General features: G+C 40.0%; 2 protein-coding genes and 1 long non-coding RNA gene across 9 annotated transcripts; 1 reads left to right on the top strand and 2 right to left on the bottom strand.

Moving 5' to 3' along the window:
* Positions 1 to 14,513: 14,513 nt before the first annotated feature.
* Positions 14,514 to 16,818, bottom strand: LOC118918341 (sperm acrosome-associated protein 5-like). Its single transcript, XM_036897068.2, has 4 exons — positions 16,674 to 16,818; positions 16,083 to 16,241; positions 14,776 to 14,854; positions 14,514 to 14,668 (listed from the first exon to the last, which is right to left on the bottom strand). The coding sequence occupies exons 1-4, from the start codon at positions 16,816 to 16,818 to the stop codon at positions 14,569 to 14,571; spliced, it is 483 nt and encodes a 160-aa protein (XP_036752963.1). The 3' UTR covers positions 14,514 to 14,568.
* Positions 16,819 to 21,341: 4,523 nt separating this feature from the next.
* LOC118918340 (zinc finger protein 182) lies at positions 21,342 to 63,075 on the top strand. Of its 7 annotated transcripts, none has more exons than XM_057495275.1 (6): positions 21,342 to 21,696; positions 21,898 to 22,079; positions 22,960 to 23,018; positions 41,260 to 41,386; positions 41,689 to 41,784; positions 60,341 to 63,075. In XM_057495275.1, the coding sequence occupies exons 3-6, from the start codon at positions 23,004 to 23,006 to the stop codon at positions 61,972 to 61,974; spliced, it is 1,872 nt and encodes a 623-aa protein (XP_057351258.1). In that variant the 5' UTR covers positions 21,342 to 21,696; positions 21,898 to 22,079; positions 22,960 to 23,003; the 3' UTR covers positions 61,975 to 63,075. The 7 variants fall into 7 exon arrangements, with proteins under 7 accessions (XP_057351258.1, XP_057351260.1, XP_057351259.1 ...); XM_057495277.1 differs by having other exon boundaries at positions 21,342 to 21,709; XM_057495276.1 differs by having other exon boundaries at positions 21,342 to 21,810.
* LOC130681752 (uncharacterized) lies at positions 44,378 to 51,227 on the bottom strand. Its single transcript, XR_008995012.1, has 2 exons — positions 50,079 to 51,227; positions 44,378 to 45,570 (listed from the first exon to the last, which is right to left on the bottom strand). It is a non-coding gene; the product is annotated as an uncharacterized LOC130681752 (long non-coding RNA).
* Positions 63,076 to 72,089: the final 9,014 nt, after the last annotated feature.

The raw sequence follows: 72,089 nt of genomic DNA, 5'->3' as shown, positions 1-72,089 counted from the left end.
GGAACAGATGGACCTAATAGACATCTATAGAACTCTACAACAAAAAGCAGCAGGATACACATTCTTCTCAAGTGCACATGGAACATTCCCCAGAATAGACCACATACTAGGCCACAAAAAGAGCCTCAGTAAATTCCAAAAGATTGAAATTCTACCAACCAACTTCTCAGACCACAAAGGTATAAAACTAGAAATAAATCATACAAAGAAGGAAAAAGGCTCACAAACACACGGAGGCTTAACCACATTCTCCGAAATAATCGATGGATCAACGACCAAATTAAAATAGAAATCAAGCAATATATGGAAACAAATGACAACAACAACACAAAACCCCAATTTCTGTGGGACGCAGCAAAAGCAGTGTTAAGAGGAAAGTATATAGCATTCCAGGCATATTTGAAGAAGGAAGAACAATCCCAAATGAATAGTCTAAAGTCACAATTATCAAAATTGGAAAAAGAAGAACAAATGAGGCCTAAAGTCAGCAGAAGGAGGGACAATAAGCCTCTAGCCAGACTTATTAAGAGAAAAAGAGAATCAATACACATCAACAGAATCATCAGAAATGAGAAAGGAAAAATCACTATGGACACCACAGAAATACAAAGAATTATTAGAGACTACTATGAAAACCTATATGCTAACAAGCTGGGAAACCTAGGAGAAATGGACAACTTCCTAGAAAAATACAACCTTCCAAGACTGACCCAGAAAGAAACAGAAAATCTAAACAGACCAATTACCAGCAATGAAATTGAAGCGGTAATCAAAAACTACCAAAGAACAAAACCCCCGGGCCAGATGGATTCACCTCAGAATTTTATCAGACATACAGAGGAGACATATACCCATTCTCCTTAAAGTTTTCCAAAAAATACAAGAGGAGGGAATACTCCCAAACTCATTCTATGAAGCCAACATCACCCTAATACCAAAACCAGGTGAAGACCCCACCAAAAAAGAAAACTACAGACCAATATCCCTGATGAATGTAGATGCGAAAATACTCAACAAAATATTAGCAAACCGAATTCAAAAATACATCAAAAGGATCATACACCATGACCAAGTGGGATTCATCCCAGGGATGCAAGGATGGTACAACATTCAAAAATCCATCAACATCATCCACCACATCAACAAAAAGAAAGACAAAAACCACATGATCATCTCCATAGATGCTGAAAAAGCATTTGATAAAATCCAACATCCATTCATGATAAAAACTCTCAATAAAATGGGTATAGAGGGCAAGTACCTCAGCATAATAAAGGCCATATATGATAAACCCACAGCCAACATCATACTGAACAGCGAGAAGCTGAAAGCTTTTCCTCTGCGATCAGGAAAAAGACAGGGATGCCCACTCTCCCCACTGTTATTCAACATAGCACTGGAGGTCCTAGCCACGGCTATCAGACAAAACAAAGAAATACAAGGAATCCAGATTGGTAAAGAAGAAGTCAAACTGTCACTATTTGCAGATGACATGATATTGTACATAAAAAACCCTAAAGACAGATATCTAAGCTGGCATGTGCATACAGTAAAACAACAAATTTGACTGGATCTATACTGTTGGAACTCAAACAATAATTAGGAGAAGTTCAAGTTGCAGCAATCCAAAATCTTGCGACTATAGACTATCTACTGTTAAAAGAACATATGGGATGTGAACAGTTCCCAGGAATGTGTTGTTTTAATTTGTCTGATTTTTCTCAAAATATTCAAATTCAGTTAGACAATACCCATCATATCATTGATAAGTCTTCACAAATGCCTAGGGTACCTAACTGGTTTTCTTGGTTTCACTGGAGATGGCTGGTAATTGTAGGTCTGCTTTGGTTATGTAGCTGTATTCCTATTATATTAATGTGTGCACGCAATTTAATTAGTAATTTAAAACCTATACATGCTTATGTTACACTACAAGAAGATATGTCAAAGAAATAATCAATCTTCCCATGCTTTCTTCCATCTGCTACTTCTATAGCTTCTCTTCTTCCTTCATAATTACAACCCCTAAGTAGAATTCGTGCCTCATATAGAAATTACTGAGTATCATAATTCTTCCACGTGGTAAAGATACCCCAAGACAAATGCTGGGCATAGAAGCCACAGCGCATAAATCTGCAAAAAAGTAAAAAGCTAACCTTTTCAAACAATATTGCTTCTCTCTCACTTACCAATTTTACATTTCCCTGTATGGTCCGGGAAGATGACTGGTTAGCCAGAGACGGGTAAGATTCCTCAAGGGAGGAACAAACTAGGACAGGCACAGTCGCAGGGGGGCCATCAGGTGAGAAATCGGGGATCAACAGAGGTGAGGCTTAGAACCTCACCCCCCCTGTTTTGAGAGAAATCTTCTGCATCCGTGGATGTTTTGTTGCCCTTATCTAGCTTGGATTAATACTTAGTGTATAGGCACACACCTGATAATCTACATTTGCCCTCTTACAGCACTAAACTATGTTTTTTACCTTTATCTTGTATCTACCTACCACTTCAGCATTTTATTTAAAATAGTAATAGTAATAATAAGGGAGAAATGTGGGATTCACATATAAATCAAGTATAAAAATCAAACGAATAATCATAATTGACCTGATTATTTATAGTTCATGATGCGTGATCAAAACCAAAAGTTTCTGTGATGACTGCCCTTGCACTGTTCACCATGTAAGAACTTATTCACTATGTAAGAACTTGTTCACCATGTAAAAAGTTGTTCATAATGCTTCAGAAGACTGGAGACTGTTGAGAATTAGGCTTGGGGTTGATTAATGATTGTGCATTGAGTCCCCTATAAAGAATTTTATTGTTGTTAACAACCATTTTATCAATAAATTTGAGAGATGCCCTCAAAAAAAAAACTATTAAGGTCATGAAAAATAAGGAAACACTGAGAAACTATGATAACGTAGACATGAAGATTAAATGTAATGTGCTATCTTGGAAGGGATATTAGTAGAAAAATCAGTGAAATCCAAATAAAGTTCATAGTTTATTTAATAGAAATGTACCAACATTAGTTTGTCACAAAGGTATCGCTGTAACATAAGATGCTAACAGGAGAAACCGGTTAGGGGTATACCTGAACTCTGGACTTTTTTTGGAGCTTCTCTGCAAATTAAAAAAAAAAAAGAAACCCTAAAGACTCCACTCTGAAACTACTAGAGCTAATATCGGAATTCAGCAAAGTTGCACAATACAAAATTAACACACAGAAATCTGTGGCTTTCTTATACACTAACAATAAACTAATAGAAAAAGAAATCAGGAAGACAATTCCATTCACAATAGCATCAAAAAGAATAAAATACCTAGGAATAAACCTAACCAAGGAAGTGAAAGACCTATACCCTGAAAACTATAAGACACTCTTTTTTTTTTTGTAGATAATTATTTTTTATTGAAGGGTAGTTGACACACAGTATTACATTACATTAGCTTCAGGTGTACAACACAGTGATTCAACATTTATATACATGATAATTCTAGGTACCAGCTATCACCATACCAAGTTGTTACAATATTTTGACTATATTCCTTATGCTATACATTACATCCCGGTTACTTATTTATTTTACAATTGGAAGTGTGTACTTTTTTTTTTGTTGTTGTTGTTGTGAGGGCATCTCTCATATTTATTGATCAAACGGTTGTTAACAACAATAAAATTCTGTATAGGGGAGTCAATGCTCAATGCAAAATCATTAATCCACCCCAAGCCTAATTTTCGTCAGTCTCCAATATTCTGTAGCATAACGAACAAGTTCTTACGTGGAGAACAAATTCTTACATAGTGAATAAGTTACATGGTGAACAGTACAAGGGCAGTCAACACAGAAACTTTCAGTTTTGCTCATGCATTATGAACTATAAACAGTCAGTTCAAATATGAATACTCATTTGATTTTTATACTTGATTTATATGTGGATATCACATTTCTCTCTTTATTATTATTATTTTTTAAAAAATGCTGAAGTGGTAGGTAGATACAAGATAAAGGTAGGAAACATAGTTTAGTGTTGTAAGAGAGCAAAGGTAGATGATCAGGTGTGTGCCAGTAGACTATGTGTTAATCCAAGCTAGACAAGGGCAATAAAACATCCACGGATGCAGATTTCTCTCAGAACAGGGGGGGTGAGGTTCTAAGCCTCACCTCTGTTGATCCCCGATTTCTCACCTGATGGCCCCCCTGCGACTGTGCCTGTCTTAGGTTGTTCCTCCCTTGAGGAATCTTACCCGTCTCTGGCTAACCAGTCATCTTCTGGGGCCATACAGGGAAATGTAAAGTTGGTAAGTGAGAGAGAAACCTTATTGTTTGAAAAGGTTAGCTTTTTACTTCTTTGCATATTTATGCCCTGTGGCTTCTATGCCCAGCATTTGTCTTGAGGTATCTTTACCACTTGGAAGGATTATGATACACGGTAAATTTGATATGAGGCACGAATTCTATTTAAGGGCTGTAATTAGGAAGGAAGAAGAAAAGCTATAGAAGTAGCAGGCGGAAGAAAACATGGGAAGATTGATTATTTCTTTGACGTATCTTCTTGTAGAGTAACTTCAGCATGTATAGGTTTTAAACTACTAATTAAATTGTGCGCACACATTTACATAATAGGAGTATAGTTACATAACCAAAGCATACCTGTAATTACCAGCCATCTCCAGTGAAACCAAGAAAACCAGTTAGGCACCTTAGGCATTTGTGAAAACTTATCTATGATATGGTGGATATTGTCCAACTGAACTTGAACAGTCTGAGAGAAATCAGACAAATTAAAGCAACAGATTCCTGGGGACTGTTCACATCCCATATGTTCTTTTAACAGTAAATAGTCTGTAGTTGTAAGATTTTGGAGCACTACAATTTGCACTTTTCCTAATTCTTGTTTGAGTTCCAACAGTATAGATCCAGTCAAATTTGTTGTTTTACTGTATGCACAGACCAACTTAGATATCTCCTTCTTCATTCCCATGGCAAGTCCAGGAACTGGTGGGATGAGTACATCTCCAGCTGTAGCAGTGCGTGGATCTTTGTTGGGGTTTTTTGATGATCATCTTCTGGCATGGGTCTTCCAGAGAGTGCTGATGTTGGAAGTTCTTTTTCATATCGTATCTTAGTTCATTTTCGGGGTAGCCCAATTTGGCTTTGATCCTCTGTATAAACACAAACAGACCCTTTGCCTACACTTTTATATGCCCTTTATACCCTTGTGTAGGACTCATTGGAGGTCTCCACACAGGAACTGCTTTTTCTTTCTTTTTTTTTTTTGGTATCATTAATGCACACCTACATGATGAATATTATGTTTACTAGGCTCTCCCCTATGCCAGGTCCCCCCTATAAACCCCTTTACAGTCACTGTCCATCAGCATAGCAAATGTTGTAGAATCACTACTTGCCTTCTCTGTGTTGTACAGCCCTCCCTTTTCTCCTACCCCCCCATGCATGCTAATCTTAACACCCCCCTTCTTCTCCCCCCTGCTTATCCCTCCCTACCCACCCATCTTCCCCAGTTCCTTTCCCTTTGGTACCTGTTAGTCCATTCTTGAGTTCTGTGATTCTGCTGCTGTTTTGTTCCTTCAGTTTTTCCTTTGTTCTTATATTCCACAGATGAGTGAAATCATTTGGTATTTCTCTTTCTCCGCTTGGCTTGTTTCACTGAGCATAATACCTTCCAGCTTCATCCATGTTGCTGCAAATGGTAGGATTTGCCCTTTTCTTATGGCTGAGTAGTATTCCATTGTGTATATGTACCACCTCTTCTTTATCCATTCATATATCGATGGACATTTAGGTTGCTTCCAATTCTTGGCTATTGTAAATAGTGCTTTGATAAACATAGGGGTGCATTGGTCTTTCTCATACTTGATTGCTGCATTCTTAGGGTAAATTCCTAGGAGTGCAATTCCTGGGTCAAATGGTAAGTCTGTTTTGAGCATTTTGATGTACCTCCATACTGCTTACCACAATGTTTGAACTAATTTACATTCCCACCAGCAGTGTAGGAGGGTTCCCCTTTCTCCACAGCCTCGCCAACATTTGTTGTTGTTTGTCTTTTGGATGGCAGCCATCCTTACTGGTGTGAGGTGATACCTCATTGTAGTTTTAATTTACATTTCTCTGATAATTAGCCATGTGGAGCATCTTTTCATGTGTCTGTTGGCCATCTGTATTTCTGTTTTGGAGCACTGTTCAGTTCCTCTGCCCATTTTTTAATTGGGTTATTTGTTTTTTGTTCGTTGAGGCGTGTGAGCTCTTTATATATTCTGGACGTCAAGCCTTTATCGGATCTGTCATTTTCAAACATATTTTCCCATACTGTAGGGTTCCTTTTTGTTCTATTGATGGTGTCTTTTGCTGTACAGAAGCTTTTCAGCTTGATATAGTCCCATTTGTTCATTTTTGCGTTTGTTTCCCTTGCCCGGGGAGATATGTTCAAGAAGAGGTCACTCATGTTTTTGTCTAAGAGGTTTTTGCCTATGTTTTCTTCCAAGAGTTTAATGGTTTCATGACTTACATTCAGGTCTTTGATCCATTTTGAGTTTACTTTTGTATATGGGGTTAGACAATGGTCCAGTTTCATTCTCCTACATGTAGCTGTCCAGTTTTGCCAGCACCATCTGTTGAAGAGACTGTCATTTTGCCATTGTAAGTCCATGGCTCCTTTATCAAATATTAATTGATTATATATGTCTGGGTTAATGTCTGGATTCTCTAGTCTGTTCCATTGGTCTGTGGCTCTGCTCTTGTGCCAGTACCAAATTGTCTTGATTAATATGGCTTTATAGTAGAGCTTGAAGTTGGGGGTGAGATCCCCCCTACTTTATTCTTCTTTCTCAGGATTGCTTTGTCTATTCGGGGTCTTTGGTGTTTCCATATGAATTTTTGAATTATTTGTTCCAGATCATTGAAGAATGTTGCTGGTAGTTTCATAGGGATTGCATCAAATCTGTATATTGCTTTGGGCAGGATGGCCATTTTGACGATATTAATTCTTCCTAGCCACAAGCATGGGATGAGTTTCCATCTGTTAGTGTCCCCTTTAATTTCTCTTAAGAGTGATTTGTAGTTTTCAGAGTATAAGTCTTTCACTTCTTTGGTTAGGTTTATTCCTAGGTATTTTATTTTTTTTGATGCAATTGTGAAAGGAGTTGTTTTCCTGATTTCTCTTTCTGTTGGTTCACTGTTAGTGTATAGGAAAGCCACAGATTTCTGTGTGTTGATTTTGTATCCTGCAACTTTGCTGTATTCCGATATCAGTTCTAGTAGTTTTGGGGTGGAGTCTTTAAGGTTTTTTATGTACAGTATCATGTCATCTGCAAATAGTGACAGTTTAACTTCTTCTTTACCAATCTGGCTTCCTTGTATGTTTTTGTTTTGTCTGATTGCCGTGGCTAGGACCTCCAGTACTATGTTAAATAACAGTGGGGAGAGTGGGTATCCCTGTCTAGTTCCGGATCTCAGAGGAAATGCTGTCAGCTTCTCACTGTTCAATATAATCTTGGCTGTGGGTTTTTCATAGATGGCCTTTATTATGTTGAGGTACTTGCCCTCTATTCCCATTTTGCTGAGAGTTTTTATCATGAATGGATATTGAATTTTGTCAAATGCTTTTTCAGCATCTATGGAGATGATCATGTGGTTTTTGTCTTTCTTTTTGTTGATGTGGTGGATGATGTTGATGGACTTTCGAATGTTGTAACATCCTTGCATCCCTGGGATGAATCCCACTTGGTCATGGTGTACGATCCTTTTGATGTATTTTTGAATTCCGTTTGCTAATATTTTGTTGAGCATTTTTGCATCTACATTCATTAGGGATATTGGTCTGTAGTTTTCTTTTTTAGTGGGGTCTTTGCCTGGTTTTGGTATTAGGGTGATGTTAGCTTCATAGAATGAGTTTGGGAGTTTCCCCTCCTCCTCTATTTTTTGGAAAACTTTAAGGAGAATGGGTATTATGTCTTCCCTGTATGTCTGATAAAATTCCGAGGTAAATCCATCTAGCCCAGTGGTTTTGTTCTTTGGTAGTTTTTTGATTACTGCTTCAATTTCGTTGCTGGTAATTGGTCTGTTTAGATTTTCTGTTTCTTTCTGGGTCAGTCTTGGAAGGTTGTATTTTTCTAGGAAGTTGTCCATTTCTCCTAGGTTTCCCAGCTTGTTAGCATATCGGTTTTCATAGTATTCCCTGATATTTCTTTGTATTTCTGTGGGGTCCGTCGTGATTTTTCCTTCCTCGTTTCTGATACTGTTGATTTGTGTTGACTCTCTTTTCTTCTTAATAAGTCTGGCTAGAGGCTTATCTATTTTGTTTATTTTCTCGAAGAACCAGCTCTTGGTTTCATTGATTTTTGCTATTGTTTTATTCTTCTCAATTTTACTTATTTCGTCTCTGATCTTTATTATGTCCCTCCTTCTGGTGACCTTAGGCCTCATTTGTTCTTCTTTTTCCAATTTCGATAATTGTGGCATTAGACCATTCATTTGGGATTGTTCTTCCTTTATAAAATATGCTTGGATTGCTATATACTTTCCTCTTAAGACTGCTTTTGCTGTGTCCCAGAGAAGTTGTGGCTTAGCGTTGTTCTTGTCATTTGTTTCCATATAATGCTGGATCTCCATTTTGATTTGGTCATTGATCCCTTGATTATTTAGGAGCGTGTTGTTAAGCCTCCATGTGTTTGTGCACCTTTTTGCTTTCTTTGTACAATTTATTTCTAGTTTTATGCCTTTGTGGTCTGAAAAGTTGGTTGGTAGGATTTCAATCTTTTTGAATTTACTGAGGCTCTTTTTGTGGCCTAGTATGTGGTCTATTCTGGAGAATGTTCCAAGTGCACTTGAGAAGAATGAATATTCTGTTGCTTTTGGATGTAGAGTTGTATAGATGTGTATTAGGTCCATCTGCTCTACTGTGTTGTTCAGTGCTTCTGTGTCTTTACTTATTTTCTGCCCGGTGGATCTATCCTTGGGATGAGTGGTGTGTTGAAGTCTCCTAGAATGAATGCATTGCAGTCTATTTCCCCCTTTAGTTCTGTTAGTATTTGTTTCACATATGCTGGTGCTCCTGTGTTGGGTGCATATATATTTAGAATGGTTATATCCTCTTGTTGGATTGAGCCCTTTATCATTATGTACTGTCCTTCTTTATCTCTTGTTACTTTCTTTGTTTTGAAGTCTATTTTGTCTGATATTAGTACTGCAACCCCTGCTTTCTTCTCGCTATTGTTTGCCTGAAATATGTTTTTCCACCCCTTGACTTTTAGTCTGTACATGTCTTTAGGTTTGAGGTGAGTTTCTTTTAAGCAGCATATAGATGGGTCTTGCTTTTTTATCCATTCTATTACTCTGTGTCTTTTGATTGGTGCATTCAGTCCATTAATATTTAGGGTGACTTTTGAAAGATATGTACTTTTTGCCATTGCAGGCTTTAAACTCGTGGTTACCAGAGGTTCAAGGTTAGCCTCTTTAGTATCTTACTGCCTAACTTAGCTCGCTTATTGAGCTGTTATATACACTGTCTGGAGATTCTTTTCTTCTCTCCCTTCTTATTCCTCCTCCTTGATTCTTCATATGTTGGGTGTTTTTTGCTGTTCTCTTTCTAGGAGTGCTCCCATCTAGAGCAGTCCCTGTAAGATGTCCTGTAGAGGTAGTTTGTGGGAAGCAAATTCCCTCAGCTTTTGTTTGTCTGGGATTTGTTTAATCCCACCATCATATTTGAATGATAGTCGTGCTCGATACAGTATCCTTGGTTCAAGGCCCTTCTGTTTCATTGCATTTAATATATAATGCCATTCTCTTCTGGCCTGTAGGGTTTCTGTCAAGAAGTCTGATGTTAGCCTGATGGGTTTTCCTTTATAGGTGACCTTTTCCTCTCTAGCTGCCTTTAAAACTCTTTCCTTGTCCTTGATCTTTGCCATTTTAATTATTATGTGCCTTGGTGTTGTCCTCCTTGAATCCTTTCTGTTGGGAGTTCTGTGTATTTCCGTGGTCTGTTCGATTATTTCCTTCCCCAGATTGGGGAAGTTTCAGCAATTATTTCTTCCAAGATACTTTCCATCCCTTTTCCTCTCTCTTCTTCTTCTGGTACCCCTATAATACAGATATTGTTCCTTTTGGATTGGTCACACAGTTAACATTGTTTCATTCCTGTAGATCCTTTTATCTCTCTCTATGTTAGCTTCTATGCATTCCTGTTCTCTGGTTTCAATTCCATCAATGGCCTCTTGCATCCTATCCATTCTGCTTATAAACCCTTCCAGAGTTTGTTTCATTTCTGTAATCTCCTTTCTGGCATCTGTGATCTCCCTCCGGACTTCATCCCATCTCTGTTGCGTATTTCTCTACATCTCTGTCAGCATGTTTATGATTCTTATTTTGAAATCTTTGTCAGGAAGACTGGTTAGGTCTGTCTCCTTCTCTGGTGTTGTCTCTGTGATCTTTGTCTGCCTGTAGTTTTGCCTTTTCATGGTGATAGGAATAGTTTGCAGAGCTGGGATGAATGACGGCTGGAAGAACTTCCCTTCTTGTTGGTTCGTGGCCCTCCTCTCCTGGGAGAACAGCGACCTCTAGTGGCTTGTGCTGTGTAGCTGAGTGCAGACAGGGCTTTTGCTTCCTGACCGGCTGCTATGGAGTTTATCTCCGCTGTTGCTGTGGGCGTGGCCTGGCTGGGGCCGCTGCTCCAAAATGGTGGAGTCGCGTTGGAGGGGGAGCGGCCTGGAGGCTATTTATCTCCGTAAGGGGCCTCCGAGCTCCCTGCAGCCCAGGGGATTAGAGTGCCCAGAGATCCCCGGATTCTCTACCTCTGGATTAAGTGTCCCACCCTGCCCCTTTAAGACTTCCAAAAAGCACCCGCCAAAACAAAATGACGACCACATAAAAAAATATATATTTTTTAAATTAAAAAGATAAAAATAAAAATAAAAAATGACTGCTCGTTTTTCTTTATTCTCCGACCCCAGCCTCAGGCATCTGCTCACCGGTCTTGCTGCCCTGTTTCCCTAGTATTGTTGTCCCTATCCCTTTAATACTTCCAAAAAGCGATCGCCAAAACAAAACAGAAAAAAAAATGGCTGCTCTCTTTTCTTATGTCCTCTGGTGCCAGGCCTCCAGTACCCGCTCACTGTTCTTGCTGCCCTGTTTCCCTAGTATCCAGGGCCTCCAGCACACACACTGTGTCTGCGCTCTGGCCCGGATGGCTGGGGCTGGGTGTTCAGCAGTTCTAGGCTCCTTCTCCCTCCCGCTCTGCTTACTCTTCTCCCTCCAGGAGCTGGGGGGAGGGGCGCTCGGGTCCCGCGGGGCTGGAGCCTGTATCTTACCCCCTTTATGAGGCACTGGGTTCTCGCAGGTGTGGATGTGGTCTGTATGTTGTCCTGTGTCCTCTGGTCTTTATTCTAGGAAGAGTTGTCTTTGTTATATTTTCATAGATATATGTGGTTTTGGGAGGAGATTTCCGCTGCTCTACTCATGCCGCCATCTTGGTTCCAATTCTATAAGACACTCTTAAGAGAAATTAAAGAGGTCACTAACAAATGGAAACTCATCCCATGCTCCTGGCTAGGAAGAATTAATATCGTCAAAATGGCCATCTTGCCCAAAGCAATATACAGATTCGATGCATTCCCTGTCAAATTACCAACAGCATTCTTCAATGAACTGGAACAAATAGTTCAGAAATTCATATGTAAACACCAAAGACCCCGAATAGCTAAAGCAATCCTGAGAAGGAAGAATAAAGAGGGGATCTCACTCCCCAACTTCAAGCTCTACTACAAAGCCACAGTAATCAAGACAATTTGGAACTGGCACAAGAACAGAGCCACAGAGCAGTGGAACAGAATAGAGACTCCAAACATTATCCCAAACACATATGGTCAACTAGTATTTGATAAAGGTGCCATGGACATACAATGGGGAAATGACAGTCTCTTCAACAGATGGTGCTGGCAAAACTGGACAGCTACATGTAAGAGAATGTAACTGGATCACTGTCTAACCCCATACACAAAGGTAAATTCGAAATGGATCAAAGACTTGAATGTAAGTCATGAAACCATAAAACTCTTAGAAAAAAACAGGCAAAAATCTCTTAGACACAAATATGAGTAACCTCTTCTTGAACATATCTCCCCAGGCAAGGGAAACAAAAGCAAAAATGAGCAAGTGGGATTATATCAAGCTGAAAAGCTTCTGTACAGCAAAGGACACCATCAATAGAACAAAAAGAATCCTACAGTATGGGAGAATATATTCATAAATGACAGATCCGATAAAGGGTTAACATCCAAAATATATAGAGAGCTCATGTACCTCAACAAACAAAAAGCAAATAATCCAATTAAAAAATGGGCAGAGAAGCTGAATAGACAGTTCTCTAAAGAAGAAATTCAGATGACCAACAGACACATGAAAAGATGCTCCACATCGCTTGTCATCAGAGAAATGCAAATTAAAACCACAATGAGATATCACCTCACACCAGTAAGGATGGCTACCATCCAAAAGACAAACAACAACAAATATTGGTGAGGTTGTGGAGAAAGGGGAACCCTCCTACAGTGCTGGTGGGAATGTAAACTAGTTCAACCATTGTGGAAAGCAGTATGGAGGTTCCTCAAAATGCTCAAAATAGAAATACCATTTGTCCCAGTAATTCAACTTCAAGGAATTTACCCTAAGAATACAGCAGCCCAGTTTGAAAAAGACAGATGCACCCCTATGTTTATCGCAGCACTATTTACAATAGCCAAGAAATGGAAGCAACCTATGTGTCCATCAGTAGATGAATGGATAAAGAAGAGGTGGTACATATACACAATGGAATATTATTCAGCCATAAAAAGAAAATAAATCCTACCATTTGCACCAACATGGATGGAGCTAGAGGGTATTATGCTCAGTGAAATAAGCCAGGCAGAGAAAGACAAGTACCAAATGATTTCACTCATATGTGGAGTATAAGAACAAGGAGAAAACCGAAGGAACAAAACAGCAGCAGAATCACAGAACCCAAGAAAGGACTAACAGTTACCAAAGGGAAATGGACTGGGGTGGATGGGTGGGAAGGGAGGGATAAGGGGTGGGGAAAGTAAGGGGACATTACGATTAGCATGTATAATGTGGGGGAAGGCATGGGGAGGGCTGTGCAACACAGAGAAGACAAGTAGTGTTTCTACAGCATCTTACTACACTGATGGACAGTGACTGTAATGTGGGTTGTGGGGGAAACTTGGTGAAGGAGGTAATGTAGTGAACATAATGTTCCACATGTAATTGTAGATGAATGATGCCAAAAAATAAAAAAACAAACAAAGAAAAAACCTTCTGGGGTAGACATTTTCTTGGAGTATAGTTTAGAGAGAAAAGTTTTCAAGGTGTACAGTTTCTTGAATTTCTGCAAATTGGAAACACCTGTGTAAGTAGTACCTGAGTTAAGATATAGGAAATAGCAAGCCATCCAGAAGCCTCCTTTATGCCACTTCCCATAATTATCCCCTAACTCATGGGTAACCACTTTCTAATTTCTATCATCATAGATTATATTTGCCTGTTCTTGAATGTCATATAAATGGAATCATACATTATTTTTCTTTTCAGCCTGGCTTCTTTCACTCACGTTTTTGAGATTCATCATTGTTATTTGATGTATCAGTAGTTTGTTCTCTTTCCATTACTATGTGTTACTCCACTGTATATGTGTATGTATATATGTATATATCTCACAATTGTTTATCCATTCTACTGTTGATGGATATTTCCATTTGGGCTATTACAAATAACATTTCTATGAATGTTACTGTATATGTCTTGGTGAATATATGTGTGCATTTCCACTGGATATATACCTAGGAGTGGGGTTTCTGGGTCCTAGGTTAGATTCAGCTAAAATGTTTTCCAAAGTGGCCATACCATTTTACTGTCACCAGCAATATATGAGAGTTCCAGTTACTCCACATCCTTGCTACCATTTGGGTTTTGACCTTAATTTTAGCCATTCTGGTCCTTACATGAACCTAAACTACTTGATGATGTACCTGGCCTACTGTTGGGTTACTGCTTCCATACCCATAGTCAATAAGCTATTATTGACTGAGTCACTATATAGAGAGCTCTGCCCAGTGCTCTGGGGGGAGGCAGAGACGAAAGAGGATTACAGACCTGCAGACTGTTGGATACAGATGTAATTCTAGTGCTCAACTTAACCACTGTGAGAACAAAGCTGGGTAATAAACTCTTTTACCCCAAGAATATTCCATTGTCATTCCTCAGTTTCATTGAATCCATAGTGAACTTGCCTTGGGCTGTAACTCATTGGCAAGACAACCTAGGAGAACTTATGCTCTTAGTCACTACACTATCCTCCACCCTCTCGACCCCAAGTGATCTGGTGTCCCTTGATTACAGCTTTGAATATATGAAGCAAATGAATGAATATGGTTACGTAAAGGCATTGGAAAAATGCAGAGAGTCAGGCTTCAGAGGTCTCTTGCATTGCTAATAGATACCATCCTTTATTAAAACTATGAAAGAAGGAAAAGAAAATCTCTGGGAATCTGAGTCATGAATTAATTTTCTTTGGGTTAGTTTTTGCATGCATATTACATCCCTTGATCCATTCAGATAAATCATGGTCATAGCAGTGTCGGCTCCAAGAATTCCTGGGGAATGAAGGGAGGGAGGGAGAGAGGATGAAGTGGACAGGCTGATAGGATGGCAGTGCCACTATCCTGCCCACCCAGGGTCCAAGCCAGCCCCATGAACTTACCAGGCTTTCATACCATTCTGTGTGGATAGCACCTGCTTGGCACACATGATGTAATCCAGAATATGGCCATTGAGCAGGTCTGGGGGAAAGAAAGGGACATGGTGATTTTGTGCATTAGGGACAGGGTGACAGTGTATGGAAGGCCCAGGGTTTCTGGGTTCCTTGGTGCCTGAGTAACCTTAACCACTACATTGGCTGATTCTAGATGACCTTGATTCATTTGTCAGCTGGTTATGAACTACCTCAACTGCCATGTTGGCTGGTTCTGTATAACCTTAACTCATGTTGACTAATCCTGGATGACCTTGACTATCATGTTGGCTGGTAATGAATAACCTCAACCACCATATTGGCTGGTCTTAGACAACCTCAGAATCCATGTTGGCCAGGTCTGGATAACTTCAACTGTCGTTTTGTGTGGTCATGAATGATCTCAACTGTAATGGCAGCTGGTCCAATGTCACCTCAACTACTACGTTGGCTGGTTGGGAAGCTACTCAACTGCAAGGTTGATTAATCCTGGTGACTTCAAACACTATGTTATCAGGTCCTGGCTAACTTCAACTTCCATTTTGAGTGGTTACAAATGACCTCAGTCTCCATGTTGGCTAGTCTTCCATGTTGGTTTAACCTTAACCTTCATTTTAGCTAGTCTTGAAAAACTTGAATATTCATGTTACCTTGTCCCAGACATCAACCGTTTTGGAGGCCAGTTGTGGACCTCCAAAAGACTGGCCAATCAGGGTGACCTCTTTTGTCATGGCAGGACTTGAACAACCTCAACCTCCATTTGGGCTGGCCCCAAATAACCTCAGTCTCCATTTTGGCCTGTCTTGGACAACCTCAAACACCATTTTGACCAACCCTGAACAACTTCTATTGTTCAATTTCGTCCTCAACAAAACCATAATCTTGTTTGGAAAGTTCTCTCCTTTCTGCACGGAGGCACCGTGTCTCTGTTCCTACAGCCAGATATCTGCTTCTTTCAGGACCTGAACAACCTCAACCCCAAATCAGGAAAACCTTCCCCTCCATTTTATATGGGGCTAAGTTTCCTGAGTCCCAGAAAACTGTAGCCTCCATTCTGGGTGAGGTTTGGAGGCTCTGAGTCCTCCTGAAGTAGAGAGCATCTCAGTGCAGTCTAGATAGAATATAGGATGGTGTCTTTAACCACCCAGGCAACTCTTCTTTTGTTCCCTTATCATTTTTCTGCTTGTTACAAGAGATTATGGCTTAGACAACCTTGCCCTCTGTGTGCAGAGCAAGGGGCCAGGCAGGACTTCAGGGTGTCCCCAGTGCTGCCTTACCATGACAGTCAATGTGACAGAGGTTCTGGGTGGGTGTAACACCATTGTCACACCACCAGGCAGAGTTCAGCTGGAAAATGCCATATTCACTATTGCCATCAGGATTGTGGTCCACGAAGGAGGTGTCAAAGCCACTCTCATAGTGTGCTGTGCACAGCCCTGGGACAAAGAGGGAGCAGGTAGCAGTAAGCGTGTGTCCTGGGAATGGGGGGAGGGTAGGATGAAGGGGGTGGGGACAGGGATAGTTGTCATCTCACTTGTGGGGGTGATGATCTTAGTTTGGTGGTGGTATTGATGTTGGTGATTCTGGTGAGGTATCAAGGATAGCAGTGGTGATGGTATTTATGGATATAGTGGCAGTGATGACATTGGTAGTAGTGATGGTGTTGATGGTAGAGATGAAGGTAATGGTTGTGAAGGAAATGATGGTGATGGCATTAGAGTTAGTTAAATCACTTATCACAGTCTTAGGGGGTGACTTAGAGGATCATGCCCTGGCCTAGGGAGGTGATAAATGACAAGGGAGTCCTGGGCCTGAATATGTTGGGCAGCTTGAGGTGTGGGTGTGACTTGAGATAGCTAGGGTCTCACAGTCTCCAACGCCATAGCCCATGAAGCCATTGAGGCTTGCCTCCTCCATTTTCACTGCCAGTTCACAGCATTCATAGAGCTTGGCATCCACCGTGGCAGCCATCAGCATGGTCAGAGTCACCAGTACAGCACTGAGGGTCTGCATTCTGACATTCAAAAGCCCTCCTAGTTGACTCCTTGCTCCAGACTCACCTTGCAGTGTTCAGAACTAGGGGTATTATGGAACTCTGGGCTCTATGAGCAAATATCTAGGTAGTAGATTCTAGAATACAGAAACCAGAGGGTTGAGCACCTCACTATCTTCCCCCAGGTCAATTCTGTTAGAGACACACACATAAGAAAAAAGAAAGATACTAATGTATACATAGAGATGAAAGAATACAAAAACAAGGAGAGACCCAGTGGTGTCAGAAAGAAATTCAGGGAGAGAAGTGCTTGGGGACACACAAAGGATAAGTGGCACTCAGGTACCGGGCCTCACCCTTGGCCCACATTCGCCCACAGTCCTTAATACTGTTCTACACTATTGTTGTTAATCATGTTCTACCACTTGGTACCACCATTTCCATTCACTCTGCCCCTCATTGCCTCCATTCCCCCAATCTGCTGAGCAGTCAGCTCTGTTCACTATACTGTGCCTACTACCACCTTGGATTTCTCATGCTCTGCAAAATATGACTACTGTGCCCTCACCCTCTGCCCCTAATTACTTGCATTTACTCATTCTTGACACCTCCTTCACTTCTCTTCACTTATTGTGCCCTGTTCCACCCTAATTTATTGCAATCTGCCCCCATGTTACCCCCAACCACACTCTGTCCCACATATGACACATGATGTATCACATATACACTCTTCTGCTGTTCCACCTACATTCTTGTCCTACCTTTTATTCCCCTGTTCACTTACAATGCCTCTCATCCACTTATATTGATTCACACTGGGCCTCATCTTACTGTGATTCCCTAACCCTTTTCTTATCATTACCCTAATTCTCTCACACCATATTCCTACTTCACCTCTATTCACTGTCACCGAGACTCTCATTTCCTACTTTTGTCTCTATTTTTGACACTGCAACAAATGACTCCATTTACTCTCATGTGGCCCATCCTTCAGCCTTGTTTATTGACTCTGGGCCTCATTTTGTTCCTCATTCACTCTCTTTCTGCCCCTTCTTTACCTATATTCTCTCAAATGCTGCCCCCGTATTACCTCCATTGCCTGAAGCTCTACCCCATATTACTCCCAAACCCTAGCTCAAGTTACCCACATATACATACTCGATGCTTGCTCACCTCATTCTTAATTTTATGTTCATTGCCTCCATAAACTCTTTCTCTACCTCTCATCTCATTCATTTAAATTCACTTCCAATAACCCCTATTCCCACTTATCACTTCTGTTCTGCTTCTGATTGATGTCTAGTTGCTCCTACTCTGCCCCATAGTACCCCCATTCAGTCACACCCTGCCTTGAATTAACTAATTTTTGCTAACATTGGGCCCCATTTCCCCCATTTTATTCACCCTCAGCCATGTGACCTTCATCCCCTTGCCCTCTGCCTCACAATACCCACTGTTATGCACCTTCTTCTGCTCTTTACTTTCATTCCCTCCCACTCTTCCCAGCATTACCTCCATTCATGCACACACATCAGCATTCACCTAGGCTGATTCACACTGGGATCCCTGTACATTCCTGGAACACTGCCCTGCATTACTCCTACCTAATCACAGTCTGCCCTCATTCACCTCTAGTCACTCTCCTTCTCCCTCATGGTATCACCACTCAAACAAACTTAACCTGATTCATATATTCACATTCTACCATGTATGCATCTCCATCCCCTCTTATTCTGCCCTGTGCCCCCCCATTCTTCCCACTATGCCCCACATTACCTCCATTCACTCCTACTTTCCCCCTAAATTCACCTCTCTTTACTGATACTGTGGCCCATAAACCATCATTCTTTCACTGATCTTTCATTCATCTGATCCTTAGAATTCATATCAACTTGTACTCTAATGCTTTATCAGCTCCATTCACTGCCTTTCATTGCTGCATTCATTCAGTTTGTTCCCACTTTCACTTTTTTGTCACTTAGACTGTGCCTCATTTTCCCATCACTTACTCAGTCTCATCCATAATCTCTAATTCAAAATCTAATGCATAGTCACTCTCTCACTCTGCCCCATACCACCCACATTCACTCTGCTCTGCTGCTCATTCTCCTCCCTCCCATCATCCTTTGTCTCTCTTTGTCCTAGTCACTCTCAATTTGTCCTTCATTCATTATTATTTACCCCCCTCCCCAACAAGTCCCATATGTCTCCCATTTATTGACAGATTAGCTGAGACAGAAAAGTCTGATGTATCATTCAGGATTTGGTTTGGCAACACCAACACCACGACAAACACTAGTGGCTTCAAGTGAATGGAAGGAAATTCCTGTCCTGGAGGCAGGTAGCGTGGCAGCTCCAAGGTCACCAGAGAACTGATTCCTTTGGTGCTGTTGCTCTGCAAACCTGCTATCTTGTGGTCCAAAATGACTGCTCACAATTGGCAACACTTCCATGGTTTTAATAGAATGTATCTTAAGAGCAACTGTAATTATAATTGTGATGGTGATTCACCAACGAGGGGAGTGGCTTTAGGTGGTGTGTAACATCTGTGGACTCCGTGGTGGGACCAGCTGCTTGTTAGCTTTCCACACCCCTTTGCCTAGCCACCTGTTGCTTAGCCCACTGTATGAGGAGGTTGCATCTATAGGTACTGATGGTAGAGGATGCCCAGGACAGATAATGGGGGTCTTAGCTCTGCAGCAGAAAAGTGGGCCTCACGTAGCTTGTGGATGTGGACTGTGACACTTTTGGAGAGGCTTTATCACTGGCCAGGAACATTTCTGGAGCTGGCAGTCATTGCATCCCAACACCTACCAACCCACACATAGGGGTGTGTGTGTGTATATGTATACAAGTAGTGGGGTAATGATGTTTGTGGGATGGAACAGGCCAGACTGGGATGGGCCCTAAAGGTCCAGCCCTTCTATTTTCTACCTCCTAATGCATTTAGAGAGTGGACAAGTTTTGTATTCAGGAAGGTGCTGATCCTTCCGGGAGCAAGAGATCTGAATTACTCCCCTGCTTTCTTTCTTTGGTTTGTCTGCTATTTATATTTCTGGTAAAAACAGGCCTTGGCTAGTTTTAATGATTCTGGAATGAGGACCCTCAGATACTTTCAAGAAGTTCTGTGTGATAATGAGAGAATTTAACTGGGTAGGAGTTAAGGATCTGACCTTGGGAATCTGACCTTGGTCAAGTTATTTAGTCTTTCTGGGACTCAGTTCCCTCATCTGCTAAGTGGGGTCCATAGGCCTGTTCACATAGTGGGGACTATCTGAGGCAGGTGGTGTCATGTCCTTGGCACACAGGAGAAACTGAGCTAGGTCTGAACCCCCGTTATCATTTGTTGGGCCTATTGCCAGGAGCCTCATCACTGGTTTTCCTGTTTTAGCCCTTGCCCTCTGTAGTCTGTTCTCCAAAAGCAGCCTGCAGGTCTTTTTTTTTCTTCTGAGTAAAAAAAGTCTTATATATATATATATATATATATATATAACTTCATTTAAATAATAACACATAGCAGTTGCTATGTGCCAGACATTGTTCTAAACCCTTTACAATTATCAACTCATATGTCATCACAACCTTAATGGGGCAGGCACTGTTGTTATCTCTGTTTTATAGATGAGGAAACTTAGCACAGAGAACTTAAGAGTCCTGACTTAGGTTACACAACTGGTAGGTGGGGAGATTTGAAATGAGGCTGTCTTCATCACATTCATCTGTTTTCTTTGGTTCTGTTTTCTTCTCTGCTATATTCCCAATGTCTAGAACACTACCTGACATCCAGGAGGTGCTTAAGCAAATCCCTGTGGATCTCATGTTCTAGTGGTGCAAAACTCTCAATAAATAAGAGTCAAATATGTGTATATTTTTAACGTTAAATAGAATGCCAGATTGCTTCAGACTGGTCTTTAAAAAACCTTAATCCTGTTATGGCTTCACATTGTGTCCAGAATGAAACATGAGCTCTGTGCCTGGCAGAGGAGGTCCTTCATTATCTGGCCCCCACCCACCTTTCCCTCGCTCACATCTCTCACACTCCTAACACTCCAGATTAGGTCCTACATCAGGGCCTTTGCAACAGCCATGCGCTCCACCAGAAAGCTCTCTGCTTCAGATACTTGGGTGGCCTGCTCCTTTTGGTCAGCATAACTGTCACCTCTGATGAAAGGAGATCGTCCTGTCCATCCAGGTACACAACCTGTCAACAGCTACTTAACACATTCCCTTCACACAAGGGTGTGTGTATCCTAAGTTATTGTTAACTTATTCTTCAGTTTTTGTGTTTTGTCTGCATACTGTCTTTCAGACGCTAGACTGTGAACTCCCAGCCCAAGGCACTGGATGCAGCCAGTGACCTTTCCCTACCTCCCAGCCTTTGTGCACGCAGAGCAGTTCGGCCATGCACCCTGTCTTCCGGTTTAATTACACCTGCAAACCCGATGTTGCCTATCAAGACACTAAATCTGCGCCTGCTAGAATTTTCCTTAATTGGGCATTTCCCCTCCCCGTCATAAGGAATTGGTCTTTTAAGTCTTAAAAATGACGGTCTCCGCAGAACAAAATAAACACCTGTCAAATGGCCGCGCTCGGAAGAGACGCTGCAGGCGAAGCCATCTCTTCTGAGCTGGACGTCACCGGTGCGGCCACCTTCTCTCCGCGCCTGCGCCGCGGCCTCCTCGCCTTCGCGTCGGACCTGCTGGAGGGCGCCCCCCTCCACCGGGGTTGACTATTGGCGGATGCGGACTCAATTCCCCCACTGAGCATGCGCACATCTTGTTGCTGCAGCCTTGTACACTGCAGAGCCAGAGCTGGTCCCTAAGCGGAAGTGCTTCTCGGGGCTAGTTCTTGTAACGGTCCCCTCGGCAGCCTGCAGAAAATCTGTTGTCCAGAGAGAGGTTGAGGGGGCGAGTGCGAGGGGTGATGGGCGGAGTCATGGGGAGTTCTAGGGGTTGAATGAAGGGGGATTTATGCGGGTCATTGATGTTGGACCAAGGAGTCAGTGAATGAGGGTCTGTAGGCTCGTTGGTGGATAAAGTTATGGGAGTAGTCAGGGTTGAATGGGGCTTATTAAACGTTGACTTTTACACATTTTCCAGCACTGTGACCTGCAGTAAGGACTCATACGTACCCCTCAGGCCCTTCAGGTGCGCCCCGCCTCTTCTCTGCCCCTCTCCTTTTGCCTAAGCCCCAAGGTCGGGGCCTAGTGTGAATGCTCCAGCTGAAGTGAATCTGCACCCGAAGGCTTCCATCCGGCTCCTAGGCACGACGCCCCAGTGAGGTGAGGCTAAGGAAGAACAGGTACCTGAGAGGGCTCACCTGACTAGGGGCCTCATGCAGAGCTTGGGGCTTGGAAAGGGTCGGGGGCATCTAGTGCTGCGGGGTCTGAGGGGAATTGGGTTTAAAACATCCTGGAAATAATAGTTTTAATAAGTTTGGGGTTTCTTGGCGTTTTAACAAGTAACATATTTGAATTATAGGTTAGTTAGCAAATAGAGGAAAAGAAAAGGAACTAATTTTACTCCCTCCACACATTTAAATGTCCATTCTTAGTGTGTACACCTTTTAGTGTGTATAAGGGGCATGCATTTAAAAAATTTAACATACAGTTTTAAAATAGGTTCCTGTAGTTTTATAACTTTTTCATTTAGAAGTTCACCATGATTCAGCTTAAAATTTTATTGTATAAAATTAAGAAACTTGAAATTTGGATATATGTACAGAAAAGTACACAGAAAGTAAGTTGACAGTTCCATTCAACATTCTTTTAAACACCTACATAGGATTTCATCCCTTGTATTGCCTTATTTATACCATATTAAGGGTCATATAGGATCGTTTAAGTTTGACATCATTAAAGTCAATGCTGAGGTGAAGTTCCTTATAGAGGACTCATGATATCTTATTTCATTAAGGAAAATACCTACAAGTACAATTTCTGGGTCAGTACACAAGTATATATAGAAAAATCCCCTTGTATTGGACATTCACATGAGGAAGAGTCAAGAAAACACAGGTGGTTGTTAAAACCACATGATTGCCCAAACTTCTACAAAACAGCTTCATGCCCCGCTGCTGTGAGGGGATTTCTAGGCAGATAATTCTGGGCACTGCAAGCCTGGTGGGGTCTCTCATGTGCTGTACACATTTTACTCTTCCAGCTCAGTCCTCACACATCTCTGCCTTTTCCCAAGAAGAGCAGGAAATGGCCAAACCCCAGGTAGGTATGTTGTTGTCTGTTGCTTTCTCTGTTTATCATGGATGTGATAAGGTATGCAGGAATCTATAGGAAATTACTTGTATATGGGCATTAAGGTCAGGAAAAATGAGAGCAGCGAGGCTAGGTTAGAATGTAGACATGTGAAAGATTTATGGTGTAACAGATAATAATGTTAAGTTGCAGATTTCTCCTTTGAGCCTCTGGCAGCCAGAGGAAAACCTGGCTCACCTTACACATCAGAAGAGAGCAGACCAAGTTGTCAAAGAAGTAAAGGTTTCCAGCAATTGCATTTTAAGGCATTTCTTTGCTGAGTGCTCATGTAGATGGTGAAATTGTGTTCAATCTCAGCCAGGTGAGAAATGCAGTCCCTGTTTTCCTGCAGGTATTTATTTTTATTTTTATTTATTTATTAAATTAACATATAATTGATATACAATCTTGTGAAGGTTTTACATGAGCAACATTGTGGTTATAACATTCACCTATGTTATTAAGTCCCCACCACACCCCATTGTAGTCACTGTCCATCAGTGTAGTAAGATGCTATAGAGTCACTAGTCTTCTCTGTACTGCCTTCCCTGTGCCCCCCCCCACATTATGTGTGCTAATCATAATACCCCTTAACTCCTTCTCCCTCCCTCCCCACCCCCTTTCCCTTTGGTAACCACTAGTCCCTTGGAGTCTTGTGAGTCTGCTGCTGTTTTGTTCCTTCAGTTTTACTTCGTTGTTATACTCCACAAATGAGGGAAATAATTTGGTACTTGTCTTTCTCCACCTGGCGTATTTCACTGAGCATAATACCCTCCAGCTCCATCCATGTTGTTGAAAATGGTAGGATTTGTTTTCTTCTTATGGATGAATAATACTCCATTTGTGTATATGTACCACATCTTCTTTATCCTGCAGGTATTTCTTACAGCATTCCTTAGTGAGCTGAAGACATAATGTCAAAATGTAATTTGGAAATGAAATATCTTAGGGAACTTGCTCGTCTTTCAAATGATTTCCCTGAACTAATTTTCTCAGTTGGATTTTTGATTCTCATTTGACCAAGAGACAAATTCCTGTGGACACCCACAGCCTACCATCTTTTTTCTGTCACTTAAAAAAATTTTGTTTTTAAAATTAATGTACAGTAAAATTGATTTTATTGTCTAGTTTGATGAATGTTGACACATGTATAGATTGGTGTAACTAATCTATGGGATAGAGAATAGTTTTCTCTAAAAACCTGCCTCATGCTACCCCTTTTGTAACCTGACCTGTAACCTTAGGCAACCACAGATCTGTTCTGTGTCACTATAGTTTTATCTTTTGAAGAATTTAATATACATGGAATCATATGGTATATAACCTTTTTAAAATAAAATATCTTGAGATAATAGATTGACATGCAAATGTAAAAATACAGAGAGAACCTATGTATCCTTTACCCAATTTCCCCCACTGGTTACATTACATCTTGTAGAACTATAGTACAATGTCACAACCAGGATATTGACACTGATATGGTCAAGACATTTCCATCTCTGCAGGGATCCCTTATGTTGCCTTTCATAGCCACATCTATCCCTTTCCCCCTCTCATCACATTCCTAGACTCCTAATCTATTCTCCACTGTTTAGAATTTTATCATTTCAAGAATGTGACATAAATTGAATCATATAGCATGTGACCTTTCAAGACTGGATTTTTTTTTCACTCAGTGTAATTCCTTGGAGATTCAGCCAAGTTATCCTGTGTGTCAGTAGTTCTTTCTTTTTTATTGCTGAGTGGTAATTGATGGTATAGACGTACTACAGCTTATTTACCCATTCTCCTGTTGAAAGTCATTTGAATTATTTCCAGTTTTTGGCAATTATGAGTAGAGCTACTTTAAACATTCACACACAGGTTTTTGTGTGAATGTGTTTTTGTTTCTCTAGAGTAAATACTGGATTGCTGGGTCATTTGGTAAGTGTATGTTGAACTTTTTAAGTGTCTGCCAAATTGTTTTCTGGAATGGTTAATCATTTTTTAATTTCTACCAGCAATGTCTAGGAATTCCGATTGCTTCAAAGTCTGTCAGCACTTGGTATTGTCAGTATTTTAAATTTTAGTCATTCTAGTAGCATAGTTATATCTCATCATGGCTTTGAGTTTCCTTAATAGTTAATGATGCTGAATCTCATTGTATATGTTTATTATTGTATATATTCTTTGGTGAAGCAATGTTCAGTTGTCTTTTGCCCATTTTAAAATTGCATTGTTTTCTCTATTGAATTTTGAGAGTTCTTTATATATTCTATAAACAAGTCTTTTGTAAGACAGGTGGTTTGTAAATATTTTCTATAAGTGTGGTTTGTCTTTTCATTCTCTTAACAGTGTTCACAGAAAAAGAAATTTTAATTTTGAAAATATGCAATTTAGAAGTTATTTCCTTTATGGGATAATAATTATGTTATGCATTTATAAATTACATATTTGTAAATTATCATAAATAATTATTTTGTTGCCTTTACTTGTGCTTTTGGTGTCATGTCTAAGATCTATTTTCTGAATCCTAGGTCATTAAGATATTTTCTATTTCTTCTGTAAGTTTTGTAGTTTTAGGTTTTACATTTAGACCTATGATCAATTTTTTTATTTTTAATATTTTAATTAAGGTATCATTGATATACAATCTTATAAAGGTTTCACATGAGCAACATGGTGGTTACTACATTCCCCCCATATCAAGTCCCCATCACATACCCTATTAGTCACTGTCCATCAGCATAGTAAGATGCTATATTGTCTTCTCTGTGCTATACTGCCTTCCTTATGCTCCCCCATATTATGTGTGCTAATTATACCTCTTAACCCCTTCCCACCTACCCTCCCCAACCCCTTTCCCTTTGATATTCTTGGGTTTTGTGAGTCTGCTGCTGTTTTGTTCCTTCAGTTTTTGCTTTGTTGTTATACTCCACAGATGAGTGAAATCATTTGGTACTTACCTTTCTCCACCTGACTTATTTCACTGAGCATAATACCCTCTAGCTCCATCCATGTTGTTGCACATGGTAGGATTTGTTTTCTTCTTATGGCTGAATAATATTCCATTGTATATATGTACCACATCTTCTTTATCCATTTGTCTACTAATGGACACTTAGGTTGCTTCCACATCTTGGCTATTGTAAATAGTGCTGTGATAAACACAGGGGTGCATATGTCTTTTTGAATCTGGGATCCTGTTTTCTTCAGGTAAATTCCTAGTAGTGGAATTCCTGGGTCAAATGGTATTTCTATTTTTAGTTTTTTGAGGACCCTCCGTATTGCTTTCCACAAAGGTTGAATTCATTTACATTCCGACCAGTGTAGGAGGGTCCCCCTTTCTCCACATCCTTGCCAGTGTTTGTTGTTGTTTGTCTTTTGGATGTTGGCCATCCTAACTGGTGTGAGGTGATATCTCATTGTGATTTTAATTTGAATTTCCCTGATAATTAGCGATGTGGAGCATCTTTTCACATGCCTGTTGGCCATCTGAATTTCTTCTTTGGACAAGTGTCTGTTCAGATCCTCTGCCCATTTTTTAATTGGATTATTTGCTTTTTGGATGTTGAAGCATGTGAGCTTTTTATATATTTTGAATGTTAACCCCTTATCAGATATCATTTATGAATATATTTTCCCATACTGTTGGATGCCTTTTTGTTCAACTGACGGTGTCCTTTACTGTACAGAAGCATTTTAGTTTGATATAGTCCCATTTGTTCATTTTTTCTTTTATATCCCTTGCCTGGGGAGATAAGCTCATGAAAAATTTGATCTTGTTTATATTCAAGAGAGTTTTGTCTATATTTTCTTCTAGGAGTTTTATGGTTTCATGATTTACATTCAGGTGTTTGATCCATTTTGAGTTTACTTTTGTGTATGGAGTTAGACAGTAAACCAGTTTCATTCTCTTACATGTAGCTGTCCAGTTTTGCCAATACCAGTTGTTGAAGAGACTGTCATTTTTCCATTATATACCCATACCTCCTTTATCATATATTAATTGGCCATATATGTGTGGCTTTATATCTGGAATCTCTATTCTATTCCATTTACCTATGGCTCTGTTCTTGTGCCAGTACCAAATTGTTTTGATTACCGTGGCTTTGTAGTAGAGCTTGAAGTTGGGGAGCATAATCCCCCCTGCTTTATTCTTCCTTCTAAGATTGCTTTGGCTATTCAGGGTCTTTTGTGGTTCCATATGAATTTTAGAACTATTTGTTCCAGTTCATTGAAGAATGCTGTCAGTATTTTGATAGGGATTGCATTGAATCTGTAGATTGCTTTAGGCAGGATGGCCATTTTGACAATATTAATTCTTCCTGGCCAGGAGTGTTGGATGAATTTCCATTTATTAGGGTCCTCTTTAATTTCTCTCAAGAATGTCTTGTAGTTTTCAGGGTATAGGTCTTTCACTTCCTTGGTTAGGTTTATTCCTAGATATTTTATTCTTTTTGATGCACTTGTGAATGGAATTGTTCTCCTGATTTCTCTTTCTGCTAGTTCATCATTAGTATATAAGAATGCAGCAGATTTCTGTGTATTAGTATTGTATCCTGCAACTTTGCTGAATTCAGATATTAGTTCTAGTAGTTTTGGAGTGGATTCTTTAGGGTTTTTTATGTACAATATCATGTCATCTGCAAACAGTGAGAGTTTAACTTGTTCCTTGCTAATCTGGATGCATTTTATTTCTTTGGGTTGTCTGATTGCCATGGCTAGGACCTACAGTACTATGTTGAATAAAAGTGGGGAGAGTGGACATCCTTGTCTTGTTCCCAATCTTAGAGGGAAAGCTTACAGCTTTTCATTGTTAAGTATGATGATGGCTGTGGGTTTGTCATATACGGCCTTTATCATGTTGTACTTGTCCTCTGTACCCATTTTGTTGAGAGTTTTTATTATGAATGGATGTTGCATTTTGTCAAATGCTTTTTCAGCATCTATGGAGATAATCATATAGGTTTTGTCCTTCTTTCTGTTGATGTTGATGGATTTTCGAAGGTTGTACCATCCTTGCATCCCTGGAATAAATCCTACTTGATCATGATAGATGATCTTTTTGATGTATTTTTGAATTCGGTTTGCTAATATTTTGTTGAGTATTTTTGCATCTATGTTCATCAGGGATATTGGTCTGTAATTTTCTTTGTCGTGTCTTTGCGTGGTTTTGGTATTCGAGTGATGCTGGATTCATAGAATGAGTTTGGAACTATTCCTTCCTCTTCTACTTTTTGGAAAGCAGGTATTAGGTCTTCTCTAAATGTCTGATAAAATTCAGCAGTAAAGCCATATGGTCTGGGGGTTTTGTTCTTGGGTAGTTTTTAAATTACTGATTCAATTTCATTGCTGGTAGTTTGTTCAGATTTTCTGTTTCTTCCTGGGTCAGTCTTGGAAGGTTGTATTTTTCTAGAAAGTTGTCCATTTATTCAGCATAAAATTTTTCATAGTATTCTCTAATAATTCTTTGTAGTTCAGTGGTGTCCATCGTGATTTTACTTTCTCATTTCTGATTCTGTTTATGTGTGTAGACTCTATTTTGTTCTTCATAAGTCTGGCTAGGGGTTTATCTATTTTGTTTATTTTCTCAAAGAACGAGCTCTTGGTTTCATTAATTCTTTCTATTGTTTTATTCTTCTCAATTTTATTTATTTCTTCTCTGCTTTTTATTATGTCCCTCTTTCTACTAACTTTGGGCCTTATTTGTTCTTTTTCTAGTTTCATTAATTGTGAATTTGGACTGTTCATTTGGGATTTTTCTTCTTTCTTTAGATAGGCCTGAGTTTCTTTATAGTTTTCTCTTAGAACTGCCTTAGCTGTGTCCCATGGAAGTTGGGGCACTGAGCTGCTGTTTTCATTTGTCTCCATATTATTGCTTGATCTTTGTTTTAATTTGGTCATTGGTCCTTTGATTTTTTAGGAGCATGCTGTTAACCCTCCATGTGTTTGTGGGCCTTGTTATCTTTGTATAGTTTATTTCTAGTTTCATACCTTTGTGATCTGAGAAGTTGGTTGGTACAATTTCAATCTTTTTGAATTTACTGGGGCTCTTCATGTGGCCTAGTATGTGACCTATTCTTGAAAATGTTGCATGTGCACTTGAGAAGAATGTGTATCCTGCTGCTTTTGGGTGTAGAGTTCTGTAGATGTCTGTTAGGTCTATCTGTTCTAATGTGTTGTTCAGTGACTCTGTGTCCTTACTTATTTTCTATCTGGTTGATCTGTCTTTTGGAGTGAGTGGTGTGTTAAAGTATCTTAAAATGAATGCATTGCATTCTGTTTCCCCCTTTAATTCTGTTAGTATTTGTTGTACATATTTGGGTACTTCTATGTTGGGTAAATAGATATTTATAATGGTTATATCCTCTTGTTGGACTGACCCCTTTATGTTTATATTATGTTCTTCTTTGTCTCTTGTTACTTTCTTTGCTTTGAAGTCTGTTGTGTCTGATAGAAGTACTGCAACTCCTGAGTTTTTCTTCCTATTTGTTTCATGAAGTATCTTTTTCCATTCCTTCACTTTTAGTCTGTGTATGTCTTTGGGTTTGAAGTGAGTCTCTTGTGGGCAGCATATAGATGGGTCTTCTTTCTTTATCCATTCAGTGACTCTATGTCTTTTGATTGGCGCATTCAGACCATTAAAATTTTGGGTGATTATTGATAAGTTTGTACTTATTGCCATTGTAGGCTTTATATTTGTGGTTACCAAAGGTTCAAGGGTATTTTCCTTACTATCACACACAGTCTAACTTAACTCAGTATGCTATTACAAACACAATCTAAAGGTTCTTTTTTTCCCCTCCTTTTTCTTGCTCCTCCTTTCTTCATACATTAGGTATCATATTTTGTACTCTTTGTGTTTCCCTTGACTGACTTTGGGTGTAGTTGATTTAATTTTGCATTTGCTTTGTAATTAATTGGTCTACTTCCTTTACTGTGGTTTTACTTTCTCTGGTGACAGCTATTTAGTCTTAGGAACACTTCCATCTATGCCAGTCTGTCCAAAATACACTGTAGAGATGGTTTGTGGGAGGTAAATTCTCTCAATTTTTGCTTATCTGGAAATTGTTTAATCTATTCTTCAAATTTAAATGATAATCTTGCCAGGTAGAGTATTCTTAGTTCGAGGCCCTTCTGTTTCATTGCATTAAATATATCATACCACTCCCTTCTGGCCTACAAGATTTCTGTTGAGAAATCTGATGATAGCCTGATGGGTTTTCCTTTGTATGTGATCTTTTCTTTCTCTCTAGCTGCTTTCAATACACTTTCTTTATCCTTGATCTTTGTCATTTTAATTATTATATGTCTTGGTGTTGTCTTTCTTGGGTCCCTTGTGTTGGGAGATCTGTGCACCTCCATGGCCTGAGAGACTATCTCCTTCCCCAGATTGGGGAAGTTTTCAGCAATTACCTCCTCAAAGACACTTTCTATCCCTTTTTCTCTCTCTTCTGGTACCCCTATAATGCAAATATTGTTCCGTTTGGATTGGTCACACAGTTCTGTTAATGTTATTTCATTCCTAGAGATCTTTTTTTCGCTCTGTGCCTCAGCTTCTTTGTATTCCTATTGTCTATTTTCTATTTCATTTACCATCTCCTCTACTTCCTCTAATCTGCTTTTAAATCCCTCCATTGAATGTTTCATTTCAGACACTGTATTTTTCAAAGTTTTTATCTCAAATTACTCCCTGAGGTCTTGAATATTTTTCTCTAGCTCTGTGAGCATGTTTATGATTTTTATTTTGAAATCTCTTTCGGGAAGATTGGTGAGTTCAGTTTCACTTGGCCCTCTTTCTGTTTTTTGTGGGATTTTGGTTTGTACCAAGTTCTTTGGATGTTTCATATTTGAATAATAACTTGGTGTAGGGGGTGCCCTCTAGTGCCTCGAAGCTCTACTCTCTGGAGCTTCTCAGCCCCTGGAACGATGGCAGGGGTCATAGGTGAGTGATGCTTGTGCCTTCCAGGGGGAAAGAGCTCTTTCCTGCTTCCTGGCTGCAGTGCCTGTCTCCATTTCCAGGGCCAGTGGGCCGGGAGCATAGGGAGGAGTGTGTATGTTATGCCCTTGTAGCTGCCATAGGTGGGGCCACCCTCTGGCTGGAGTGGTACAATGGGGGAGTCAGCAGGTTTTCAAGCTGGTGCCGGCTGGGAGGAAGGAGTGGCAGGCTGTGTGTTGTGGCAGGGGGCCTCGGAGCTGCATTGCCAGCCAGGGGGATGGAGTGCCTGAAGCTCCTGAAAGTTTCCAACCTGCTGGGCTGAGTGCGATGTGTCAGTTTTGTCCATCTGTCATTTCTCCTGAGCAGCAATCTCTGTGTAATCCTTTCCCCATTAGCAGCCCTCCTGCTGTTCAGAAGTCTCTCAGAGTGCCTGCCTTTCTTTTGTCCTATAGTGGCCGGTTGTGAGTACCTGTTCTCCACAAGTGACTGGAATCTCAGTCTCTCCAAGTATTCTGCCTGTCTTAGCTTTCCAACCCCACTAATCTCCAGAGCACCATGTAGTGTAGGTTTGTGCTCCCAGAGCAGATCTCCAAGGCTGAGTGTTCAGCAGTCCTAGGCCTCCACCCCCTCCCTGCTCCGTTTCTTTTCCTCCCTCCAGTGAGTGGGGGTGGGGGAAGGTCTTTGGTCCTGCCGGATTACGGCTTTGGTACTTCACCCTTTTCCATGAGGTCAGCTATGTTCCACAGATGTAGACAGTCTGTCACAGCCTTCTTTCCTGTTGCTCTTACAGGATTAGTTACATGTGCTATGTTTTAATATTATATGTGGTTTTGGGAGCATGTTTCTGTCTCACCTCTTACGCCACCATCTTTAGGCCAGTCCCCTTTTTTCTAGCTTCTTTAATTGTGAGTTTAGACTACTTGGGATTGTTCTTGTTTGTTGAGGTATGCCTGTATTGCTGTGTACTCCCCTCTTATAACCATTTTGTGGCATCCTACAAATTTTGGACTGTTGTATTTTTGTTTTCATTTGTCTCCATGTATTGCTTGATTTCTGTTTTGATTTATTCATAGATCCATTGAGTGTTTAGAAGCATGATGTTTAGCCTTCATGTGTTTTTGGGCTTTTTGTTTTCTTTCTGTAATTTATTTGTAGTTTTTCACCATTGTGGTTTGAGAAGTTGCTTGATAACATTTCAATATTTTTTGTATGCTTGAGAAAAATGTGTATTCTGCTACTTTTGGGTGGAGTGTTCTATAGCTATGAATTATGCCCGCCTGATCTAATATTCTTATTAACTCTGGTCCCTTATTTATTTTTTGTCTGGTGATCTATTGATATGAGTGATGTGTTAAAGTCTCCTAAAATGAATGAGTTGCAATCTATTTTCCCCTTTAATTCAGTTAGTATTTGTTTTACATATTTAGATGCTTCCATATTAGATGCACAGATATTTGTAACAGTCATATCCTCTTGTTGGACTGATTCCTTTGTCATTATGTAATGTTCTATAATGTTCTTTGTCTCTTGCTAGTTTATTTGTTTTGTAGTCTGTTTCGTCTGATGTTAGTACTGCTACTCCTGCTTTTTTTCTACCTATTATTTGCATGAAATATCTTTTCCGTCCTTTCACTTTCAGTCTATGTATGTATGTGGGTCTGAAATGAGTCTTGTAGGCAGCATATAGATGGGTCTTGTTTTTTAATCCGTTCTGCCACTCTGTGTCTTTTGATTGGAGCATTCAGTTTTACATTTAAGGTAGTCATTGAAAGGTATGTACTTTTTGCCATTTCATTAATTGTTCTCTGGTTGTTTTTGTGGTTTCTCTCTGTTCCTTTCTCTCTTATACTCTTGTTATGTGATGGTTTTCTTTAGTGTTGTTATTGGATTTCTCTTTTTAAGTGTTTTTGTGTATATATTGTAGGCTTTAGGATTGTGGTTACCATAACGTTCATGGGTAGTTTCCTAACAAATGACAGTCTATATTAAGTTGATGATTGCTCTATTTCAAACACAATCTAAAATTACATTTTTCTCCTTCTTCCTCCACACTATGTATTAGATATCAATCTGCATCTTGTGTATCCCTTGACTGATTTTGTGTATGGTTGGCTTTACTACTTTTGTTTTAATTTTGTACTTGCTTTGTAAGTAATTGGTCTACTACCTTTACTATGGGCTTGTTTTCACTGATGAAAACTATTTAGGCTTAATAACATTTCCATCTACAGAAGTCCCTTTAACATATCCTGTAATGCCAATTTTGTGGTTATAAATTCCTTCAGTCTTCATTTTTGTGGGAAATGTTTAATCTCTCCTTCAAATTTGAATTATAGTCTTTCTGGATAGAGGATTCTTGGTTGAAGGTCCTTTTGTTTGAATATGTTAAATATTTCATGCCTTTCCCTTCTGGCCAGTAAAGTTTCTGTTGGGAAGTCTGTTGATATCCTTTAAGGGGTTTCCCTTATAAGTAGTCTTTTTTCTCTCTCTGGCTGCTTTCAATAACCTTATCCTTAATATTTGTCATTTTAATTATTATATATCATGGTGTTTTCTTCCTGGGGTTCCTTTTGTTAGGGTCTCTCTGTGGTTCCAGGATTTGCATGTCTGTTTCCTTCCACAGATTGGGGAAGTTTTCAATAATTATTTCTCCAAGGAGATTTTTCTATCCCTTGTCTTTCTCTTCTTCTGGTACCCTGTTATGTGAATATTGTTTCATTTGGAGTTGTCACACAGCTCTTTTAGTATTCTTTGATTTCTAGAGTTTCTTTTTTCTCTCTGTTCCTCAGCTTTGTTGTTTTCCTATTCTCTAATCTACATCTCATTGGATTTCTCCTCTACTTGCAGCAATCTATTATTCATTCCCTCCATTGTACATTTCATTTCAGTTATTGTATTTTTCAGCTCTGAGTGGCTTTTTTTCATCTCTTCTCTTTGTTGAAGTCCTCACTGGGATCTTCAGTACTTTTCTGCAGATTGGTGAGCATATTTATTTTTCTATAGGAGTTGTACTGATTGCATTGGTTGTACTGTTTTCCGTTACCACCAAAAATGTATAATGATGCCTATTTCAGCATGGCTCCACCAATAGAGTGTGTTAGGCTTTAAACTTTTTTCCAATCTGCTAGGTAAGAAATGGTATATCTGTGTAGCTTTAATTGGCATTTCTCTTAATATGAGTAGCATTGAATATAATTCCATATATTTAAGAGCCATTTTATATATTTTATGTGAATTTTGCTTTTTGCCTAATTTTCTATTCGGTATTTGATCTTTTTTCCTTCTTGATTTTGGAGTTCCTTATATATTAAGGATATTAATCTTTATCTGTGATGTATGTTGCCACAATTTTTTCCCTTATTCTGTCATTCGTCTTTAGACTTGCAAAAATGTTTTCATATTTTTGTGCTTGTATTTATCAATCTTTTATTACATCTGGATTTTATTCATAGTTAGAAAGTCTTTCCTTGCATTTATGTTATGTAGGCATTCACCCATGCATTCTTCTAGTACTTTTTGTGGTTTGCTTTTTGCATTTAGTTCCCTGATCCATTTGTGTTTATTCTTGTGTATGGTGTGATGTATGGATTAAATTCATCCTTTTGCAAATGGCTCTCCAGTTGTCCCAGCACCATTTATTAAAAACTGGGTCTTTAACCCTCTGATTTGAGAGAATGCCTCTATCAAAGTATGTTCTGTTACCCAGTAGGGCTACCTCCCCTACCAAGAATTTTTTTTCCTATGTTTTCTAGCTATTTTTGTACAATAAAAAAAATTATTATCTTTAGTATTACCTTGTTTGGTTTTGTTGGACTCACCTTAAGTTTATAAATTCACTTAGGGATAACTACGTCTTTGTGACTTTGTGTCATTCTATCTATGAAGAGTTTTAACAACTCTGAATTTAGAGGGAACAGTCCCCTTAAGACAATGCCCTCACTTGACACCAGTTACAAGTTCAGGGGTCCCAAGATCACCCTTAGGTTTTATAATTCACTGGAAGGACTCAACAGAACTCACTGAAAGCTGTTATACTAATGTTTATGGCTTGTTACAGGGATAGGACACAGATTGGATCCACCAAGGGAAGAAATGTATAGGGCAGGGTCCAAGAAGATACCAATCACAGAGCTTCCATTTTTCTTTCCCCATGAAGTAGGGGTGCATTAATTTTACAGCATTGATGTGTGATGGTATGCATGGAGTTCTGTCAACCAGGGGAGTTCATGAGAGCCTTGGTGCTTAGAATTTTTATTAGGGCTTCATTTTATAAGCATGATTGTCCATGTGAACTGCTTTCTGTCTCCAGCTCTTCTGGGAGTGACCTAAAGCCACCACCCTAAATTAGAAGGTTGGTCTTTTTGGTGTAGCTATTCCCCACTCTATTACATTATTATACTGTCCATGGTGATCCAAGACCCCCTCCCCCATACAAAACATCCTTCCATCCTTCTTGCCTTCTTTTCATTCCAGTCCTTTCTTCCCTCCCTCATTTCATTCCAGTCCAATCTTCCATCCTTCCTTTCATTCATTTCAGTCCATCCTCTGTCATTCCTCTGATTCATTTCAGTTCATCTTGCCAGTCTTTCTTCCTTCCATTCCAAACCAACTGTCCATTCTTCCTTTTTTGAATTCCAGTCTGTAGTTCCATCATTCTTTCCTTCCATTCCACTCTGTCATTTTGCTGACATTGTGGGTGAATGTCCTTTCATCCTTCCATTCCAGTCTTTCCTTCTCTCCTTCTATTCATTCTAACTCCTACTTCAATCCTTCCTTTTTTCCTTCCATTTCAGTCCATCCTTCTGTCCTTCCTTCAATTCCAGGCCATGCTTCCATCCTTCCTTTCATTCTAATCCCTACTTCTGTCCTTCCATCCTTCCTTCTATTCATCCTTCCATCCCTCCTTAAGTTCAAGTTCTTCCTGCCTTGCATCCATTTCAGTCTGTCCTTCCATTCCAGTCCATCCTTTCCCTCCTTCCTTCCATTCTCACCCATTCTTCCATCCATCTGCCCTTCCTTCCTTTTTACTCCTTCCATTCTAGTCTGTTTCCCATTCTTTCCTTCCTTCATTCCAGCCTTCCTCTCCCCTTCCCACTTCCCTCCCTCTCTCTGACCCTCCTTCCCTCCCTTCCTTCCTTTCTAGCATGTCCTTCCATCTTTCCTTCCATTCCAGTCTGTCCTTCTATCCATCTTTCCAGTCTCCTTTCTTAGTCTGTACTTCCATCTTGCCTTCTATTCGAATCCATCCTTCTGTCCTTCCATTCCAGTCTGTCCTGTGCTTCTTTTCTTATTTCAATTCTAGTCCATATTTCTGTCTTTCCTTCCATTCATTGCAGTCCTTCCTTCATTCCTCCTTCCCTGTCTTCTTTGTTTTCTTCCTTCCATTCCAGTCTATCTGTCCCTTCCTTCTTTCCTTTTCTGTCCATCCTTTGGTCCTCCCCCACTCCCTCCTTCATCCTTCCTTCTTTACCTATCTATCTTTGGATATCTTAAGGATATTACCATCAATTCAAATCTTTAGTTTTTTTGGGGGGTGGGGTGGAGGACAGGATTGGGTATTGAATTCTCTTCATATCAGCATTTATTTTAATTATATAAATTTTCTCCTTGGTTAGGCAAAACAAGCAAGTGCCTTGCATCAGTCCTTCTGGTATCCTCCAACAGGTTAGAATGGACAAACCCTAATTTGTGAATAGGGTCTACTCTGCTCCCTCCGGACCAAGAACCAGGGTTCCACACTGGGAATATGGGCTGCCAGTACTTGAAGACTGCTGCCACTTATGGAAGCAGTTGGGGCAAGCAAAAATGCCATGAAGTTTTCCTACCATCTTTAGTTGCCATTTCTTATTTCTATGTTTGCTTGGTTGCTACAGACCTTTGAATGTTTTCCAGAGTTCTAAGTTGGTTCTGAAAGTTACTGCTTTTTTTTTTTGATGTTTCTGTGGGGAGATAAGAGCTCAGAGCTGCCTACTCTCTCATTTTGCTGTCATTGTGGGGTGAATGTCTTAGCACCTGAAATATTTTCTGGGTTTTTAAAATTCTTAAGCTTTGAATGGATGCAGACTGTTTTCACTTGTTTGTTTTGAGGACAGTTTTAGAGGTTGGGTGGCTTACATGAATTTTGGTTCAAGAGCACCCTCTTTTGTCATTGAGGCAAAGCGCAGTTTCCTTAATGGATAACTTCCTTTGGCACTGTGGAGAGCTACTGTGTGTACTCTGACATGTTTTCATTTGTGTTGATCATTCTGTTGTACATGAACCTAAATTTCTCTCGTTTTCCCCTTCACTACCCAATCTCCAAATTGTTCTTCCTTAATATGTTGGGCGAGTGTTGTATATTTTCCTTGGTCTTTGTCCCCGCCGCAACAAAGAATTGAAGGGCAGAGACACAGTAGTGAAGCAAAGTGAAAGTTTTATTTAAAGTTATTTAGAGAAAAAGTGCAGGCAACCTCAGCGAGGAGAGGTGCCCTGAAAGGTTGAAAAGAGAGAGTTTAAAGTTAAAAGGTTACGTACTTAGAATGTGTGGGCAATCTCAGAGAGAGAGGAGTGCCCCAAAAGGTTGGGGGTTCCCCCTTTTAAGGGTTTTTAAGGAATGTGACTAAGAGCTCAGGGTACAGACTTGTTAAGTGGTCTTTGAATACTTAGAATTAACTTAACACAAGGAACTTCCTGCTCTGATTTCTCCCTGGGATACCAGCATCTTGGTCTGGGAGCATATCAAACAAGACCACCTGCCCAGCCCCCAAGGTGGGCTGAGTTATTGTCTGTTTGCTAAAAAGTAAGTTACGAATCTTACTTCTTAACTTCCTGCCTTTTACTATGTTGTTTACGGCTGGGCCTGCATGCTAAATTAGTTGCCTCAGTTGCAAACTACTTGATTTGGGCCAAAGGAGAAAAAAAACAGCATATAGGTAAAGTTTAAAAATAAGCTGGGCCTGCATGATTAACACAATAAAGACATGGGTTATGCTGAGGTACCCTCATTTATCTGGGGAATATTCAAACATTCCAGGCCTTATTCTCTTTCCACCCACTCATATCTATTTTCCTGCCTAACAGTTCCATTTTACCTTCTGCTCCCTCAGAGGCAGTGCTTTTTTGTGACTGCCACCTTGGGTCCCACACACCTTTCCTATAGCTGGCACTTTGATATAGCCAGCTAGTTGTTCAGTATTTTCATAATTATAGTAGATTTTTTCTTTCTAAGTATGATTTCAGTCACCTTAGGCTCTTTGCTCCCTTCTGGTATCCTGACTGTTTTTTTTTTTTAGACTCTTCTCACACTCCAGGAAGATTTATGGCAGTAGTGTGAAAGCCACCTTGAGCTTGAATTTGGTATTTATGTTTTAGTTATACATAGGTGATTATAAATTTGTAGTGGTTTCTATTTTCTGTTATAAGTTGTACTTGAAGTTATAGACTGTGTGGTTTTATTTGTTCTTCATGTTGATCCGAATGGTTTTGGAGAATTGGTGGAGAGATTTGGGTTTACACAGATGCAACTATTCTACATTACCTGGAAGCTCCTTAATTAAAAAAAATTAAGGTACTATTTGTATACAGGAAAACAGACCTTTTTTAGTGTATAGTTCTGCAAGTTTTGACAAACTCATACAGTATGAACCACCACCACAGTAAAGATACAGAACAGGTCTGTCACTTCCCAATACTTCCCCTTTGTAGTCAACCATTGCAACACCCTGGCCTCTGGTATCACTGATACATTTTTAGGTCTCTATAGTTTTGCCTTTCCCATAATGTTATACAAATAGAATTCCCACATGGCATGTAGCTTTTTAAGTCTGACTTCTCTTACTTAGCATAATATATCTGAGGTTCATCCATGCTGTTGCATGTATTTTCAGTTTCTTCATTTTTATTGCTGAGTGTCGGTGTTACATTGAAAGAATTCGTTTGCTTATCTATTCAATGGTTGAAAAATTTGGGTTGTTGCTAGATTTTGATTACAGTTATACCTGTTGTATAAACATTCATGTTCAAGTTTTGGGGTTTACATAAGTTTTCATTCCAATTGTGTAAATATACCTGAGTGGGATTGCTGGGTCATATGGGTATATATGCTTAACTTCATAAGAAACTGGAAAACTGCCTTCCAAAGTGGCTATGCCATTTTGCATTCCTATCTGTGATCTATGAGACTTACAGTTGTTTCACATCCTCATCAGTACTTGACATTTTCCGGGTTTTTTCCCCCCATTTTAATAGGTGTGTAGTGGTATCTCATTGCAGTTTTAATTTGCAGTGTCATGACTAATGTTAAGCATCTTTGTGCTTATTTGTCATTTGTATTTCTTCTTTGGTAAAGTATCTCTCTTTCGCTCTTTGTTTTTTAAGTTTCTTGTATATTCTCAATACAACTTCTTTGCCAGATATGTGATTGCTAAATATTTTCTCCCATTCTGTGGCTTTTTACTCTCTTAACAGTATCATTTGAATTTTGGTGTCATGTCTAAGAAATATTTGGCTAACCTCAGATTAAAAAGGTTTTTTCTAGAAATTGTGTAGGCTTAGATATTACATCTAAAATCAAAGTCTAGGTCTGTGGTACAGTTTAATTTTTATATATGTTGGAGGTATGGATTGAAGCTCTTTTCTTTTTGTTGCATATGGACATCCAATCATTCCAACACCATTTGTTGAAATGGAAACTCCCATTATCTGTTGAATTGCCTTTGCACTTTTGTCAAAGATAATTTTTAAGTATAAAGATACAAAGTACATTTAATTATAATATATATGAAATGCAGCTTATAACTATACAGCTTGATGAGTTATCACAAAATAAACACACTGGGTAGCTTATTCCCCAGTCCAAGATTAGGACACATTCAGGACTTCTGAAACCCTGCTTATGGCCTCTCCTAATCAGCACCGCTCAAAAGGTAATCGCTCTCCTAACTTCTGACGTTATGCATAGGCCTTACTCTTCTCTCTCTCTCTCTCTCTGTATATATATATATATATATATATATATATATATATATATATATATATATATATATATACATAGAATCATGCAGAATGTACTCTTTTGTGTCTGGATTCTCTGGCTCATCAGTCCATCTGTGAGATTCTGTATTGGATTTGCAGTTGTGGTTGATCCATTTTCATTACCACACAGTATTCTCTTGAATGATTATGCCACAGCTTACCCATTGTGTTGCTGAGGGACAGTTTGGATTTTTTCCACAATCTAGTGTTAGAAATATTGCTGCTGTGATCAACCCTGTACTTGGTATCTAGAGCACATGTTCATGACTTTTTCTAAGGTGTGTACCTAGGAGTAAAATTGCTAGGTCACAGTGTGTGCAAATCGTTAACTTTAGTGAATAATGCCAAAGTGTTTCCCCAGAAAATCATATAACAGTTTACATTCCTACTAACAGTGTGTGTGAGTTCCAATTTCAACACAATCTTTTGATATTTTAGTCTGCTTAATCATAACTTTTCTTGTGAGTACATAGTGGTGTCTCAGTGTGACTTAAATTTTCATCTATCTGAGTGCTACTGGGGTTGAGTATATTTTCTTATGCTCATAGGTCGTTTATTTTTGTGTGTGTGTGAAGTACCTATTCACATCTCATCTATTTTTCTGTGTTGTCTGTATGTTCTTTATTGATTTGTAGGGGTTATTTGATATATTTCAGATAAGATCCCTTTATCACTTACATTTCAGAGAATCTCATCTATAGCTTGCCTTTTACTGTTACATTTATACTTTTGTAACATGTCTTTTCCATTATGAGTGCATTTCACGTCTTTAGAATTCTTTCCTTACCCCAAGACTATGAAACCTTTTTGTATATTCTAGATGCTTTATTGTGTTACTTTTCATGTTAGATTTACAGTTTACCTACCTGTAGCTGATTTTTGTGGATGGTGAGAGTTAGGGGTTAAATGTTATTTTTTCACCACATAGCCAGTAACCCATCCACATTTGAAAAGATTATCCTCTCTCCACTGTTTTGCAGTGCCAACCTTTCCATAAGTCAGGTGTCCATACATACATGGATTCTTTTTAGTTGTACTGGACATTTGTTTCTCCTTGTGCTAATACCACATCATCTTACATATTCTGTTACTTAGTGGAATAGTTTTTCTGCCATGATTTGTGCTTTTCCTGTAGTGTAGGTCACTAACTTGATATAAAGTATGCATTCTGTATTAAGTAATCATTATGAACTGGGACCCCAATCAAAAGTTCCCCTACATTCCATACTCATCACCCAGTAGTTGGCATTTTAGAATAAAAGGAACGTGCAATTGCAGGAACTCGTGACATTTGAGGATGTGGCTGTGGACTTCACCCAGGAGGAGTGGCAGTACCTGAACCCTCCACAGAGGACCCTGTACAGAGATGTGATGCTGGAGACATACAACAACCTGGTCTCTGTGGGTAAGAATGGCTTCCTCAGGTAATTTTACTGATTATAATTATTGTATCTGATAGAGGGCCTTCCTTTCTCAATTTTGGAAACTTGAAACGTCTCTGAACTGTTTGAGGAATTTGACATTGAATTCTAGAGATGAAAGTTCCTTTTCCCTCTTTGCTCTTCTGGACAGGTGTTTGTTAACTCAAAGTCCAGGTAAAATGGTTTGACTTTACCACTGGGTCATTGATAGGTCCTTTGTGGTGCCCCAAACTCCACCTTCCTCTTTTTCAGAGGCTCTGAGAGGTATTGCTGTATTTCTCATTAGCAGGGCACCAGGTTACCAAACCAGACCTCATTTTCAAATTGGAGGTAGAAGAGCTGTGCCCAGCAGAAGTAAAAATTCCAATTTGGAACTTTCCAGGTAAGTGTTATTGATCCAGGCTCTGGAGATTTAAGGTCCCAGCTTATCATCAAGGCTGATGGCCTCTGAAAGGGCTTTCAGGAATATCTTGGGGAAGGCTGTAGTCCTTTGATGTTGTTAGATGACAGGGACGTGAACACCTCGACATAAGACTGACATTCCCTCCCCTGACCCACACCACTAGACGACTCTCCTTACATTGGTGCTCACCCACAAGTTTCTGCACAGCTCCTAGTATATAACTGTCTTGTAAATGCCAACCCCTTACCCCCAAGCCCTGCCACTTCTACCATTCTCATTTCTTACTGCCTTATCTGAAGCCAGGTTGCCACATTAGTCACAGGCCTACAGGCTAATGCTGAAATTCCAGATTGGGTTACCTGATGCCACTCAGCTTTGATATTCCTATCAGATTTACTCCCCTAAAACATCTTGATTATCTTTTTAAAAATAGCTTTATTGAGATACAAATCACATATCATAAAATTCATTCTTTTGAAGTATATAGATTCAGGGATTTTTAGTACATTCACACAGTTGTGCAGCAGTCACCACTAATTCTAGAACATTATCATCACCCCTTAAAAAAAACCCTTTCCCTGTCAGTCACTCTCCATCCCCTGGCAACCCCTAATTTACTTTCTGTTTCACGGTTTTGTCTGTTTTGGACATTTCATATAAATGGAACCATATAAAATGTGACCTCTTATGTCTGGTTTCTTTCATTTCATATGTTTTTAAGGTTCATCTATATTGTAGCATATGTCAGTACTTTATTCCTTTCGATGGTGGAGTTATATTCTATTGTATTGACATAAATCACATTTTGTTTATCCATTCATCTGTCGATGGACATTTAGATTGTTTCCACTTTTTGGCTGTTACAGATTAAGCTTCTATGAACATTCCTGTGGAAGTTTTTGTGATATATGTTTCATTTCTTTTGAGTATATACATAGGAGTAGAATTGTTGGACCATGTAATAACTATGTTTAATATTTTGTAGAACTGCCAAACTGTGTGAATACCTTGTTCCTCAAAAATTTTTACCTAGTGATTTTAATGTTCACTGATGATTCTTGCCTGAATCAGTTATTACTAAGATTGTTGAAAAAATTCACATCATTTTATGTATATATTTAGGTTGGCACTCTTCCCTTACCTCATCTCAATTTTAGCGTCAGTATGGCCTCAGATTTTTATTTTTTAATGTGTTTCTAATCCATTACTGTCTGCTGTCATTATTCATTTTGATATTCAAGTTGTCCTCAATTTGGTTAGTAGGAGTCCTGTCAGGCTGGCTTCTCTATCTTTTGACATGTCTTCATCATTCTTTGAGCACTTTCTAGCACAAAAATATGTTTCAGGTTCACATTGTATTTTCCCTGTTTCATACCTGGAATCAATAGCTTCTCCAAGATTCTATGATTCCTTTTAGTGGGGAATGGTATTCAGAACTCAGAATCTAGGCACTGATATGCTCCTAGATGCTTGGATTGTTTCTTCTATATAATCTACAGCTGACTCCCCTCCATCTATCTATTTTTCCCCTTATTTTTTTTTTAAGTAACTGGGTCATTTGTCCTTTAGTTTCCCACATTCTGTATTTTGCTGTTAAGTGCCACTTGGTGGTATTTAACATACTCCTCTGTTCTGTTTTTCTTGTAAAGTGGTAAGTAGATCACGAAGCTTCATCAGACTCAGGGCTTTATTTTTTTCTTTTAGCAAATAGAAAAAGCTGGTGTGACCTTACTTTCATCAGGAGGCATGTAATTCATGGTTGTCTTTTGTGGTTATGAATCACTGGTGATTATCGTTTAGATCTATTAATTCATTAATGGTTGCAAAATGGTGACATTCTACCATTCCTTCTTTGTTGATTAGCTGTAGTACTTCTATAAAGAGGGATTGACCTTCATCTATTATTTGGTTATATATTAGTTCTATATTATACAGAATTAGGTACATAGTATACATATGAGTTAAGTGTATTTTTCCATTTATTGACAAGCTTTCAAAATGAGTTCGTTTTATAGCATCAAAGATGACCAGTATGCCTTTTTTGAGTATTGGACTTATGCATTTAAACTTCGTTTTAATCTATTGTCTTTACTATGAATCAAACTGTTCCATCTCTTGAAGTGGAAACCCCTTCAAGTTGGATCCTGAGTCTTTGGTAGCTTCCTTGCTTTCAGGTGTTACAAGATGTTCCAGGTGCATTTTATATATTTTCTGTCTTTAACCTGAAATCAGCCATTTCTCCAAGGACCTCTGGTTCTTTTTAGTGGTAATGTATGGAATTGTTTCTAGGCCTTTTCATTGACAAAGCTAGGAACTATGTAAAAAAAAGCTTTTTAAGAGAAAACATAATGTATTCAAACTGATACTCCCAAACCAAATTCTGGTCTTCTGGTTTTTAACTTATTAATCTTATATCTGATGGTCATATTGTCAATATTATTCTGAGACTGCTGATTGTGTAGTGGGTTGAATCAGTTGAGGTAATCATCTTGGTGCCATTGTGCAGAGTCCAGCTCTGCGGAACCTGAGAGGAGTGGGTGGGAGATTGGAAGAAAAACACAGAGAGAAAAGATGGGATCAGGAGGTCCACTGACCACTGATGGCGGACCAGTGGCGCAGTTTTAATTCTTTTCACAGCTTATATACACAGGCTCACTTCTGTGTGCTGCCCACAATGTTCTCACTTCCAGGCTGATCTCGGAAGCTCTTCTTGTTGCCTTCTAAGCTTAAATGCCTGCAGCTCTTCTTGTACCTCCCCTTAACTGGGGTTGGTGCTGGCAGGTAGTTCCTTGAGTGGAACCTGCAGGATGTGGTGGCCTTGCCTCTCTCACATCCAGCTCTCCACATCTCCCTCTTCTTTTTAGTGGAATAAGGAGGCAGCTGTTGCTGGCCAGGTCCCTGTCTGCTACCTTGGTCCTGATCTGAGCTGGGCATGGACAGCAAAGCAGCCATGGGAGCATAAGACCTCTCTCAGAAGTGGTGAGGGTTCAGGCCTTTGCAGGGTTGGGGGGGTGAGGTTCTGTGCCCCACCTCTGTTGGCTCTCAAGTTCTCTCCTGATGGCCCCTCTGCAACTGTGCCTGTCGTAGGTTGTTCCTTCCCTGAGGAATCTTACCTGCCTCTGGCTAACTAGCCATCCTATGGGGCCAAGAAGGGTGATGTGAGGCATGTTAAATGAGAGAGGAGCAGCATCCCCCAAGAGGGTCAGTTCTCTGTCTCCTTGATTGTCTATGCCCCCGTGGCTTCCGCACCCAGCACCTGCCTTGAAGTTCCCTCACCAGCCAGTGGGGCCCTGGCTCTGGTCACCTGTCTTAGGGAACCCAGGTTTCTACTACAGGGAGAGCCCAGCTTAAAGCACTGGACAAGAGAGACAGATGGCATGGCACCAGCCCCCAGGTGCCTTCAACCTCAACATGGGCCGGAAAGCCCAGCCATAGCCTTGGGCAAGTGGACTATGAGAAAAGAGTCTCTCTTGGTAAAAGTACAAGAGGGACCATCACAGGACAAAAAAATGATAGGCACCATCACAGGGAGGGATGGCTCTTGGCACAAGGCAACTCCACATTTGGGGCATATACAAGACATCCTCTGGTCACAGTAGACAATGGGAGATGCCCTTCCTGCAACAACAGGATAGGGAGATTCTAGAAAATGCTGTGTTCAGGAAGGAACGATAGCATCTCCCCCTTCTTTCTTTATTTGAAGCCACAGATGGTGGATGGCTGCTCAGTTTGCATTAATTCTTCTTCAGAAGGTGCTCTAGGAGGCTGATACAATACAAAGCAGAAAGATTATAGCAAGCAACAGTATAAGTAAATACCAAAGGGCATGCTTGAGCATATTGAAAAGGATTAAACCCCTTAAGATGCTCAAGAACTTGTTTTGCCAGGTCTCAGGGGTCTATTATATCTAATCGGGCATTTTGGACATCTAGTCTTTCTTGATGCAAGTTATGTAGATTGAAGCTAAGGTTTGTATGTTGCCACACTCCTAGGAGATGGCTGAAAATTGTGTTCCAATCCCACTGAGAACTGTTACAAGGTGCATTGGTAACACAGATGCTTTTAAATGCAGTGTGGCACCAGAGCCGGAGCTGCCACCAGAGGGTTTCCACCTCATCACCCATGGCTATCACTGTACTTTCCAGGATGGAAAGTCGGCTTTCTATCTTTACATCAATGCTCTCCTGAGTTTTCAGAGTTTGAGAGGTGTTATAGGCCAATTGATTGACATATTGAGCAGTGTGTATGGTTTGTGAAAGGGCCATAGCCGCAGTGACAGTGGTGATGAGGATCGAAATGGCAGCCACTAATCCAGCAATTATGAGTCCAACAGCTCTCCAGCTGGAGAGCTCATTCCTTATTTCTATAAGGGCCTGTGTCCCTGGATCATCATACCACAGTTCAGATAGATTGGAAGGCAGCATAATATGTGGTGGTTGGGAAAGGACTAGGATGTTTTTTCCTTTGTTCCAAGTGGATACACATGAAGTTAGGTTGCAGTTCATGCAAGTAACGTTATACAGGCTTCCCTGGAAAGAGATGTTAAAAGACCATACAAGCAGGTTATATGGGGGCTGCATGCAGGCTCATACCCCATAAGGATGTACAAGATTTAGGTCACTAGTGGAGGAGCAGGAAAAGTTAACATAGTCTGGGGAGGCCCAAACGTACCACAACTCTTGTTGCATCTTATGTCGAGAGGTGGTGGTGATGGGCAATACATATCCTCCAGGTGCCATCCAATCTCGATTGGGCCCGGTTAAACAATGGGACCAGTCGAACACTAGCTCTGAGGAATGGCTAAGGTTGTGTCGGACTGCCAGAGGGTGAATTTTTCCAATTCGATGCTGGTGCTGTTTGTGCAGTAGGGTAAGGGAGGATGAGTTGGGGCCACAACAATGGTGGTATTGGGTAGCTCCATGAAAGAGATGGTGGATATTTTGCCAAGAGATTGCCAATGTCCCAGGGCCCACTAATGGTTGCTATCAGGGCACCACCCATATCAGTTTTATTCACTTGTCCTAGCAACAAGCACCCATCCATGGGTAGGTGGACTCCACATAAGAGAGGATCCACTGCCTATCCAGCATAGTTAAATAGTGCTGATTGTTGTCAGCATGGCCCATCTAGTCCTGAGTGCCCTCCCAGGATCTGGGTGTCATTGACAGACACCGGGACTGATTCATCACCCCAGGTAACTGAGTGTAACACAGGGGGACTTGGATAAAACGTCCAATGGATCTCTCCAGGTGCTAATCCCACTTGAACTGAGACCACAGCTAGCATGGCCAGAAATAGATTCCCTGGCTCTTTTGGGCTTGTCCCTGGCTCTGGAGCAGTGTTTCTCCTTCTTCAGCCAAACTCTTGAGTTGTCCCCATGTCAGGGGACATGGTCTTTGCGTTTGTTGTGATTATGGGTGTCGAAGGATGAGGACTTCGGGGGTGATCCTCATCTTCTTCCCAGGAGTCGATCGCTGGATGATATTATGACCAGCCATTCGGGGAGCCAATGGGGACCTGTAGCAGACTTAGGGAAAATACAGATATGACCTCTCCCCCAGATGAGCACCGGATCGTGTCCTTGCCATAGACCTGTGAGGGGGGTCTTTCCATCTGACCAATGCAAATTTTTTGTTCTGAGAGGTCAAAAATCTGCTGCTGTAAAGGCCTTGCTCATCCACAGAAAGGAAATTTAATGTAAACAGGGCAAGGTTTAGTTGGTTTGTCTGCAGGTCCCCTATTCTCCCTCTTTTTGTTTAAATAACTGATTTTTAAGTGTGAGGTGGGCTCTTTCAATTATAAATGATAAAAGACTCAGAAATGGCTATGATTAACACAACTGACAAGAAAAGTTGGTTATTTCTGTAACATGTAACAGTGTAATAATCTAAAGTTTAGCATAATTCATTTGACAGTGGTTCCCAAGTAATTACATATTAAATGTATTAGCCAAATTAGCCAAATATTTTTCCCCAATGAGGAGAAGAAATTCCTCTGACATGTTCCAGGGGCCCTCTGGAAAATATCAGAGTTAACTAGAGGTAAAAGCACCTTTTTGAATTTGATTTTGTGAAGCTGTCAGAAGAAAATTTTTAAGGCATTTGCCTAAATAGAAGCATAGGTCACTATGAAACAATACTTATCTATTTAACCAGAATAACAATAAAAAGGTTTAAAGGCAAATACAGAATGCTACACAGTTGTCAGCAAAACTTAGCTTTTAGTCATTTTAATATTAAGACCTTATTTTCTTAAGTACTCAGACAACTCATTGAGACTTTAAGCATGAGAAATTTTGATAAAACAATTAGAAAACCCTTAGCAATCTTTAGACTTGCTAATAAGAGACTAATAATTTAAGAAAACTATGTTCTTTTAACAAACAGGAAGAATTCTAGTTTTGCTATGTACTTGATATCAAGGCTCATTTGCTTTTATTTCACATAGCGTCACCATATTAAATCCTTCCACAAACTTTCTGCAGCTTTCTTTTTAGAGTTCTCCCTCTTTAAATAACCAGCTGTACTTTAGAATAAAGTTACTTTCTTTTATCCTCAATAAAATGTATTTCCATTTTTCATACCTTTTCTTATCAAAAGATACATTTTTTAGCATGCAAAGATGTTTTCCTTATCATTTTAAGTAGTTTTAATTGGAACTTAAAACTGTTAGGTACATTAATTTTCAGTGAACACTAAGAAGTAGGCTATTGTAAACTGTTATACTAGCATTCCTTAGATTGATAAATTTATGAACACGTAATTTCTGGAAACATGTTTTACAGCACAATTTCTCACTAAGCACAAAATATGTCTACCTAACTTAGCAAAACTTTGAGGTTTTAGGTTACCACAAAGATTCTCAGGCTGTAGGTAGGTATACACACTGTAATACACTATTATTATTAAGATGTTCACTTGCTACACTTATTTAGTTTACTCGTTCCTAACAACCATGCTAGATTACTCACAAAACTGTTACCAAACATTAGAGAAAGTCAAGCCTCTAAGCATTTTATTCTTGAAAGATTTAACAGATAACATCAACTTAAATGACTTTAGGTAAACTTAGGCAGCTGATAACCATAAGGACATGTCCATTTCAGTTCAACTTAAATTAGCACTAATGCTTAGTATCTTCTATCAGAATTTCTGGAAGTTTTAGAATGCCCAGTCTTTACAAGCGCTTGTTTTTAAATCAATTAATTTCTATTAATACCATGTAGAGGTAGAAAAATATCTTTCATACATTTAGACACACAAACATATAGATTGAGACATAATGAATACCATTAGAAATACTATTCATAAAAGATCATATACACAGAGAAACTGATAAAAAGATTTTCTAGTTACTAATATCCAATTGCAAAATGATGTTGTAATTAAGGCTCTCATTTGGGGCCGTATAGTGAGCAGGATTGCTTAAGGTCCTTCAAGACTTTAAAGGAAATGGCTTGGTGTTCCGTAATGACTTCCCTTCCAACGTTCCTTTTTAGTACAGGAAGACACACAGTAAAATTCAGTAGTGTCTTCCTCCCCGTTGTTGAGCCTCTAGGATTTTGTGTTGCAACACGGACTAAATGAGGGGGTGGGCAGTTAGTGGCAGTACGGGCCGTCACGGGGGGAGGGATGGGAGTGGGAGACTTGCACTTAGGCTAGTGACTGGGTGGGCGCAAAGGAGGTAGAGGGGTCCCTGCCAGAGGAGAAGGGGTCATTTTAGGCTTCTCAGGGACAGCTAGCGCAGATTCAGAGTCCGCAGGCAGATCTGCGTCATCATCCTCCCCCCTCCCCCCCTGCAACTCCAGGACCTCGAGTCTTTCTGAAGGTATTGTTGTTTCTCCTGGGTCAGTTCCTGCTCATATTCGGGAGGCAAAGGTTCATCACTCCCTGAGGCCATGGACTTTTACAAGTACCTCATGGCCAGTCACCATCTGTTTAAGTTGTTCAGCCGTAAGGTTCCCTTTGAGAGTTTATCTGGCAAATGGGAGGCTTCAGGGGAGGAGTCCAGCCTTTCCTTCACTAAGTTCAGGAAAGCAAAGGTCTCTACAGGAAAGTCCTGAGGCCCATGAAGGGAGAAGCGCTGTTTAAGCTGCAGCCCCACCTTTTGCCAAGTCTGCTCATTTATGGTCCCTTCTTCCAGGAACCAGGGGCAATTCTCCTGCACAAAAGTGAGAAAAGATTCTAGCTGCCGACTGCGCACATTACTGCTGCGGGTACGAAGCACTGCCTTAAGCTACCCCATGTTTTACTCCTGACTCTTGCTCGCCTTACCTTATTTGACCGGCGTCAATCCTCTGGGGAGTGTCCTCACCTCGGCTTCTGATCACTCCATTCTCAGGTGCTTGTTTGGGCGCTACTTGCAGAGTCCAGCTCTGTGGAACCTGAGAGGAGTTGGTGGGAAATTAGAAGAAAAACACAGAGAGAAAAGATGGGATCAGGAGGTCCACTGACCACTGATGGCAGACCAGTGGCGCAGTTTTAATTTGCACAGTTTATATACACAGACTCACTTCCGTGTGCCGCCCACGATGTTCTCACTTTGGGCTGATCTTGGAAGCTTTTTGTTGCCTTTTAAGCTTAACTGCCTTTGGCTATTCTTGTACCTCCCCTTAACTGGGGTTGGTGCTGGCAGGCAGTTCCTTGAGCAGAACCTGTGGGATGTGGTGGCTGTGCCTCTCTCACATCTGGCTCTCCACATCATTGAGAATCAAGAGTTTTCAGAACATATGAGGGGATATTTATTAGTATGGAATCCTGGTATATTCAAAGATGTATATTCCAGCTTCTTTACTTCTCCATCCTATTCTCTTTCTTCCTTCCCTCATAGGTAACAATTTATTAAAATTTAAATTGGCTACCTTTCCAAAATGGTAGCCTACCATGCACAGTTTTATTCACTTAGTACTCAAGAATATGTTAAATATATCAAGATATTCCTAATTTCTTTTTATAGTAATATAGTGGCTCAAACATAAGAGTAGTAGTCCTAGTAAAAATCTAAAAGTATTTCCTATGTGCCATGCATGCCCTGTTATAAGTAATTTAATCCTATCAATATATACTTGGGCAGGCACATTATAATCCCTATTTTCTAGGTGGGGAAGTAAGGTACAAATAGATGACTGGCCTAAGGTCACAGAACAGTTGAAAGGCTGAGCAAGAATTTGATGCTGGGCTAAACAGCCTATGACCTTAGCCACATATGCTATGCTGCTGTTTACCAGTTAAAGAGCTCCAGATTTAGTAGATGCTTGCTAGAGTTTGAGTTTGGGTAAAAGCTTTTCCTGTGATTTTCATTTTTACTTCTGGTTAAGAACTAGTGCTTTGTTGTTGGAAGAAAGGATGTCACAAAAAGAAACCACAGCTACATGGTCCATTTTAAAGTTCAATATTACTATTGTAAATGCTATTATTAAATCTAAGTGGTAATATGAGTAGTTATTGTATTGTTCTTTTTTTTTGAGAGGGCATCTCTCATATTTATTGATCAAATGGTTGTTAACAACAATAAAATTCTGTATAGGGGACTTAATGCTCAATGCACAATCATTAATCCACCCCAAGCCTAATTCTCGTCAGTCTCCAATCTTCTGAACCATAACAAACAAGGTCTTACATGGTGAACAAATTCTTACATAGTGAATAAGTTCTTACATGGTGAACAGTACAAGGGCAGTCATCACAAAAACTTTTGGTTTTGATCATGCATTATGAACTATAAACAATCAGGTCAAATATGAATATTTGTTTGATTTTTATACTTGATTTATATGTGAATCCCACATTTCTCCCTTATTATTATTATTATTATTTTTAATAAAATGCTGAGGTGGTGGGTAGATGCAAGATAAAGGTAGAAAACATAGTTTAGTGTTGTAAGAGAGCAAATGTAGATGATCAGGTGTGTGCCTGTAAACTAAGTGTTAATCCAAGCTAGACAAGGGCAATAAAACATCCACGGATGCAGAAGATTTCTCTCAAAACAGGGGGCTTGAGGTTCTAAGCCTCACCTCTGTTGATCCCCAATTTCTCACCTGATGGCCCCCCTGCGACTGTGCCTGTCTTAGGTTGTTCCGCCCTTGAGGAATCTTACCCGTCTCTGGCTAACCAGTCATCTTCCGGGGCCATACAGGGAAATGTAAAGTTGGTAAGTGAGAGAAGCAATATTGTTTGAAAAGGTTAGCTTTTTACTTCTTTGCAGATTTATGCCCTGTGGCTACTATGCCCAGCATTTGTCTTGAGGTATCTTTACCACTTGGACGAATTATGATACTCGGTAATTTTCGATATGAGGCACGAATTCTATTTAAGGGTTGTAATTTGGAAGGAAGAAGAAAAGCTATAGAAATAGCAGACGGAAGAAAACATGGGAAGATTGATTATTTCTTTGACATATCTTCTTGTAGAGTAACTTCAGCATGTATAGGTTTAAACTACTAATTAAACTGTGCACACACATTAACATAATAGGAATACAGTTAAATAACCAAAGCAGACCTATAATTACCAGCCATCTCCAGTGAAACCAAGAAAACCAGTTAGGCACCCTAGGCATTTGTGAAAATTTATCTATGATATGATGGATATTGTCCAACTGAACTTGAACAGTCTGAGAGAAATCAGACAAATTAAAACAACCCATTCCTGGGAACTGTTCACATCCCATATGTTCTTTTAACAGTAAATAGTCTGTAGTTGTAAGATTTTGGAACGCTACAACTTGCACTTCTCCTAATTCTTGGTTGAGTTCCAACAGTATAGATCCAGTCAAATTTGTTGTTTTACTCTATGCACAGGCCAGCTTAGATGTCTCCTTCTTCATTCCCATGGCAAGTCCAGGAACCAGTGGGATGAGTGCAGCTACAACTGTAGCAGCGCCTGGATCTTTGTTGAGGTTTTTTGATGATCATCTTCTGGTATGACTCTTCCAGAGAGTGCTGATGTTGGAAGTTCTTCTTCATATCATATCTTAGTTCATTTTCTGGGTAGCCAAATTAGGATTTGATCCTCTGTATAAACACAAACAGACCCTTTGCCCACACTTTGATATGCCCTTTATACCAATGCGTAGAACTCATTGGAGGTCACCATACAGGAACTGCTTTTTTTTTTTTAAGAGAAAGGAATATTATCAGAAAAATGTACCTCCATAGCTGATCATCTGACACCCTTTAAGTGATCAAAATTAAGGATATTTAAAGCATGCATTAATCATTGATTTACAGTTAGTTTTATCCTATCAGGGAGTAATCCCCCTTTTCTTTCTTTCTTTTTATTTTATCATTAATCTACAATTACATGATGAATATTATGTTTACTAGGCTCTCCCCTATACCAGGTCCCCCCTATAAACCCCTTTACAGTCACTGTCCATCAGCATAGCAAACTGTTGTAGAATCACTACTTGTCTTCTCTGTGTTGTACAGCCCTCCCCTTTCTCCCACCCCCCATTATGCATGCTAATCTTAATAGCCCCCTTCTTCTCCCCCCCTTATCCCTCCCTACCCACCCATCCTACCCGGTCCCTTTCCCTTTGGTACCTGTTAGTCCGTTCTTGGGTTCTATGATTCTGCTGCTGTTTTGTTCCTTCAGTTTTTCCTTTGTTCTTATACTCCACAGATGAGTGAAATCATTTGGTATTTCTCTTTCTCCGCTTGGCTTATTTCACTGAGCATAATATCCTCCAGCTCCATCCATGTTGCTGCAAATGGTAGGATTTGCCCTCTTCTTATGGCTGAGTAGTATTCCATTGTGTATATGTACCACATCTTCTTTATCCATTCATCTACCAACGGACATTTAGGTTGCTTCCAATTCTTGGCTATTGTAAATAGTGCTGCGATAAACATAGGGGTGCATCTGTCTTTCTCAAACTTGATTGCTGCGTTCTTAGGGTAAATTCCGAGGAGTGGAATTCCTGGGTCAAATGGTAAGTCTGTTTTGAGCATTTTGAGGAACCTCCATACCGCTTTCCACACTAGTTGAACTAATTTACATTCCCACCAGCAGTGTAGGAGGGTTCCCCTTTCTCCACAGCCTCGCCAACATTTGTTTTTGTTTGTCTTTTGGGTGGTAGCCATCCTTACTTGTGTGAGGTGATATCTCTTTGTGGTTTTAATTTGCATTTCTCTGATAATTAGCGATGTGGAGCATCTTTTCATGTGTCTGTTGGCCATCTGTATTTCTATTTTGGAGAACTCTCTGTTCAGTTCCTCTGCCCATTTTTTAATTGGATTATTTGTTTTTTGTTTGTTGAGGCATGTGAGCTCTTTATATATTTTGGACGTCAAGCCTTTATCGGATCTGTCATTTACAAATATATTCTCCCATAGTGTAGGGTTCCTTTTTATTCTATTGATGGTGTTTTTTGCTGTACAGAAGCTTTTCAACTTAATATAGTCCCACTTGTTCATTTTTGCTGTTGTTTTCCTTGCCCAGGGAGATATGTTCAAGAAGAGGTCACTCATGTTTATGTATAAGAGGTTTTTGCCTATGTTTTTTTCCAAGAGTTTAATGGTTTCATGACTTACATTCAGGTGTTTGATCCATTTTGAATTTACTTTTGTATTTGGGGTTAGACGATGGTCCAGTTTCATTCTCCTACATGTAGCTGTCCAGTTTTGCCAGTACCATCTATTGAAGAGACTGTCATTTCGCCATTGTATGTCCACGGCTCCTTTATCAAATATTAATTGACCATATATGTTTGGGTTAATGTCTGGAATCTCTAGTCTGTTCCACTGGTCTGTGGCTCTGTTCTTGTGCCAGTACCAAATTCTCTTGATTACTCTGGCTTTATAGTGGAGCTTGAAGTTGGGGAGTGAGATCCCCCCTACTTTATAGTTCTTTCTCAGGATTGCTTTGGCTATTCCGGGTCTTTGGTGTTTCCATATGAATTTTTGAATTATTTGTTCCAGTTCATTGAAGAATGTTGCTGGTAATTTGATAGGGATTGCATCAAATCTGTATATTGCTTTGAGCAGGATGGCCATTTTGATGATATTAATTCTTCCTAGCCAGGAGCATGGGATGAGTTTCCATCTGTTAGTGTCCCCTTTAATTTCTCTTAAGAGTGACTTGTAGTTTTCAGAGTATAGGTCTTTCACTTCTTTGGTTAGGTTTATTCCTAGGTATTTTATTCTTTTTGATGCAATTGTGAATGGAATTGTTTTCCTGATTTCTCTTTCTATTAGTTCATTGTTAGTGTATAGGAAAGCCACAGATTTCTGTGTGTTAATTTTGTATCCTGCCAATTTGCTGTATTCTGATATCAGTTCTAGTAGTTTTGGAGTGGAGTCTTCAGGTTTTTTTATGTACAATATCATGTCATCTGCAAATAGTGACAGTTTGACTTCTTCTTTACCAATCTGGATTCCTTGTATTTCTTTGTTTTGTCTGATTGCCGTGGCTAGGACCTCCAGTACTATGTTGAATAACAGTGGGGAGAGTGGGCATCCCTGTCTTTTTCCTGATCTCAGAGGAAAAGCTTTCAGCTTCTCGCTGTTCAGTATAATGTTGGCTGTGGGTTTATGATATGTGGCCTTTATTATGTTGAGGTACTTGCCCTCTATTCCCATTTTGCTGAGAGTTTTTATCATGAATGGATGTTGAATTTTGTCAAATGCTCTTTCAGCATCAATGGAGATGATCATGTGGTTTTTGTCCTTCTTTTTGTTGATGTGGTGGATGATGTTGATGAATTTTCGAATGTTGTACCATCCTTGCATCCCTGGGATGAATCCCACTTGGTCATGGTGTACGATCCTTTTGATGTATTTTTGAGTTCAGTTGGTAATATTTTGTTGAGTATTTTTGCATCTACGTTCATCAGGGATATTGGTCTGTAGTTTTCTTTTTTGGTGGGGTCTTTGCCTGGTTTTGGTATTAGGGTGATGTTGGCTTCATAGAATGAGTTTTGGAGTATTCCCTCCTCCTCTATTTTTTTTGGAAAACTTTAAGGAGAATGGGTATTATGTCTTCTCTGTATGTCTGATAAAATTCCGAGGTAAATCCATCTGGCCCAGGGGTTTTGTTCTGTGGTAGTTTTTTGATTGCCGCTTCAATTTTGTTGCTGGTAATTGGTCTGTTTAGATTTTCTGTTTCTTTCTGGATCAGTCTTGGAAGGTTGTATTTTTCTAGGAAGTTGTACATTTCTCCTAGGTTTCCCAGCTTGTTAGCTATAGGTTTTCTTAGTACTCTCTAATAATTCTTTGTATTTCTGTGGGGTCCGTCGTGATTTTTCCTTTCTCATTTCTGATTCTGTTGATTTGTGTTGACTCTCTTTTCCTCTTAATAAGTCTGGCTAGAGGCTTATCTATTTTGTTTATTTTCTCGAAGAACCAGCTCTTGGTTTCATTGATTTTTGCTATTGTTTTATTCTTCTCAATTTTATTTATTTCTTCTCTGATCTTTATTATGTCCCTCCTTCTGCTGACCTTAGGCCTCATCTGTTCTTCTTTTTCCAATTTCGATAATTGTGACATTAGACCATTCATTTGGGATTGCTCTTCCTTTTTTAAATATGCCTGGATTGCTATATACTTTCCTCTTAAGACTGCTTTTGCTGTATCCCACAGTAGTTGGGGCTTTATGTTGTTGTTGTCATTTGTTTCCATATATTGCTGGATCTCCATTTTGATTTGGTCATTGATCCATTGATTATTTAGGAGCGTGTTGTTAAGCCTCCATGTATTCGTGAGCGTTTTTGCTTTCTTTGTACAGTTTATTTCTACTTTTATGCCTTTGTGGTCTGAAAAGTTGGTTTGTAGGATTTCAATCTTTTGGAATTTACTGAGGCTCTTTTTGTGGCCTAGTATGTGGTCTATTCTGGAGAATGTTCCATGTGCACTTGAGAAGAATGTGTATCCTGTTGCTTTTGGATGTAGAGTTCTGTAGATGTTTATTAGGTCCATCTGTTCTAGTGTGTTGTCAGTGCCTCTGTGTCCTTACTTATTTTCTGTCTGGTGGATCTGTCCTTTGGAGTGAGTGGTGTGTTGAAGTCTCCCAGAATGAATGCATTGCATTCTATTTCCTCCTTTAGTTCTGTTAGTATTTGTTTCAGATATGTTGGTGCTCCTGTATTGGGTGCATATATATTTATAATGGTTATATCCTCTTGTTGGACTGAGCCCTTTATCATTATGTAATGTCCTTCTTTATCTTTTGTTACTTTCTTTATTTTGAAGTCTGTTTTGTCTAATACTAGTATTGCAACACCTGCTTTTTTCTCTCTGTTGTTTGCATGAAATATCTTTTTCCATCCCTTGACTTTAAGTCTGTGCATGTGTTTGAGTTTGAGGTGAGTCTCTTGTAAGCAGCCTATGGATGGATCTTGCTTTTTTATCCATTCTATTACTCTGTGTCTTTTGATTGGTGCTTTCAGTCCATTTACATTTAGGGTGATTATTGAAAGGTATGTACTTATTGCCATTGCAGGCTTTAGGTTTGTGGTTACCAAAGGTTCAGGGTTAGCTTCTTTACTATCTTACTGTCTAACTTAACTCGCTTGTTGAGCTATTATAAACACGGTCTGATGATTCTATCTAGAGCAGTCCCTGTAAGATGCCCTGTAGGGGTGGTTTGTGGGAGGCAAATTCCCTCAACTTTAGCTTGTCTGGGAATTGTTTAATCCCTCCTTCATATTTAAATGATAATCGTGCTGGATACAGTATTCTTGGTTCGAGCCCCTTCTGTTTCATTGCATTAAGTATATCATGCCATTCTCTTCTGACCTGTAGGGTTTCTGTTGGGAAGTCTGATGATAGCCTGATGGGTTTTCCTTTGTAGATGACCTTTTTTTTTCTCTCTGGCTGCCTTTAATACTTTGTCCTTGTCTTTGATCTTTGCCATTTTAATTATTATGTGTCTTGGTGTTGCCCTCCTTGGATCCCTTGTCATGGGAGTTCTGTGTACCTCTGTGGTCTGAGAGGCCATTTCCTCCCCTAGTTTGGGGAAGTTTTCAGCAATTATTTCTTCAAAGACACTTTCTATCCCCTTTTCTCTCTCTCTTCTTCTTCTGGTACCCCTATAATGTGGATATTGTTCCATTTCGATTGGTCACTCAGCACTCTTAGAATTCTTTTCATTCCTGGAGATCCTTTTATCTCTCTCTGCATCAGCTTCTCTGCGTTCCTATTCTCTGTTTTCTAGTCCATTAATGGTCTCTTGCATCTCGTCCATTCTGTTTTGAAGTCCTTCCAGAGCTTGTTTTATTTCTGTATTCTCCTTACTTAGTTCTTGCATATTTCTATGCAAGTCCATCAGCATGGTTATGACTTTTGTTTTGAATTCTTTTTCAGGAATACTGGTTAAATCTATCTCCCCAGTTTCCTTCTCAGGGGAAGATGTAGCAGATGCTGAAGCTGTCTGGGTTAGTCTTGTCTGGATCAAATTTTTTTGCCTTTTCATGTTGATAGGTGCTATTGACTGTCAGCTGGGAGAGCCAAACTTTCCACTTGCTACTGGCCTTTCTTTACTGGGACAACTGCGACCCCTAGTGGCTTGTGTTGGGCAATTGCGTGTAGACTGGGTCTTTGTGTCTTGCCCGGCCGGTATGGAGGAAGCTCCTTTGCTGAGGGCATGGCCAGACTCAGGCTGCTTCTCTGCTATGGCCGCGCCCCGGAGGGGTAATGGACAGGGGGCTGTTTGGCTGTTTACCTCCATGAGGAGTCTCAGAGATGTTGCCCTGGGGGTTAGTGCACCCGGGTTTCCCTGGAGTTTCCAGCTGCTGTACTGTGACCTGGGTTGTTTCCGTCCAGCTGTTGCATCCCTGTCCCTTTAAGAGTTTCAAAAAGCACTTGCTTTTCTTTGTCACAGGGGCATCAGCTTTGGTACCCACTCAGAGGTCTTGCTGCCATGTTTCCCTAGTTTCCAGCCGTCCACGTATGCACTGTGTCCGTGCTCTGGTGCGGATGGGTAGGGCTGGGTGTTTAGCAGTCCTGGGCTCCCTCTCCCTCCCCGCTCCAACTCCTCTCCTCCCACCGGGAGCTGGGGTGAGAGGCGCTCGGGTCCCACCGGGCCGGGGCTTGTATCTTACCCCTTTCACCAGGTGCTGGGCTCTCACACATGTGGATGTAGTCTGGCTGTTATCCTGTGTCTTCTGGTCTCTCTTTTAGGATTAGTTGTATTTGTTGTATTTTCAAAAATATATATGTTTTTGGGAGGAGATTCCCACTGTCCTACTCATGCAGCCATCTTGGCTCCGCCCCTATTGTATTGTTCTTTCAACTTCTTGGTGTATTAGGAAAATGTGATAGAAAAGTAAACTACAAAAAAATGATAATTCAGTATTACTTCAAATACTATTGATTTTGATATCACTAAGAAAAGTGAATTTCCACCAATTAATCTACGACATCTAATTGTAAGATGCATCTGGACTCAGAGATGTTAAAATGTGAAATAATATGCATCTTGCAATTGATGAAGTATGGTATATTTAAAGGCAAGACTTGTTAGTTTTAACTGTCTAAATGAGTAGTATAGATGACTACTTTAGAAGTTAATAAAAATTCAGAGTAAGCTATTTTGAAAAGACTAAAGTACTTCTTGAAAGCTAAATTCTGAATATAGGAAAATAAGACTGGGCTGTGTGGGTGACAGGACATGAGGAAGGATTTGGAGTTAATAAAATACATAGTTTTTTTGTAGAAATAGTGTAGAAAAGAACAGAAGGAGGTGTTAAAGAACTGAATGCAAGCTTGGATGGATGCAAAGGTGAATCCAGATTTGGCAAAGATCTTAAGATTTTTGTTTTTATAAAGTTAATTATTCTAGATCTTCCTCCCACTCACTGTGAATGTGGATTTAGGATTGTCTAAGATTTGAGTTCCCAAATAACACTGTTGCATTTCTACCTAGGTGGAAACAGTATAAGTCAGGTACATTTAAGAGTTAATATGTTAAGTGAATAGAAAGGGTAATAAGGCCCCCAAAGTTGATGGAAGTCAGAGATGACATAAAAGTAGAGGTAAGAAAAAATTATTTCACTCATTTGTGGAGTATAAAAACAAAGCAAAACTGAGGGAACAAAATAGCAGCAGACTCACAGACATAGAGAAGGAACTAGTGGTTACCAAGGGGAGGTGTTGGGGAGGGAGAAGGGGATTAAGGAGCACTATAATTCACAATCACAATATAGGCAGGTCAGAGGGAAGGCAGTACAACACAGAGAAGACAATGACTATAACATCTTACCATGTTGATAAACAGTGCCCACAGTGGAGGGGGTGAGGACTTGATAATATGGGTGAATGTTGAAACCACTGTGTTGTTTATGTGAAACCATCAAGATTGTATATTGATACTTTAATTTTAAAAAAAGGAGAGTTAAGAAAGACTGAGGTGTCAGGATAAGGTTTATTCTTGGCTTAAAAAAAAAGGCTGGCAGGTGGGAATTTACTAAAATAATAGGATTTGATGGTCAAGTTTCTTTCTCCAGAACTCTGATAAACTTCCATATGGCAGGGCATTTCTAAAGAAGGTCCATTCCATAATGTCAAAGTATAAAAATGGTTTATTGTACTTCTTTCTAGAAGAAGCCTACCAAGTTGATGAACAGACTGAGAGACAGCCCCAGGATGACCAAGATAAATGTTTGTTGATGCAAGTTGGATTCCCTGACAAGAAAACAATTGTCACCAAGAGTGGCCATGACTGTAATGAATTCGGAAACACATTTCATTTGAGTACAAACCTTATTGTTTCAATACAAACGCCCAATAAACATGAGTCATTTGGAAATAATATGGTAGATACCTTAGACTTATTTAATAGAAGCTCTGCAGGAAAGAAACATGATAATGGATGTGCAACATTATTCTTCCATACAGAGTATGAGAAAACAACTCCTGGGATGAAACCTCATGGATATAAAGAGTGTGTGAAGGTCCTCAGGCGAAAGAAAGGTATTAGTCTGCATCAGAGAATTAAAAATGGAGAGAAACCCTTTGAATGTACTGCATGTAGGAAAACCTTCAGCAAGAAGTCACACCTCATTGTACATTGGAGAACTCACACAGGAGAGAAACCTTTTGGATGTACTGAATGTGGAAAAGCCTTTAGCCAAAAATCTCAGCTCATTATACACCTGAGAACACATACAGGAGAGCGACCCTTTGAGTGTCCGGAATGTGGAAAAGCCTTCAGAGAAAAGTCAACTGTTATTATACATTACAGGACTCATACAGGAGAGAAACCTTATGAATGTAATGAATGTGGAAAAGCCTTCACTCAGAAGTCAAACCTCATTGTCCATCAGAAAACCCACACAGGAGAGAAAACTTATGAATGCACTAAATGTGGGGAATCTTTTATACAGAAGGTTGATCTAATTATACATCATAGTACTCATACAGGAAAGAAACCCCATGAATGTAATGAGTGTAAGAAGACTTTCAGTGATAAATCAACTCTCATTATACATCAAAGAACTCACACGGGAGAGAAGCCTCATAAATGTACCGAATGTGGGAAGTCTTTCAATGAGAAGTCAACCCTCGTTGTGCATCAGAGAACTCATACAGGAGAGAAACCCTATGAATGTGATGTTTGTGGGAAAACCTTCACCCAAAAGTCAAACCTTGGTGTACATCAGAGAACTCATTCAGGAGAGAAACCCTTTGAATGTAATGAATGTGAGAAAGCATTCTCTCAGAAATCCTATCTCATGCTACACCAGCGAGGTCATACAGGAGAGAAGCCCTATGAATGCAATGAATGTGAAAAAGCATTTTCCCAGAAATCATACCTCATTATACATCAAAGAACTCATACAGAAGAAAAACCCTATAAATGTAATGAATGTGGCAAAGCCTTTAGAGAAAAGTCAAAGCTCATTATACATCAGAGAATTCATACAGGAGAGAAACCCTATGAATGTCCTGTATGTTGGAAAGCTTTTAGCCAGAAGTCACAGCTTATAATACATCAGCGAACACACACAGGAGAGAAACCCTATGCATGCACTGAGTGTGGCAAAGCCTTCAGAGAAAAGTCAACATTCACTGTACACCAGAGAACTCATACTGGAGAGAAACCCTATAAGTGTGCAGAATGTGGGAAAGCATTTACCCAAAAATCAAACCTTATTGTACATCAGAGAACACATACAGGAAAGAAAGCCCATGGGAAAGGCCACACTCGAAAGTCAAAGCTCATTGCACATTAGAGAATAAATCAGTTGTGCCTGTTATGTTTACTGAAGGAGAGTTTTCTCAACATTTTAAAAGTATGTTCTGACTTCTGGCTTAAATATGGGGAATAAGCCAGCCTTTTTTCATCTGTCTTCACCCAAAAGCTACAGGGAGAAAAAGAAGCAGAAGTGGATCTGACAAAATTAGGAGATAGCTGAAACCCTGATGAGAGGGCTGCCAGAGGCAGAGGGAATGGGCATGGGTAGGTGGGAGGTAGGATGTTTCCTAGACCCATTTGTGGTGGTAGGAGAGATAGGCAGGGCCCTCAGTAAGGAATTGTTCATACAAACCATATTTGCAGAAAGTAGTCTGTACTCATGGGAGACTCAGTTGACAGGTGCTAGGGCAAGAGAAGGCAGTGTTCCTTGTGCAGAACCCTACAGCTGCCCCTATTTACTGACTCTGGAGAAGTCAAGTCTGAAAGATCTACCAAATGGAAAAAAAATCTCAGTTGTAAGAAAAACTGATCTGCCTAGAATGTGACCCTGGTTTCTTATCCCACATGAACCTCCAGCAAAACTCTTATTTGAAGAGGAATGATTCCAAAGTGATCAAAAGCACATGTGCACATGGCTTTTGAGCCACCAATTTCACATCTAGGAATATATGTATTCATGCATGCACAAGCTGATGAATGTACAGAGGTAGTCATTGATGCACTGTTTGTGAAAACAAAAGGTTGGAAGCTGTCCAAGTGACACCACAAAGGGCCTGGTTTCTCAAATCCTGGTATGTTCATACAGCAAACCCCTAGGTAGACAAACAAGAGTAAATATATAAAGAGAACTTGGACACCATTTGTTTAGTGATGTGGGATGATCTCCAACATATATTATTAGGTGAAAACTGCAAGGTGCAGGACAGTGCATATAATATGCTACCCATTTGAATATAAAAAGAACAAATGGTTAGTATGTAATTGAGTATATTTGCATAGACTATCTCTGGAAAAATACACAAGAAACTGGGAACCCTGATTACCTCTGGGAAAGGGAAGTGGAGGGATGGAATTGGGAGGGGGACAACTGTGTATCTTTTCATAACTTTCGAAAATTACACTGTGTGGGTGTACTACCTTTTCAATAGATAAATAAAACTTTTTAAAAGGCATATTTTCTATTACTGCTATAATGAAGTCAGATTTTAGATACAGGACTTTATAACATTTAACAGATATGTGGAGTTCAGCTTCTTTTTAAAAGTGAATGAATTGAATAATCAGAACAACAGATACCCAATCAGTTCCAAAGGCACACAGACATTACTTTCCTGAAGGTGCCAAATAAAGTGATTCTTGGGTCAGCTGGGACCATGTTATGTGAACCTCAAATAACAGACTGGGACACATTTCTCATTTAGTGTGCACAGTGTCATCTCTGAAAATATCCTATACTAAAACCCACCAGTGTCTTTCCATATCTTAACAAAATGATTCAAATTACTTCTTTCACATGTATGTATATTCTTTTTGCAAGAGATTTAAAGCATGAATCCACAGAGAAGTTGAGTAACCCTTCCTCCCTGCCAGGTCACACTGCTGGTGACATTTTCCAGGGTTAAAGAGCAATTGAGAGAAGTGGTCTGAACAGACACAGCCAAAGACCATGTAATAGCACATCTGTTCCAGAACAAAATGTTCCACTGTGTGAATGACAGTATTTGTATTCCTCATGCTTCTGTGGTTTTTCACTGGGACTATCTCTGTAGTGAAACTGGGCAACACAAGCTATGTAAAACCTGAGCATTGTCAGTGTTTGGGTTTAACAAAACAGGTGGGCTACTCAGACCTGAGACCCTGCCTGTGTCCTCGCAGGCCTTGTTTTTTCCCTAAATCATCCTGCAAGAAAATGAGTGTGGGTTCAGTTTTTTATGAACTGTGTAAGCCAGACACATCACATTTAGTGCCTTTGCAGGGAGAAGAAAGCTTGGGGAAGAAATGTGGGGCTATCTTCCTTGCTTCTGTTGCAGTCTGCTGAGAAGATGCAAATAGAGTGAAGGAGGACATTTATTTCCTAAAACAGGTAATGTTCATACACGCTGTTCTGTCTGTCCGTACTCCCCTCACCCCCCACATCCTTTTCCCTTCCTCCTCATGGTCTCCTATTCCTTGACTCCCACACTCCCTCCATCTCTTCCATCATACCTTCCCTATTCCTCCCTCCCCCTCTCCCCTTCTCCTTCTCTGTGACTCCCCCTCTCCTTCCCCTTTGTTCTCCCTCTCCTTCCATCTCTATCTCCCCTTTCCCCCCTTCCCCATCTCCACCACCTCTCCCTACACCTCCCTCTCCCCTTCTCCATCTCCCTCACTCTTTCCATCTCTTCTTCCCTCTTGTTCCCTCCCTCCATCTCTCCCCAATTCCTTTTATCTCTCCTCCTCCTCTTCCTCTCCCTCCCTCCCCCTTCTTCCTCTACCTCCTTCCCTCACTAGCCTCATTAGTTAGGAAGATCAGAGTTAGATTTGAACAAGTGACCCAGTAAGACTGAAAGTGCCCAGGGACAAAGACATCCTGCCTGCATCAGCTATAGTTCACCAATTAGCCCTCTGCATAAGTTTTATCTCTGTTCAATGGAACAACAATCAGTGTTACCAATTGGTGGCTGATTTAAGTAATACGTAGCTCCTGGTTCAGGTGGTAGGATACCTAATGACTTGGTCTTTGCATTCCTTTCTACTTTAACACTTTTGTTCCATCATATATTTCATTTATTGTACTTACCTTTAGTATATCCTACAAGCTAATAACTTGCTTGCTAATTATATTTAACACATCTGATAATCCTGCCTGTGTCTCAAAAGCTGCTTACTTATTATCTATACTTCACGCATCTCATGAGTTTTGCTTGTATCTCAAGCTCCTAGCTTACTATCTATGCTTAACACTTCTTAAGTGTTTCTATCACATTTGTTCTCATGTCCTCTAGAGAACAAGCAGTAGAGAAAATCAAAGGAAGTTCTTTGAAAAGATTAATGAAAGAAACCCTAGACTGATCAAGGGAAAAAAAGAAAACATGAATCATAGTGGACTTCACTAGAGTTAATGAGGGAATTATGAAACAACTTTATGCCAATAAGGTTGACAATTTAATCAACATAATGGAGAAAAATAACAATCTCTATAGATGTAGAAAAAGGGAACTCAAAAAATTCAACATCCATTCATATAAATTCCTAGCAACTAGGAATGGGAGAGTTTCCTTAGTCTGATAAAGGGTGTGTGAAAAAAATAGCAAAACTTATTGGTCACGTGGTAAAAAACTTTCCTCTTGAGATTAGGAATGAAACAAGGATGCCTGCTATGCCTGCTTATACTCAACACTGTACTGGAGGCCCTAGGGAAATAAAGCGAGGGAAAAAAAAGGAGTAATGACTAGGAAGGAATAAATAAAACTGTCAATCTCTGCAGATGACATGTACACAGAAAATCCAAAAGGATTTATAGATAAATTGTTAGACTTAATAATAACTAAATTTAGCAAGGTTGCTAAAGAAAAGCTCAAATGTAGAAATTGTTTTTCTTTGTACCAGCAGCAAACAACCAGAAAACAAAGACACGATAGCTTCAACTTTGGGGAATAAAGAAACTGATGGGGACATATAAAGGAGGTCCTTGAAAAATGGAGTTCAAATGTGGGTGAGGTGGAATCCCACTGTAAAACAGAGAAATACACCTTGAGGCTTCTCACAAGGATTAGAGAAGTGGAAGAAACAAAAGCTACGATGTTAAGTACAGATCTGTGTATGTGAATGCATAAGGAATTGATGATGGCTGGAGGGAGGGAAAGTGAAAAGGCCAGGGAAAGGGAGAATGACCTAGAAGGGCTCATTCCCTTCTCTGAAGGAAGCAGAGATCAGAACCTGGGGACAAGGAAAGTTCTTTCTCAAAGCTAAGAAAATGTGGGAGATGTGGAGAGGTCATTTAATCAGAGGAGTTGTATGTTCTGTACATCCTTGTGCTATAACCAATGACATATTGATAGCACGTAAAAGGAACCTCCCTATCTCCAGCTGGAATCTTCTATCCACTATTCTTGATCTTTCCAGTCCTCACTCACCTTTGCAACTTTACATTCTTCTTTCTGCCATCCAAGATTCTTCTTTATCAAACATAACAATCTGGTTTGGTATTGACATCCTATAAGAAGATGACTCAGGATTTAAGACACCTGGTTGGGCTTGGGGGCCTCTGAAGACTGAGGAAGAGGCAGCTTCTGGAATTACATAATGGAGCTGCCTAATTATATCTTGATGAAGTTGTCCATTTCTCTTGGGAGGTGAGAGAACAAACACCTCCAGGATCCAAAAGGGATGAGGAATCTTTTGCCCCTGAACATTTTCAGTACTTCAGAGGTAAGAAGTGCTTATATATCTTTTCCTTCACCCAGACGTGATGTTGGTTTGCAACCTCCACCCCCACCCCCATACATGGAGTACAGGGAGAAATTGAAGAAAGAGGAAGGTCAGTCCAGATTGGTAGGTGGCAGGTTTAATAAGCAAAGAAACTTACAAGGCTTGTCTTGGGTGCTGCAAGATGAATACATCTGCCCTCCAGATTCTTAAAAGTGTATACAGAGGCCTTAACTGAGTTCAGTCATGTATACAACCCAGATTGTCTCAACACCACATTGCTGTCTCAGGGCTGCATCCTTGAAAGTGGCTCTGGCTATGTAAATGGTGGGCAAAAGGTACATTCCCAGGACAGGGGATGAGGTGAGGAGCCTCCCATTGCCTGCATGTAGCTCATGGGTCAGTTAGCAGTCACATCCTCTTGATGACCTCCAACACTCCACCCCTTGTGATCAACTCTTACAGTCTTGCACACTCCCTTCTTCTGCAATAAGCTTTGAGCGGTCAGCACGGAGCTGGCTCCTTTGGAGGCTCTCACTGGAGGCAGATGCCACAGCAACGACACAGGTACATGCAGGAAAAAACAGGTTAAGATGATTCCCAAAATAAATAAATAGCATTTCTTTCCCCCACCGAGAGTCCTATGATTCAAACCACTGATTTGTTAATTCCTGTATGCTGGGGATCAGATCACTCAGGGTATTCATGTGTGTCCTCATGTAATTTAATACAGATGATGCTTTAGCAAAGTTACCAGGTATGAATACAACATTTTTTGGATAATGGCACAGGTGCCTCCTTGAAAGGCAGTGATAATGTCCAAGGCCATCCTATTTTGGAGGACAGATTTTCTAATTAGAGACATTTCAGTGTTCAGTAAGGACAGGCTTTGTTGCTATCATTCAAGCCTTGCTGGGTGAAATCAGTAAGGGCTCAGTGTGTGTCATAAAGTCCTCCAGCCCAATGGAGGGAAGAAAGCAGCCAAATGATCCTACCAGTGGAAAACAGAACATACCCAGCTGGCCTTAAGGAGAGGGAGGTTAGCAGTTTTAGGAACTTGACCTGGTTGTATATACCATACATGTTGGTTAGGGAAGGCAGCACTGTCACGGGAAGGAGATGGACTAGAGTGGGGTATGCCAGACAGGGACCCCCTACCTTCTTTCAATTGTATGTGTTCCATTCTAAGTATAGTGCATTTCAACAGGTCCAGCTTGCAGCAGGACAATGTAATCCCACTGGAGACTGGGATACGTATCCCAGGAGTACAAAATAACACCCATCCCAGTGGGATGTCCTATTGCAAATTCTAGTAGGTAACACCTTTCCAAGTTGCAGTAGAGAGGTGTTGCCCCAACTATCATTGTGGATCAACATGCTATGCCACTGAGAACACCAAGCCCCATCTCTAATCCTGTAATGGTGGCAGCTATGCATGGTGATGGGAAAGCTTAGGTTAGGCTAGATGCAGTGTCCACATAAACCAGGACATATTTAGAACCCTCATGTACAGGGTTCAAGTTGTCAGTCCCACACTGGGAACTCTGGTGGATGGCCCCAGACTCCTTTGGCAGCTGCTTTGGGCATTGTTTAGAATACTCAGGACATGCTCTGATAGCATCAACTAAGTCACTGTATTTCAAGGGCAATCTGGCATCCTTGGCAATATGCCATCCCACCTGGGTGCAAAGGTGTCTGCTCTTTCTATACACAAAATATGCTGTATCTACTGAAGGGTCAGCTGCTAGGGCTCATACCTACTTCATCAGCTTCCTGATTACCAAGGTTTGTCAGAAACTTATGAGCCAAGACGTGGAAGACAGTAAGGATTGCTTCAGGTTTTTGCAGGTGAACCCAAATGTCTTTCCATTATCATAATCCTTTAAGGGCTTTTCATGATCATCCACCCCTCACTTCGCATTATCCAAGCCAGTGGGTTAATCTCTTTAGAACTGTCTGCCCAACTGTCAGTGCAAAGGGTTAACACCCAAGGTTCATGAGGAATCACCAGTTAAACTGCTCCGAGTTCAGCCCACTGGCTGCTGTAGTTCATTCTTGTTTCCAGGCACCTGTATACCAGGCATTTGGGAATTTCCCCAACTCCCACTCTACAGAGCATGTGGCTGCCACAGAAATAGGGGTGGAGGCACCTAGAGGATCTACTTACTTTACAGGGCCTAGTAGCACCCACATTTTGAGAGACTGTGGGCTGATAGGGTGCTCCTCTGCTATAAATAGGCATGCCATCTAGTCAAATGGGGGTTTAAGCCATGGAAAATGGAACATATTCTCAATCCACCCCTTGATAGGAAGGGAAGGTCTTGCCATAATATGATGTTCCTTTGTGAGAGGTTCTACCTGGAAGAAAGCCATGAACAGTGCTAGGAGCTGTTGCTCTATGAGGGGGTATCATATTTCTGCCCCTTCTAGAGCTGGGTCCAAAATCCTAGAGGTACTTTCTCCTTCTATTGTCTCCACCACAGTGCCCTATACCTATACCTTCTAGAATCACAGACACATGTAACTCAAACAGTAGCCCCACATGGGATATGCTCCCAGCTTTAATCTGCTTTACTAATATTTTCAAAGGGGGCTTGCTGATCTGATTCTGAACATGCCTTTCCTTTACAAAGTGGTATAAGGGAATGGAAGCACCATGCCAAATGGTGAATAAAAGTCCTCCAAACTCCAAAATACCTTCAAAGGCATGCACTCTTTCACATTCTTAGGGTTTGGATAACCTTGTGTCTTATAAATCATAGCTTTTGGGACAATGCAAATCTTACTTGACCAAATGACTTCTAAAAACTTCATAGCAGTGCCCAGGCTTTGAATTTTCTGTGGCTGCACTGCCCATCCTCTCTCCCTACAGATGTTCCAGCAAAGTCTATAGAGTGTCTTGCAGCAGAGGCAAATCTTCAGTTATTAACATATCATCAATGTAACGGGCCCGTTTTACTGATGTAGGGAAGGAGAACAGGGACAGGTTTTGGGCTACCATCCCATGACATATGGTGGGGCTGTGCAGGTGGCTTTGGGGAAGAAAGGGAAGGGTCCATTACTGCCCCTTCTATGTGAAGAAACATTGATCTTAGTTATCAGAAATCTGTACTTGTCAGTCTTTCCAATGATTTTCCTTGAAGATGAAGCACTTTTGCAGAAACATTTTTGCAAAAGTATCAGAGTAAAACAGGAAATGTAAATGACAAAAGATTTAAAAATGGCCATAGTTACATGGATGGAGCTAGAGGGTATTATGCTCAGTGAAATAAACCAGGCAGAGAAAGACAAGTACCAAGTGATTTCACTCATTTGTGGAGTATAACAACAAAGCAAAGCTGAAGGAACAAAACAACAGCAGACTCACAGACTCCAAGAAGGGACTAGCAGTTACCAAAAGGTTGGGGTTGGGGAGGATGGGTGGGGAGGGAGGAAGAAGGGGATTAAGGGGCATTATAATTAGCACACAGAATATAGGTAGGTCACAGGGAAGGCAGTATAGCACGGAGAAGACAAGTAATGACTCTATAGCATCTTACTACACTGATGGACAGTGACTGCAATGGGGTGCGGGGAGCACTTGATAAAATGGGTGAATGTTGAAAGCACAATGTTGCTCATGTGAAACCTTCATAAGGCTGTATAACATAAGAACAGATGCATAGACCAATGGAACAGACTAGAGAACCCTAATATAAACCCAAGCATATATGGTCAATTAATATACAATAAAGGAGCCATGGATATACAATGGGGAAATGACAGCCTCTTCAACAACTGGTGTTGGCAAAACTGGACAGCTACATGCAAGAGAATGAAACTGGATTATTGTCTAACCCCATACACAAAAGTAAACTCAAAATGGATCAAAGACCTCAACGTAAGTCATGAAATCATAAAACTCTTAGAAGAAAACATAAGCAAAAATCTATTGAATATAAACATGAGCAACTTTTTCCTGAATGCATCTCCTTGGGCAAAGTAAACAAAATAAAAAATGAACAGATGGGATGACATCATGCTAAAAAGCTTCTGTATAGCAAAGGAAACCATCAGCAGAACAAGAAGGCACCCTACAGTATGGGAGAATATATTCATAAATGACATATCCAACAAGGGGTTAACATCCAAAATATATAAAGAACTCACATGCCTCAACACCCAAAAAGCACATAACCCTATTAAAAAATGGGCGGAGGATATGAACAGACACTTCTCCAAAGAAGAAATTCAGATGGCCCACAAGCATATGAAAAGATGCTCCACATCACTAATTATCAGGAAATGCAAATTAAAACCACAATGAGATATCACCTCACACTAGTTAGGATGGCCAACATAGAAAAGATTAGGAACAACAAATGCTGGTGAGGATGCGGAGAAAGGGAAACCCTCCTACACTGCTGGTGGGAATGTAAACTAGTTCAACCATTGTGGAAAGCAGTATGGAGGTTCCTCAAAAAACTAAAAATAGAAATACCATTTGACCCGGGAATTCCACTCCTAGGAATTTATGCAAAGAAAACAACTTCTCAGATTCAAAAAGACATATGCACCCCTATGTTTATTGCAGCACTATTTACAATAGCCAAGACATGGAAGCAACCTAAGTGTCCATCAGTAGATGAATGGATAAAGAAGATGTTGTACATATACACAGTGGAATATTATTCAGCCATAAGAAGAAAACAAATCCTACCATTTGCAACAACAATGGCTGGAGCTAGAGGGTATTATGCTCAGTGAAATAAGCCAGGCAGAGAAAGACTACCAAATGATTTCTCATCTGTTCTTAAGCTCATCTGTGGAGCTTAAGAACAAAGCAAAAACTGAAGGAACAAAACAGCAGCAGGCTCACAGAACCCAAGAACAGACTAACAGTTACCAAAGAGAAAGGGACTGGGAAAGGTGGGTGGGAAGGGAGGGAGAAGAGGAATATGGAGCACTACGATTAGCACACATAATGTAGCAGGGGGGTCATGGGGAAGGCAGCATAACACAGAGAAGACAAGTAGTGATTCTATAGCATCTTACTATGCTGATGGACAGTGACTGTAATGGGGTATGTGGTGGGGACTTGATAATGAGGGGAATCTAGTAACCACAATGTTGCTCATGTGATTTTATATTAATGATAACAAAATTTAAAGAAAAGATTGTATAACAATGATACCTTAATTAAAAAAAATAAAAAATGGCCATATTTAAAGATCTGATGAGAATTCATTATAATGCAATTAACCAGGAAATTTGGTTATTTCTGTGACATCCTTTCTAAAATAATAACTAGAATTATGATGTAACATTATACCAGGGTACATAAATTTTTTAGGAATTTCATACAATTTGTGGAATACTTATATTAATAACATATTTACACAAATAAAACCTAAAGAAAAGTTAGCATCACTTCTTATATGACAATGCTTCCCATGTAATTTAACACACCAAATAAGCCTAATTAACTTAGTATCTCTCTTTTATAAGGAGAGAGAACCCATCTTTTGAGATGTTTCAGGGACCTTCTGGAAAATCTCAAAGTTAGTTTAAAGTAAAAAAGACTTCATTTATAATTTGATTTTTGTTTGATTTGTAGGAAATTTGTCAAAAATATCAAAAGGCTTTAATTTGATTAAATTATTTATTTAATTTGATTGAATTTATCCACTTACCCTAAGTGACAAGACTTCAAAGGCAAATACATAAAGTTATGTAGTTGTAAACAAGCTTAATTCTTTTAATAGA

Source organism: Manis pentadactyla, chromosome X, assembly GCF_030020395.1.
Source record: "Manis pentadactyla isolate mManPen7 chromosome X, mManPen7.hap1, whole genome shotgun sequence".
Classification (NCBI taxonomy): Eukaryota; Metazoa; Chordata; class Mammalia; order Pholidota; family Manidae; genus Manis; species Manis pentadactyla.
This window is presented reverse-complemented; position numbering and strand designations above follow the sequence as displayed.

Bases quoted from the DNA above. Each gene is read 5' to 3' on its own strand.
- LOC118918341 (XM_036897068.2), bottom strand. From the start codon at position 16,818: ATGCAGACCCTCAGTGCTGTACTGGTGACTCTGACCATGCTGATGGCT. The intron at 14,855-16,082 runs GTAAGGCAGCAC...TCTTTCCCCCAG, and splicing joins CTGTCACATTGACTGTCATG to ACCTGCTCAATGGCCATATT. The intron at 14,669-14,775 runs GTAAGTTCATGG...TTCATTCCCCAG, and splicing joins CAGAATGGTATGAAAGCCTG to GAATTCTTGGAGCCGACACT.
- LOC118918340 (XM_057495275.1), top strand. The intron at 41,387-41,688 runs GTAAGAATGGCT...ATTTCTCATTAG, and splicing joins CAACAACCTGGTCTCTGTGG to CAGGGCACCAGGTTACCAAA. The intron at 41,785-60,340 runs GTAAGTGTTATT...ACTTCTTTCTAG, and splicing joins TCCAATTTGGAACTTTCCAG to AAGAAGCCTACCAAGTTGAT.